The sequence below is a fragment of the Notechis scutatus genome, chromosome 2, assembly GCF_049901735.1.
Source record: "Notechis scutatus isolate UNSWTSFEM ecotype Mainland chromosome 2, rNotScu1.2, whole genome shotgun sequence".
Lineage (NCBI taxonomy): Eukaryota > Metazoa > Chordata > Lepidosauria > Squamata > Elapidae > Notechis > Notechis scutatus.
This window is the reverse complement of record NC_142010.1, coordinates 20,735,435-20,790,498: the sequence shown is the minus strand read 5'-3', so window position 1 is coordinate 20,790,498 and position 55,064 is coordinate 20,735,435. Positions and strand designations below refer to the sequence as shown.

General features: G+C 42.9%; 3 protein-coding genes and 2 long non-coding RNA genes across 9 annotated transcripts in view; 2 read left to right on the top strand and 3 right to left on the bottom strand.

Moving 5' to 3' along the window:
- Positions 1-5,284: 5,284 nt before the first annotated feature.
- Positions 5,285-17,854, bottom strand: LOC113425947 (uncharacterized). Its single transcript, XM_026688256.2, has 3 exons — positions 17,597-17,854; positions 12,097-12,224; positions 5,285-9,515 (listed from the first exon to the last, which is right to left on the bottom strand). The coding sequence occupies exons 2-3, from the start codon at positions 12,182-12,184 to the stop codon at positions 7,687-7,689; spliced, it is 1,917 nt and encodes a 638-aa protein (XP_026544041.1). The 5' UTR covers positions 12,185-12,224; positions 17,597-17,854; the 3' UTR covers positions 5,285-7,686.
- On the top strand, positions 17,823-19,064 carry LOC148131893 (uncharacterized). The gene is made up of 2 exons (XR_015747194.1): positions 17,823-17,919; positions 18,721-19,064. It is a non-coding gene; the product is annotated as an uncharacterized LOC148131893 (long non-coding RNA).
- Positions 19,065-23,368: 4,304 nt separating this feature from the next.
- Positions 23,369-34,563, bottom strand: LOC148131892 (uncharacterized). Of its 4 annotated transcripts, none has more exons than XM_087953617.1 (4): positions 33,709-34,563; positions 31,667-32,248; positions 30,908-31,034; positions 23,369-27,509 (listed from the first exon to the last, which is right to left on the bottom strand). In XM_087953617.1, the coding sequence occupies exons 2-4, from the start codon at positions 32,078-32,080 to the stop codon at positions 25,543-25,545; spliced, it is 2,508 nt and encodes an 835-aa protein (XP_087809743.1). In that variant the 5' UTR covers positions 32,081-32,248; positions 33,709-34,563; the 3' UTR covers positions 23,369-25,542. The 4 variants fall into 4 exon arrangements, with proteins under 4 accessions (XP_087809743.1, XP_087809745.1, XP_087809742.1 ...); XM_087953619.1 differs by lacking the exon at positions 33,709-34,563 and adding an exon at positions 31,121-31,358 and having other exon boundaries at positions 31,667-31,729; XM_087953616.1 differs by lacking the exon at positions 33,709-34,563 and having other exon boundaries at positions 31,667-32,603.
- Positions 34,564-40,447: 5,884 nt separating this feature from the next.
- On the bottom strand, positions 40,448-51,655 carry LOC113425941 (uncharacterized). Of its 2 annotated transcripts, none has more exons than XM_087953592.1 (5): positions 48,287-51,655; positions 47,653-47,779; positions 47,413-47,495; positions 46,888-47,014; positions 40,448-43,776 (listed from the first exon to the last, which is right to left on the bottom strand). In XM_087953592.1, the coding sequence occupies exons 1-5, from the start codon at positions 48,731-48,733 to the stop codon at positions 41,132-41,134; spliced, it is 3,429 nt and encodes a 1,142-aa protein (XP_087809718.1). In that variant the 5' UTR covers positions 48,734-51,655; the 3' UTR covers positions 40,448-41,131. The 2 variants fall into 2 exon arrangements, with proteins under 2 accessions (XP_087809718.1, XP_087809719.1); XM_087953593.1 differs by lacking the exon at positions 48,287-51,655 and adding an exon at positions 47,880-47,963.
- Positions 51,656-54,131: 2,476 nt separating this feature from the next.
- Positions 54,132-55,064, top strand: part of LOC113425945 (uncharacterized) — a 5,517-nt gene continuing 4,584 nt past the window's right edge. The window contains exon 1 of the long non-coding RNA XR_015747197.1: positions 54,132-54,277. This is a non-coding gene — a long non-coding RNA (uncharacterized LOC113425945). The remainder of the gene's footprint in view (positions 54,278-55,064) is intronic.

The following is a 55,064-nucleotide window of genomic DNA, read 5'->3' as shown; positions in this document are numbered from 1 at the left end:
CATCCCTTTTCCTAGAATAAAATATTTTGATAAATATTTTTAAAAAGGCAGAATATTATATTTCCCTGGATGAGAAATGGAGAAACATGCTTTTGGAAAGCAGATCCCACATTTCTTAATAGTCCACAGCAGATGTCAGTACTTAAGAGATAAAGAGATAGATAGCTCTATTCATAAGCAAATACCCTCATCCAAAATCCAACAAAGGTAGGATTAGCTCTCAGCCACAATAGGAATTGCCCAACACCCCTTCATTGCATCACCCTCAGAAACCTCAACCAAACTTAGCTCAGACAAACACCTAGGATTTGTACTTTGACTATAGAGCTAGCTATGACCCCTACATAACCCCTACATGGCATCATGGGAGTCTGACAATGGCCAATAGAATACATGTTCTTGCACAGAAACAGGAAGCTCAAGTGCAAAGCTCAAGTACAAATCCCAAGAGATGGTTATAAAAACCCCTCACTCTCAACTCCGTGTGGTCAGTTGCCCAGAATCACACCTGCTTGATGGTTCTACTTCATCAATAAAGGGACCATATCCTCTGTTGGGATTTGAATTTGAGCTTGTATTCTGATAGGCTGTCAGACTCCCACGGGGCCATGCAGGGGCAACTGTGTAGGCTGTCCTGAGTCCCAGGCTTGGTTGAGCCTTGCAGGATGATGATGTGATGAGAGGGCTTTGGCCAATACCTATTATAGCTCTACCTGGAGATCTTTGTTATGTAAAATAGACTGGCCTAGGCCAGAGTAATGGCCCCTTAGCAAAGATGGGGGAGGGGGGACTGACTTTCTACTTCTGAGGTGAATTTCTGCTTCTGAGTTTCTACTCTTTTTAGGGGAAATATTCTGCCTTTTAATATTTCCTAGGATATTTCATTTTTCTAGGAGTAGGGTGGATGCTAATTTTCTACAGTTTGGAGCTATATTTAAATTATGAGCAGCCGATTTGGTCCTTTGGCTGATGGAACGGTCTGGTTTCTTATAAATTCATATGCTGGATCTAGAATCAGTTTCCCCTTAAATCCAAAACTCAGCACAAAATAAACTACTACATTTCCTTAGCAAGAATTAATGTACACATGGATGATGACGTTTAAATTCACTGCCACCAGGCAAAGTCGATGTTCCTTAAACGATCACCACCTTTGGCAGCACATCTTACCTTTTCTATAAACAAACATGCACTAAAATGAAATTGATCTCGGTCCAGCAGATGAATATATAAGAAACCAGACCATTCAAACAACCAATCAACAAGAGAACCAATCAGCTGCTCAGAATTTAAATATAGCTCCAAACACACAACCAACCAAAGGACCATCTGACCACACTGGCACACAAGAGTTGGGGCCCTTCCGGCTCTCCTTCGCTGTCCTGGCGGACTCCCCTCAGGGAAATGGCCCTTTGAGGCATTATTTATTTATTTATTTATTTATTTATTTATTTATGTCAATTGCTTACAAAATAATAGTTATGAATAACATAGTTATGAATACATGGATACATATAAGAAAAATAAAAAAATAAAAGAAACAATAGGACAGGGACGGTAGGCAAGTTGGTGTGCTTATGCACGCCCCCTACAGACCTCTTAGGAAAGGGGTGAGGTCAATAGTAGACAGTCTAAGGTTAAAGTTTTTGGGGTTTGGGGAAGAAACCACAGAGGCAGAGTCAGACATTGACCACTCTGTTGCTGAAGTGTATTTCCTGCAAACAACTTGGTGCAATAACCTTGAGTTTGTATCATAGTGTTCTCTTGTGTTGTTACGGTTGAAGCTGAGTATTCATTGACAGGTAGGACATTGCAATGTATGATTTATATATAGTATATAAAATCATACATTCTTTTTATATACTATACTTAGATCGGACCGAAGGTGGTGTAGTTCTAGTTTTCTAGGTCTAGAATTTTGAATCTGGTGGCATAAGGTATTCTGCAACGAGTAGAGGATTGGAGAACTCTTCTTGTGAAATATTTCTGGACTTTCTCAACTGTGTTAATATCAGATATGTAATGTGGGTTCCAGACTGATGAGCTGTATTTGAGTATTGGTCTAGCAAATGTTTTGTATGCTCTAGTTAGTAGTGTAATATTACCAGAGAAAAAGCTACGTAAGATTAGGTTAACAACTCTTAACGCCTTTTTGGCTATGTAGTTACAGTGGGCTCTAGCACTTAGGTCATTAGAGATGAGTACTCCAAGATCCTTGACAGAGTTTGGATCATCAACAAGGTCTGTATTTTATTTTTTTGATATATTTTTTTTGCCAATATGTAGGACAGAGCATTTATTTGTTGAGATTTGAAGTTGCCATTTGTTTGACCATTCTGATACATAGTCAAGGTCGTTTTGAAGGGTAGCAGTATTGTCTGTGGTATTGAATAGCTTCACATCATCAGCGAAAAGAATGCAGTTGCTCTTGATATGATCACAGAGGTCATTTATGTAGAGTATGAAAAGAGTTGGTCCTAGAACACTGCCTTGGGGGACACCACTGTTGACAGGTACAGAATTTGATAGGACGCTCCCAATTTTGACCATTTGTTGTCTGTTTCAAAGGAATGCTTCTAACCAGTTATGTAGGTGGCCAGAGATACCATAAGATTTTAGTTTTAGGAGTAGTTTGTCGTGTACCATCTCTTCTTGAAATCTCTTCTTGAAAGTCTCAAGTGATGGCACTCCCACAACTTCTGAGGGCAACTTCTGTTCCATTGGTTGATTGTTCTCACTGTCAGAAAGTTTCTCCTTATTTCCAGGTTAAATCTCTCCTTGGTCATTTCCATCCATTATTCCTTGTCTGGCCTACAGGCACTTTAGAAAATAGCTGGACCCCTTCCTCTCTGTGGCAGCCCCTCAAATATTGGGACATTGCTATCATGTCTCCCCTGGTCCTTCTCTTCACTAGACTAGCCAAGCCCAGTTCCTGTAACTGTTCTTCATATGTTTTAGTTTCCAGTCCCCTGATTATCCTGGTTGCTCCAATACTGCATCCAGTTTTGGTCACCACATTACAAAAAAGATGAGACTTTGGGAAAAGTACAAAGAAGATCAACTAAGATGATTAAAGGCATGGATACTAAAACATATGAAGAAGGGTTGCAGTATTCATATCTTTTAGTCTCCAAGCCTTTAATCATTTTAGTTGCTCTTCTTTGCACTTTTTCCAAACTCTCAATATCTTTTTTGTAATGTAACCAAAACTGGATGCAGTATTCCAGGTGTAGCCTTACTAAGGCTTTATGAAGTTGTACCAATACTTCACATGGTTTTGATTCTATGCCTCTGTTTATGCAACCAAGGATTGCATTAGCTTTTTGGGCTGCCACTGCACACATCTGGCTCATATTTAAGTGACCTTCTGCTAGCACTCCAAGATCCCTCTCAGAGTTACTATATTTGAGCCAGGTTTCACCTAATCTGTACTTGTATCTTTGGTTTCTCCTGCCTAAGGGTAAAGCCTTGCTTTTCTCCACATTAAATTTCATGTTGTTGGATAGGGCTCGTTGTTCAAGTCCGTCAGGATCCATTTTTGGATCCTGAGCTTGTCTTCTGGGGTGTTGGCTATTCCTGCCAGCTTAGTGTACTTTACAAATTTGATGACTTCCCCTTCTATTCCCTTATCTAAGTCATTTATGGAGAAATTGAAGAGTACTGGGCCTGAGACAGAATCCTGTGGCACCCCACTGCTCCTCTCCATGTAGATATAGTACCATTAAGGATGACTCGTTGAATTTGGCTTGTCAGCCATAGCTAGATTTCCCCCTTTGTTGCAGAAGAACACAGCATCTGCCCCACTTGCTATGATTTTGAATTTAAGCTGGATTAGATTTGGATAAGACACCAGCAAGAAATCCAAGCAGAACTATAGTTTCCTTTTCTAACTCAGGAAGGCTTCCACTAGATCAATAAGGAATTGTTCAAACTCTCTTCAGAGAATCTCTGATGTGAATGGGATTCCTAAATATTGATGGAGCTGGACCTCAGTCCAGTCACCCAATACACATCATGGTCTCAAATTTTCACATTCCTAAATGGGAATAGAGAGGCAGTTTGGTGTTGTTGTTGAGGCATCAGGCTAGAAACTGGGAGGCCATGAATTCTAGTCCTACTTTGGGCACAAAGCCAGCTGGATCATCTTGGGCCAGTCACTTTCTCTCATCACTAGAAAGGAGGCAATGGCAAACCACTTTTGGAAAACCACCTTAAAAGCTGCAGGTAGTTTCCCAGAATCGGACCCAACTTAATAAGAAGAAACAAGTGGGAGTAGCTCTCAAAGGCATAAAGTTCAAGAAAATGTTACCATAGAAAATGCAGAATGGTGGACGAATGCAGCATGGAAATAAGTGGAATTCTTTGATATGGCACAGTGTGGAAGAAAGGTGGCTGTTTGGTGAAGGGGTGGGATTCTACCTAGTTGGACTGGTTCTATAGAACCGGTTGTTATGATTCTGCGGAATTCGGAGAACCGGCAAATCGTGCCACTGGCTAGCCCCTCCCCGCCCAGTCACTCCTTACCTGGCATGCTCATCATCCAACTTCCTGCTTGTGCCTTTGCCTTTTGGTAAGTTGCTATTTTTCCTTTATTTTTCCCCCAACCATCAGCTGTTCTGACTATCAGCTGTGCCGGAAGATTTAGATTAGCTAGAAAGCAGGAAATCATTGGATTTCTTGCTTTCTAGCTAATCTAAAAGCAGCGTTGAACCTTCCTTAGGACTGAAGCTTCTATTTTTCATTGCAGACTCAGGTAGCAGATTGCAGAAAGGTAGATCTCTGAGTGAATCTGTGATTCTGGGAGCAACTCAATCTGCCTGCCTGCTTTGCCTGATTTTGGGTAAAAGTTGCTCCTTTTTATAAAAAAAAATCAATATATACTTACATGGTGTGTTGTGAGTTAATTTTGTGAGTTTGCTTGCAAGCATATTTTATGTGACAGACTCAGGCAGCAGATTGCAGAAAGGTAGATCTCTGAGTGAATCTATGATTCTGTGAGCAACTCAATCTGCCTGCCTGCTTTGCCTGATTTTGGGTAAAAGTTGCTCTCTTTTTTAATAAAAAATTCAATATTTACATAAATATCTACAATATTTACATACAAGGCATGCTCAGCCAGTCACATGAGCACCAAGGCACACCCACCAATTAGGCCACACCCACAGAATCAGTTGTTAAGAAATGTGAATCCCACACCTGGTTTGGTGTTTAAAGAAGAATATAAAACTTGTCAGCCCTGCCCCAACCAGGTTCTCCAAGCAAGCAAGACCCTCGACTCCATTAATGTCAAAAGGTATACTTTACTAAAAGCCAAGTGGAATACCGAATAGCAAAAGCCAGAACTTAAGCTCACGCACCAAAGCTTTCCCAATAACTTTTCCTCCTTTGTCCCTTCCCATTGCTGGTCATTCCCCCCCCCACCACCCACACCTAACCATATTCAAATAAATTGTTTTCAAAATGGTGACTTTCTAGCAGCAGCAGCCTTCTCCCAGGGCAACAGCCCTGAAGTTTTTCACCGCGAGGCACTTTAACCGAGAGGCACATTCTTTTCCTTTCCTGTAAGCATTCCCCCCTTGGTCCATTGTAGACTGGCAGTTAGCAAATGTGGAACTCAAGCGCATGATGGCAATTCTGAAATTTAATACAGGAATGTCTACTAAAATCTTCTCTGGACTTCTTCTGGGCCTCCAGTATCTTTTCTTGAATCAGGGTGACCGTATTCCAAGTGTGATCTCATCAGTTCAGTGTAAAACAGTACTATCATTTCCCATGATCTTGATGCTGACTCATATTTAAGCAGTGAACCATTAGGACAGGGGTGTCGAACTCGCGTCGTCACATCGTCACATGACCTATCGTGACTTTTTCCCCCTTCACTAAACCAGAGGTGGGGGTGGCCAGCATGTGACACATCCGGGCCCCAGACTGTGAGTTTGACACCCCTGCACTAGGACATCCCTCTCACAGTTACTACTGTGAGGCCAGGTACCTCCTATTAGGTAGGATGATCTGACATCTATTTTTGATGTTTGAGAGCCATGGCCTAATTTGTTCAATATTGTTGTCAGATGAATCAATGCAACGACAAACAGTAGTAGTGATAACTCTTTTTCAAAGATACCTCTATCAGGGTAGTAATTTAAGAACTGACAAGCTGTTGTAATGATGCAATGATGGGAATGAGTAAGCAAGGTTTGTAGCTGTTGTCCCTTTAAGAGCCTGTATAATAAGAAGAGGCCCTGTTAGGGCATCTCTCTCTCTTGTTGTGTGTTCTTCCCTGATGTAATTGCTGCTGGTTTGACTTCTGCCTGTAGTACGTGTATGTATAGTATATATTCTTTTGTAGATAAAACCATTATTTATTACAAACCTCTGCTTGCTGGTATTGCTCCTGGGTTGTCTCACATAGTAAAGCGGTGTGCACTCTGACAACCTCTCTTAATATTAAGCTCTCCCAAACTATCACCATTGACTAGCAGCTGTATCTTCTATTGTGCCATTAATGTTTCCATAAAGCTTCCGGTGTTTCTACAAACTCCTGTTATTTCTAGGCATTTGGTTATCTATTCAACAGATCCTACTGCTTCAAGCCACTTCTCACACTACATACATTTATAAAGTTTCACCCTGCTATGAGGTATAAAATGAATGATTGTTCACTCATGCACTTCTATACTTGCCACACATGGTTTCTCCCCAGTACGTATTTTCCCATAGGAATTATAGTTGTTTCAATTCTGAACAGCTTCCAGCATGTCATGCATGTACTGTACATGATTTCCCTTCTACGTGGATCCTTTGATGAAAAGGATACTTTCCACCCTGAAGCTCCATTAAGACTCCCTTAATTTACATTGTCTTTTTCTGGAAAGTAAGGTTTTCTGGAAAGTAAGGTTTTTCTTCAGAAACACTTTCCACATTCAGTGTATTGATATGTTTTCTTCCAGGTAAATAAATTTTTGGGAATAAGCAAAGAAGAGGCACCAAAGCACTTTTATATCCTTGAGACATTTACGTAGTTCCTCCAATGAGCAAATCCTTTTGCAAGAAAAAATAAGGGAAATATTTTAAACTAGTTCTATACCCATGCTTCGCTATGAAACTATGTCGTGGGTTTAGTTTTTGGGGAGGAAAATAAGGGGGGGAAAAAATTCTGTCCTTGCCTACCAGCATCCATCAGTATTCATCTGGCTAGTGTCCTCTCAGTCTGTGAGAGTTGAGGGCTGTTTGGAAACTGAAACAGTATTTGCTATGTGAGCAAGAAGGAGACAGCAAGGAGCCTGGGCGTGGCTTAGCTCAACTGTTCTGTACTAAAGCTGCTTGGTGCTGTGAAACTGAAACTCCTCTGCTTGTATTTTGCATTTTTTTTTTCAGGTGGAGAGGGGGAGTAGAACTCAGGATCAGAGCGTGTTAATAATAATATATATGAAATACTAATCCTTTCTTAGTGAGCACCTAGAAGCCAAGAGGAACATACGTGCCAAATTTCAAGTTTGTAGGCTTTACGGTTCTGGAGATTTTGTGATGATGCGTGAGTGGTATTTCGCAGATAGGTAGGTAGGTAGGTAGATAGATAGATAAATAGATAAAGCTGTTTCCACATTTGATACATTTAATGGCTTCTGTGAATTAATTTTCTACAGATATTACATGACTGATTCTAATTACTTTTCTACATTCAGCTCATTTATGTGGTTTCTCACCTGTATGTATCCTCCTATGGTAATTAAGACCACCGCTACTTCTATAGCAGTTTCCACACTCCATACATTTGTATGGTTTCTCTCCCGCGTGCATTCTTCTATGGCTATTAAGGGAACTGTTTTGACTAAAGCACTTTCCACACTCACCACACTGATAGGGCTTTTCACCTGTGTGGGTCCGCTTATGGGAACTAAGGTCACTGGTGGTCCTACAGCCCTTTCCACACACCGCACATTTATAGGGTTTTTCCCCAGTGTGGATCCTTTCATGGGAAGCAAGTTCTTGAGAATCACTGAAACTCTTTCCACATGCCGTGCATTTGTACGGTTTCTCCCCAGTGTGGATTCTGTAATGTACAATAAAAGATTTTTTTTGACTGAAGCTTTTCCCACATTCCTTGCATCCAAATGGTTTCTCTCCAGTGTGGGTCCATTTGTGGCGAACAAGGGCCCCTGAGTCGGTAAAGCATTTGCCACATTCGGAGCAACTATAGGGCTTTTCCCCTGTGTGGATTCTTTTATGGATATTAAGGTGACTTGTTTGATTGAAGCGCTTCCCACACTCGGTACACTGATACGGTTTCTCTCCGCTGTGGATACTACTATGGGAAGTTAGGTGGCTGGGTTTACGGAAGCTCTTTCCACACTCCAGGCATTTGTACGGTTTCTCTCCTGTGTGGGTCCGTTTGTGGGCATGAAGGCCACCAGAACTGGCAAAGCTTTTTCCACACTGCAGGCATTGAAAGGGCTTCTCCCCCGTGTGGATTCTGTTATGGGAAGTAAGGTTTGCAGAACAACGGAAGCTCTTTCCACACTCCATGCATTGAAATGGCTTTTCCCCCGTGTGGATCCTCTCGTGTGACTTAAGATGACCTTTTTGACTGAAGTTTTTTCCACAATGCAGACATTTATAAGGTTTCTCCCCTTTATGCATCTTATTATGTAAGGTTAGAGTGCAGCTTCTGCTAAAGCTTTTCCCACACTCCAGGCATTCATAGGGTTTCTCCCCTGTGTGGATCCTTTTATGCTGAGTAAGGGCACCTGGGGCTTTGAAGCATTTCCCACACTCTATGCATTTATACGGCTTCTCTCCGGTGTGGACCCTTTTATGTAAATTGAAGTTGCCATTTTGGGTGAAGCTCTTTCCACACACTGTGCAATGATACGGCTTTTCCCCTGTATGGATCCTATTGTGGAAAGTGAGGTGAGTTGCAGAGCGGAAGCTCTTCCCACATTCCAGGCATTTACATGAATTATTCCCAGTGGGGCTTTTTTTCCGGGAATTTGATTCCTTGCTCCGAGTAAACATTGTTCTACCCTCCTTGCATTGATACCATCTCTCCTCCCTGTGGATGTTTTGGTGGGAAATAAGAGCTGCACTGTTTCTGAAGCTCTTTCCGCAGGTGATGCATTGATGCTGCTTCCTCTCTTCATGGACCCTCTGATGTGAATTCTGGTGACTTTCCTGACTGGCGTTTTCTCCAAATTCCAGACATTGGTATGGATCCTTTGCTTTGGGAATGTTTTTATGGAACGTAAGGGGATGGCTTGTATAACAGTCACATAATCCCAATTCATCTCTGAGTATTTTTCCGCACCCTGGACATGTTGCTTTTGCTTGGGTATCATCATTGTGCAAGAAAATGCTGATATCTACATATGGGGAACTAGAATATTTCCCCAGCTCCTCCTTTAACTCCTTTTCTTCAGGCTTTTCCTTTTCACTCATTCTTTCCGCAACTTCCTTTTCGGCTGTTAGAAAAGGTGTTGCCATCTCTTGGGCAGCATGGACTATCTTCAATCCATCACCTACATGGAAAAGGAGAAAGGGGGGGAAAAGGAAAGTTGACACAAAATGAGGTGTGAAAGGGATTAAGCATCATTGTTGACTCTCTTATTTGAACATAGTAAAAGTCCCACCACTATCTTTGATTCATTTAGCCGTTTTTTGTAATTATTCTCTCTGCTTCCATCAGCTTGTGTTCAAAACATAGTATTATGCTGCATATCTAGTTGATATAAGATCTGCCCCAGGCTTCCCTCTTGCCCTCTGTGTGCTGCAGAATGCAACTCATTGTGATGACCCAGGGCGTGGCACAAAAAGTCACAAAAGTAGGTAAAGTCCCTTTAATTCCTCCAACTTGACCCCCAACGTCCAGTTATCATTGGCTGGAGAAAAAAACTCTCCCAAGAACAGTTTTGAAAGGGAAGAAATTTAGTCCAAACCAAAAGTACATATAAATTATAAATAAAAACCAACACAAACTACGCTGCAGCATTTAGCGAGACAGGGCAGGATAAGGAATTGCAGAATTCAAAAGATAACGAAACACATATAGTTGGGAGGACTCCAGAACCCAGATAGGACTTGACAAACAAAGATAATGCACGCGTTGCTTCCAGCAAGGTTCTATGTGGAAACACCCTCTTTATCCTGTTTTCCCAGCTGCAGCTAATGAAGGGAATCGGGGCCTTTTTCTCCCCTGTAACCCACGTTGCTCCCTTATCTGTTCCTCCCTGCATGCCCTAGGATAAAGAGGGGGTGGGCCTGGGTCTTTCTTTGAATGCCCAGCCAGACTGTGCCCTTCCCCAGTTTCCTCCCCAGCCACCGGAGCCACACTCCCACTCCCTGTCAGCTTTTCGACCTTCCCCTCAGAATCAGATTCCAACAGGGACATGACACTCATAATGCTGTGGGGAAATAATTTTGAATCTCGGGGTGGGGCCCCATCAGCTCTGCTGCTCCTTTCAGTTCAGTTCCAAGAATATGCGTGGGACTCTTGAAAGCTGACTTTTTTTTTTTCAAAATTGGATGATGAGAGAGGATCAGTTCACTGAATTTATATCTGAGAAAGTGGAAGTACTGATTTATGCCATGAGGTTTTGCCTTCTCTGTTGAGGAAACTTTCCCTTGAAAATACCAGTTTTCATTCTCCCCTAGCTATCCCAAAGGAAGGTATCCATGTAAATAATGGTGGTTGGGGGAGCCACCAGAATTGGAGGTCCCATCTCTGGAAAACGTGACTATCAAACGGTCCACCTTACTAGCAGTAACATCCTTGTGATAAACCCTGTGTACCACTGGGTCTCTTAAGTACCACCTTTATAAGCAGCTAGAACGTCTGCTATTTTCAGCTTGGCCCCTTGCTGGCATCCTGCCATCAAAGGCTAGAAAAAAGGAGTGGAACGTGGGGGGGGAGGGACAAAAAATGTGCAATCAATCTGGTTGGTGATAGGAAATAGGGAAGGGGGAAATGACAGCTGATGAAGAACAGAGAAGCTCCAAACTAATTTGTACCAGCACTCAAAGCCATGCACCCTGAGAAAGAATGTGGATTGCCCCCAAACATCTCAGCATTCTTAAAATACATAAGCAGATCCTTATTGGCTGAAGACAGACTGGTCGTGCGGGGAGGGCTGGGATGAGTATCTTTTGAGCAGGGGAAATTTAGTTCTAGCCTGACTCTAATGCAACCAACATCTTTTAGTAAAAGAACCTATCACTTCAATGAAATAGAGTCGAGGGCAGAGGTTAAAAAATCCCAGCAACTGGTTCGCTGCCCGGTTGCTGGGTGGGCAGGCCCATGTTGAGCGTGGCCTACAAGAATTTTCTGTTTCCAGCTTCCGGTGGGCCTCCAGAACTCGGGTAAGGCCGTTTTCGCCCTCCCAAGGGTCCGGAGGCTTCCCCCGGGCCTCTGGGAGGGTGAAAACAGCCTCCCCTGGGCCCTGGAGTCCCATCAGAAGCTAAAAACAGGCCCATTTTGCGACTTCTGGTTTTTCCGGGAGGGCCATTTTTGCCCTCCCAAAGGTCCAGAGGCTTCCCCTGGGCCACTGGGAGGGCGAAAACAGCTTCCCCCAGGCCTGTTTCTGGACTTCCGGAAGGCCCATTTCTCCCCTTCCCAGAACCTCCACACGAACCCTGCACTCACCTCCATCGAAAATGGGCCACGTGGAGACTTCTGGGAGGGGAGGGGTGGGCAGGGCCAGCCGGTCGGTTGAAATACCGGTTCGGTGAACCGGATGTAACTTTGTTTGCCTGAACTGGTCTGAACCGGTAGAATCCCACCCCTGGTCCGAGGGTATTTCTTTCCTAAGAGATTTGATTTAAGGAAGGTCTGACAGCAACAAAATGAAAACAACTCCTAAGGCTATCTACAAAGGGAAACAGACACAACCTGATTAAGATGAGAAACTGCATCGGAGGAGACCTCTCTCCTCCTTTTGGAGGCAGTGTGGGGGTTTAACCCACTTACAAGTCCACATAGAAATAAAAATGCAGTTAAAAACTCTCTCAACTGTACACAATGAACAGACTAGCATTCCATGATAGAAAGAGAGAGACTGCTCACTTCCAACATCTTTTCAAGCCAGAGGAAAGAAAATCCCTTACCGAAGGAAGCCATATTCTTTGTGTCTTCCACCATGACCTCTTGGTGCGGAGCTTTCTGCTCATAATCCAGTAGGGCCCACTCCTCCATGGAAGAAAAACACAGCTATATCCTTAAGAAGTACCAAATCCTGAAACAGAAAGAAAACATTCCATGAACATTTGTATTAGTGAAATATTCAATAAATTATATGCAAATTCATAATGAACAAAACAACCACCAAAATTTCTAACTGGGGCAAATAAGTATCTTCTTTGGAGAATCTTACCAAAGGAATAAACAACTTGCAAAACCTCTGGTTAAAAATACATCTCAGTTAATGCTTTACAGGAAGTCCTCGACTTACAGCAGTTCATTTAGTGACCGAACTTTGGTTTTTGACCATTTTTCGTTATTACAATTAATAACAGAACAGAATAACTAGTTGGAAGGGACCCTGGAGGTCTTCTAGTCTGACTCCATACCAGGGGTGTCAACTGGATTTCTTCAAGGGTTGGATCAGCATTGTAGTTCTCCTCTGGCCAGCCGGGGGGAGACATGGCCCACCACCACCCCATTTCTGGCCTGTGCCCTGTTTTGGCCAGCAGAGTACTGCAGGAGGCCGTCCAAGCTGAAAACAGGGCATGGGGGTGGACACGTGGCCCACACACACCTTGTGTTGGCTGCTAGAGGCCAGTCCTTTCCTATTTCCAGGCCAGCCCCACGGGCCAGATTTAAGTACTCCACTATGCCTCAATCATAAGACACCCCTGTTCTATACCATTTCATTTATAGCAGAACAGAATAACAGATTAATAGAGTTGCTAGGAACCTTGGAGGTCTTCTAACCCCCTCCTCAAACAGGAAACCCTATGTCATGCCCCTGGTGGAGACTGACTCTGAGGGAGAGGAGGAACAGCCAACAGGGAGTGGAAGTGTAGCTCCGGAGGTTGTGGAGGAGACTGGGGAAGGGCAGAGGCCAGCTGAGCAGTCAGAGGAGGACCCAGGCCCATTCCCTATCCATCCTAGGGCACGCAGGGAGGAGAGGATAAGGGAGAGATGGGGTCTACAAGGGAGGAGAGGGCCTTGATCCTCTTCATGGGCTACAGCTCTGATAACTGAATAAGAGTATGGACCTGCCTACTGGCGAACGCTGGAAAGAAAGCGTGTAAATATCTCTAGTTTATAATTTCTCTCTGAGTTTGGCGTCCTTCTCAGTGTGTGTTATCTGTGGACATCCTCCAGCCCTTATCTTGCCTGGTTTGTGTTGCTTTTTTCCTTCTTCGTGCAACTGTATGGGAGGTTTTTTTGTCTTCCGTCAAAGATATTCAGAGCTTGGAAGCAAATTGAAGGAATAAAAGGGGCTTCATCTGTTTTCTGTGACTGTGTTTGTTTTGTATCCCACCCTGGGTCATCACACCCTATACCATTTCAGACGAATGATTGTTTCTTCTCAAAAACCTCCAATGATGGAGCACCCAAAACTTCTGGTGGCAAGCTGTTCCACTGATCAATTTTTCCAACTGTCAGGAAATTTTTCCTTAGTTCTAGGTTGCTTTTCTCCTTGATAAGTTTCCACCCATTGCTTCTTGTCAGGTGCTTTGGAAAATAACTTGACTCCCACTTGTTTGTGGCAACACCTTAGATATTGGAACACTGCTATCCTGTCTCCCCTAGTGTTCTGACCCAACCCTTGTTCCAAGGAAACAAACACCAAACGGAGGTAACAGCAAAACCTTTTAATGACACTTTAAGAATTCAGTTCCTTCATGGTTAAAAGGCTATTTCAAACTAATTCTCTCTGATAAGAACGAGCCTTGCCAAGGTTGTGCAAGGCTGCCAAGAACACTAGATAAAGTTGCTAAGAAATATTTCAAACACAAAAAGTCTCCAAACACCAACCAAGATAATCCAAACGTCCACAAGGCTTGACTTCATTGCTTCCTGCAAAGAACTCCGGTTTCTCAGTTGGCTTTTGTCTCTGAAGGGAGGGACCAATTACCTTGCAGCCTTACTCCCGAGTCGCCCGTGCTGCTGCAGCTGCTCTTTCCTTTGAGCAGCCCTGCGTGCACATGCACTGGGCCCAGGCTCCTCAGGGACCTCTTCATCGCTGCTGCCAGCCTCCACAATCTCCGAAGGCAGCATTCCACTCCTGGATAGTCCTGGCCCAATCCCTGCATCACACGCCCCTCATTTGAGACCTCAGTTGTCCACACCTGCTGCCGGCGAACTACAACACTTAGTTCTTCTTTTCATTAGACTAAGACATACCCAATTCCAGCAACCGTTCTTCATATGTTTTAGCCTCCAGTCCCCTAATCATCTTTGTTGCTCTTCTTTGCACTCTTTTTAGAGTCTCAACAATTTTTTTTTACATTCTGGCAAACAAAACTGGATGCAGTATTTCAAGTGTTATAGGTAGTCCACGGCTTCATTTAGTGATCATTCAAAGTTAAAACGGCACTGAAAAAAGTGACTTATGACCATTTTTCATACTTACGACCTTTGTAGCATTCGCGTGACCATGTGATCAAAATTCAGATGCTTGGCTACTAGTTCTTATATATGATCGTTACTGTGTCCCAAGGTCATGTGATCGCTCCCCTTTTGTGAGCTTATGATCAGTCAAAATCAGCAGAGAAGCCAGATTCACTTAACAACTGTCTTACTGACTTATCAACTGCAGCTATTCATTTAACGACCGTGGCAAGAGATGCCGTAAAATGGGGCAAAACTCACTTAACAAATGTCTCACGTAAAAATACGAAATTTTGGGCTCAGTTGTGGTCATTAGTCGAGAACTACCTGTATAATATCTACCAGTGGGGGGAAAACAACAGCAAAGGGCTAACTTGCTATCAAACATCCTAACCATATTCTGGAATGCTACTACAATGCAGAAGGGCGATTCTAGCCTTTCTCTATGGTAACTAGGGAATCAGATAATCTGCATACTTTGCAGCCACAGCAACAATACACAGAAGCTGCTGATACTGGGTGAGAGGAAAACTGAAAGTGATGGAAGGACCAAGGATTAGACTCAGAAGCAGGTCTCTTAGCCATGAATGTATGCATTAAAGCATCTCACATAGCTTGAATTCCAGATGTCTCAAGCAGACCCCATATGTGTGGCTGTCAAATCATTGTTATTATCTTTATTGTCAGAGTACAACATGTGTACAATGAGACTGGCTGAGCCTTCCTGCACCCCCCACACACACACAACTCACAGTGAGGACAGAAGTCCCTAACCCAGTCCCAATCTTATTACACTATGTGACCTTGTTGCACAATGCACCGGCCCCGCAAGTTTATCATACTATGTTGACATGAAGTTATTTTCCCTTCAGAAGTCAGGCAGCCCACAGGTAGAAAGTGATCTTCAGCCTGTTGGTGCGGCCGGCTATACTTCTCTATCTCCTGCCCAATGGTAGGAGAGTGAAGAAGTGCTGACCGGGATGTGAGTCATCCCTGAGAATTTTCCTCACTCTTCTAAGGCAGCGAGCCCAAGCAAGGTCATCTAGTGGTATCAGGGAACAGCCCACAATGTTTTGTCCTGTGATCACCACCCTCTGTAGTGTCTTTCTATCCGTGGCTGTCAAGCCAGCATGCCACACCGTAAGGCAATATGTGAGGACGCTTTCTATTGTGGACCGGTAAAAGGAGGTCATCAGTCGTTGTTCCACTTTATTCTTTCGCAAGACCCTAAGGAAATGGAGTCTCTGTTGGGCCTTTCTGGCCACCTGGGTTGTGTTGATTTTCCAGGTTAAGATCTTCGCTGAGGTAGACTCCCAGGAATTTAAAGGATAATCAGTGAAGACAACGAAAACTCCTTTTTTCTACAGGTGGGACTTTGGAACAGCCTACGGGAAAGGGACGATGCCTTTTTAAATGCACACCGCCACAACTATCTCCAGTGCTGATATAAAAAGGAGCAGATTAAAAAAAAGGAATTCATGAAGGAAAAAAAAACGGGGCAAATTCAATCCTGAGTACGAAAGGGCACTTCTGGGATGGATCCTCCCGAGCGACTCCTCCACTCAAGCAATGGCTCCATGGCTCCTCTCTGTTCTACCAGGTTATTTAGGAGGAAAGAGCCTTCTACTGCATTCATAGTGGAAGGTTTCCTTTTACAAAAGCCAAGCTGTTACCAAATAGGAGAAGGCCAGACCTGAGGTTTGGAGAGTGAAGACTGCCCACTCACCAGTGGTGGAATGAAGGCTCACTGGTGCCCTAAGCACTGATAAATCTTGGTGCCCCAGCCCTCCTTTATACATACTGTACAAACAAAGCCAAGCTTAATCTACATAAGTTTTTGTGGTGCCCCTTTTGGGCCTGGCGCCCTAAGCACATGCTTAGTCTCTTAAGGATTAATACACCACTGCCCACTCGCTTTCCCCACTCCCAAGCCCTCCCCCGCCCCACATTATCTCCCTGGTGTCCAATGGGATTTAAATAAATTGTTTTGGTAACAGGTCTGCTGCCTGGCGGGCTTGGCCATTATCTGCATTCCATTCCCATCTTTTGTGGCTTTGAAGTTAGCCAGTTGATGTCTCCGGCAGACATTCCGAATGGTTTCGTTTCTGGGTTCCCTCCCCCTCCCCCAACTGATCCCTCACCCCCACCTACCCCCATGGCAGTCTGGCATCTGCGAAGCAACGGTGTAGGATGGCTGCTCGGAATTCCTCGCCATTTAAATCCAAGGCTTCTGGAGCTGATACAGCACCAGAGAAAATCCCATGGGAAATGATCATAGGACATAGGATCCTAAGACTGTAAGGGGCCTCCGAGATCTTCCAGTCCAACCCCCTGCACAAGCAGGAGACCTTATAGTATATGACTGTCTGGTCTGTTTTTTGAAAGCCTCCAGTGATTAAGGCACCTGCAACTCCGGGAGGCAAACTGTTCCAGGAGAAAGTGCTGACTGTAAGAACAATATTTACAGACCTCTCACATCCCGGACATAAACTGTTTCAACTCCTTCCCTCAAAACGACGCTATAGAGCACTGCACACGAGAACAACTAGACACAAGAACAGTTTTCCCCCGAACGCCATCACTCTTGCTAAACAAATAACCCGGTCAACACTGTCAAACTATTTACTAAGTCTGCACTACTATTACTATTAACCTTCTCATCACTCCTTATCACCCATCCCCTCCCACTTGGGACTGTATGACTGCAACTTTGTCGCTTGTATCCTTACAATTTATACTGACTGTTTCCTAGTATGATTTGATTGCTTATTGTACCTTATGACTATCATTAAGTGTTGTACCTTATGATTCTCGACTCTTGACAAATGTATCTTTTATGTATACTGAGAGTATTTGCACCAAGAGAGAGTATGACACACCATTCCTTGTGTGTCCAATCACACTTGGCTAATAAAGAATTCTATTTGTTCTATGTTCCAATCTTATGAGAGACCCAAAAAGCAGCATCTAAGGGTCACATTTCCAAGAACTTTCCCCGCCTCACCCAGATCTACCTGAAGGGAAAGGAAAATGGAAGCTTCTTACCCCGTTGCCCCGCAGGGAAAGGCGGCTCTGCCCCTCGCCTGGACTCCGTTCCCCAAGAGAGGCGTGCAGAGCAGGATCCGTGCAATGCCTTCCTCGCAGCTCCTCCAGCACCACTGCCTTCCCAGCACATTCCCGTAAGCTGCACCTCCCTCCCTCCCCGGAAGGACCCACCACAGGAGGGTTTAAAGTGCAAACAGAGATTGCTTCTCCCTATACAGGTCCCTCCCTCTTCCCTTATCCTCCGAGATCCAATGGACTGTTTTCCACTGACCTGGAAGCTCTTGGCAAGAGGGCAACCCTGGGCAGATCCTGTTTTAATCCTGGTATAAGGACCAGACTCTCTCTCTTTCAGACGATAAGAATGAACTTTTGAAAACTGGGTATTTCAAAAGGAATTCTTTATTGAAAAGGAAGATAGCCAGGCAATATTCAAAGCAGGGTCTAATATCCCTTCAAGCATGCAGATTAGATAAAGGGGGTTAGAACCCTTCCCATTAGTCTGGTGTGGATTTCGTTAATACAAAGAAGCAACATGTTAATCCTCCCCCTCTTTTTTTCTGGGAACGTAGTTGAGAAGATCTTCCCAGGAAGTTTCTTTCGAAGCTGGAATTTTTATGGTCCCTTCTCCTCTTGCTGCCTCTCCAAGAGGTGACAAGTTTTCAGGCAACTGGGCTCCGGTCCCCAGTTGTAAATCGTGTGCAGGTTATACAGATTCAATACAAGAATTAAGATGTTCGGTTTACATCAAAAAGGGTTACTTGTATCAACCCCCCCCCCACCCTTCTTCTTCCATTGAAGAATGGCAGATACACGGATTTGACACCTGGGAAGCAACAGGGAGCGAACACCCTAGGTGATCACTGATGAGGAGTTAGGGGGTAGGCGCTTGAGGGAGTAAAGTTTGGACATTGTGCCACTCTTCCCACACCACTGTTGGGAATATAGGTCAGTTTCCCAGCAGAAACCTGTTTTTGCAAAGAAACATTTACCCAAAAAAAAAACCAACAACCTCGTTTTTCCCTTGCTGTGGCTGTCTCCTGTTTCAATAACAGAAGTTATCCCCTCTACAGAAATTTTTTGCAGGTCTCCCGTGCTTGACAAAGCTGTCTTCCCTTTCGTTGCAGTTAAAGGCAGCATCTCTTCCACCTGCTGTGAATTTCGAATTGAAGTGGGATGGGCATGGATAATACACCATCAGGAAATCCAAGCAGAACTGGGAAATCCAATTTCAGATCCTGTCCACAGAAGGATATGGGAAGATTTGTATGTAATGATCAGGAGACATTTCTTTTTATCATGAAGCTAAGCTATTTTTTTCAAAAAAAATAAATAATGATCTGGCATTCCTGCCTTGGATAGCTTTACTAAAATTCAATAGCCCTTCCAAAATATGGAGAAGAGGGGAAGTCTCTTTAGAGATAGTGCAAAAATAAAATATTGAAAATAGAATGAAGTGCTACATTAACAACATGTCTATAGAGATTCTCAGTCACCCAGGTCATGGTTGTCCCAAAGGAGCTATTGCAAGGGGCAACTGGACTTTGGTTTTTCTGGTTTTGGACTTTCTGTCTTTTCCTTTTATGTACACAGAGAGCCTATGCACCAAGACAACTTCCTTGTGTGTCTAACACTTGGCCAATAAATAATTCATTCATTCATTCTTCGAAGTTGTTTCTTGGACGAGAAGCAAAATGTCTTCAAAGAAAAACCAGAAAGTTCAGTTGCCTCTTGAAAAAGCACCTTTGGGACAATGCGTAACTATGTGCGGTAGCTATTTCTGTCTATTCACTAGGAGATGAGCTTCATAGTCTACTACATTATATTTTGATCATTAATCAAACCCCTCTGTTTATGGTCTCTGTTTATTTTTTTTATATCACACTGTGATGACCCGTAGTCTCTCAAAATAACCCAAAACATATATTAAAGTCCGGTAAGGCCTTCAACTTAACTTCACTGTTTTATTAGGCACAGTTTAAAGTCACAAAAGTAAATAATGAGGCAAACAGAAAACCAAAACAAACCGCATTGATGAGAGTTCCGAAGCAAGCCAAGGTAACTAATCATAAACTCCAGGAAAATAACCAAGAAAAGTCCATGGGAAGAACGCCAGCAAAAATAAACCTCTTTCAAAGTGAACACTAAATTGACTCCTGCAAATTCTAACTGCGCAGTTGCAAACTTATATACATAGCTCCCACCTGCAAGCCACGAGGAGGATCATGGTAATCTCCTCTTGAGTAGACATCACTTTTCCCTGATCCTCTCCTCCCTGCGTGACCTAGGATGGATAGGGGATGGGCCTGGATCCTCCTCTGACTGCTCAGCCAGCCTCTGCCCTTCTCCAGCCTCCTCCACCACCTCTGGAGCCACACTCCCACTCCCTGTTGTCTGTTCCTCCTCTTCCTCATAGTCAGTCTCCACCAGGGGCATGACACCCTCCTTTATTTTGTGGAACCGAGGTGGAGTATCTAATGATTCCTCTTGTAGGTCAGACATAATAACTGGCCCAAAGCCATCTAACCAGCTTCTGTGCATACATAGGGATTAGAGCTGATGGTCTCTCAGTTTGTACTTTTAAGCAAGGGAGCTGCCACTATATTTTTTTCTCTGACAGTATCCGAGAGGGCATGGTTGAAAACAGAATAGAGCTGGAAGGGACCTTGGAGGTCTTCTAGTCGAGTCCCCTGCTCTGACGGGATAACAGATAATCAGAGTTGGAAGAGACCTTGTAGGTCATCTAGTCCACCCCTCCCCCCCAAGCGGGAGACCCTACATCATTTCTGACAAATGGCAGTCAAATAGGAGACCCTATTCCATTTCAGACTGTCCAGATCAAAACTCAATTTCACAGCCCCTGGATACATTATTCATTGGCAGATTAAACATATATTTGAGGACGCAGGAGGAGAAACCAAACTCCGCCCCAGAGACTCGCAGATAGATTCCAGGCATACTCAATCGCTCCAGTCTACTCCAAGGGTTAAAGGGAGAGAGTGTTTCTCCCTAGAAAGGCCGCAGTGAGGATCGGATGGCCCCTCCGGCCCTCTCCTTCGCTGTCCTGGCGGCTTTCCTCAGAAAAAAAATCAACCCTTTTGGGCCTCTTGGAATGTTTAGAAAACAAACGTTGGAAGGGGCGGGGCTAAGATTTCCCGCGTCTCTTGAGAAAGTGAAGGAGAACGTTGTTCTCTTCTGGTAAAATGATGGTAGCGTTGAGGGATTCTGTCCCAAAGTCCTTTTCCAAGTGAGGACTCTCCAGTTCGAAGTTAATAACACTTTTCTTGAGGAACAGCCCCTAAAGGACCAGGGGTGATAGGATAGCAGTGTTCCAATATCTCAGGGGCTGCCACAAACAAGAGGGAGTCAAGCTATTCCCCAAAGCATCTGAAGGCAGAACAAAAAACAGCAGATGGAAATCAATCCGGGAGAAAACCAACCTAGAACTAAGGAGAAATTTCCCAACAGTTAAAACAATTTATCTGCAGAACGACTTGCCAGCAAAAGTTGTGAATGCTCCAATACTGGAAGTTTTTAAGAGATTGGACAACTATTTGCCTGAAATGGTTATAGGGTTGTACTAGATTAGAAGCCCTGCAAAATCCCTTCCAACTCTTGTTATTCATCTATTCTATTCTTGATAATGAGGTAATAAAAGTGTCTTTGGCACCTGGGGAGAAGCTTTGGGAGAGCAAAATGGAGATCCTGAAAAGGGGGGGAGTCAATATTGAAAATACTGTATTCTGAATGGGAGTACTGGTCGAAGGACATTCAGTTCCAGAAAAAAAATTACCTCAGAAATTGCAGAGCTAATTTAGAAGTCTGAGGGAAACTTTTTAAAAAAGCAAAGTGTACAAAGGAGATGGCAGCTATGCATTAAAGGAGAAATATAAAGCTATTTTAATAAAAATAAATGGGAAGAGAAACATGGTTCTTGAAGAGTTAGGAAACAAACACAATTCTCAAAAATATGAAATACAAATAATGAAAACTAAAGGGTCTCCTGAGATAGCAAGAATTATCAGATGAAATAAAGGAAGAAAACTGACTGAATAATTTTTTTTGAATTTTTGCTACTGTAAAAAGGCACAACCAGTACCAATTTTTGTGGGGAGTAAAGCTTTGAAGGTCTTTCTCTACTTGGAATGCATATTTAAGAATCCTTTGAGGTTTCATTGCACTATTTCCAAAGTTTCTCCTTTGTGTGGAATAACATGGCAAGATGTGGAAGCATTTTCCACATTCCATGCATGGATACATTTCTCATTTTATAGATTATTTATTTGTATCTCACCTACATCTAAAGATCACCGGTACATCCTTCAACTCTTAGGATTTTGACCAGCTGGAGGTAAACAGACAATTGCCATTTTAATTTTAGTAGTTGCAAATTATTTATTTGTTAAATTTGCCATTTGTCATGAGGCTACTCTGGGTAGCAAATCCAAACTACTTTTTTTAAAAAAAAAATTCTCCCATTACTGTGGGCAAAGGAATAAGAAAGGATCTATTCCTGGAGGAATGGCCAGAACATCACAGCTGTGACACTTATACATTGGATGGAGACCTATGTCGTAAAGTTTATAACAACGCATGTTTTCCAATATGAAGGAGACTCCAGTTCGTGATGATCTGCACAACGTGTTTGTCTTGAACAATGCCATTACTGTTCTATACAAAGGGAAAAGTAGCATTAGTGAGTGCACAAATTACAAGTGGTTTAGAATAGTAAGCATCCTCAGGCATGTTGCATTGTAATTGAAAAATGAGAGACAACAATGAACACAGTTTGAGAAACCAGCTTTATGCTGATCAGAGAATGCACAAAATTTGATAGAAGTAAAACACACCTAAGAATAAATGAATGTTTAGCAAAAGATTTGACCCTGAGCAGGAAGTAAGATAAGGAGATTTTGTTGTCCAAAAAAAGACTGAGATTGTGCTCGGTATGGTATGCAGTGCTTATTAAAGCACACTAGAAATACATTTATTTCTGATCAAAAGGATGGTGCTTAGAAATCAGATTAAGCACCCAATTCTCAAATCAACAGGCTTCTATTCTTGTAGGCAAGATACAAAGTGTAAAAAAAGTCTTCAATTATACAGCCTTCAGCCAGTACACAAGTATACAGAATGTGAGTAGAAGAGTGCACTAATTATATGAAGTTACAAAAACAAAGGTATCTGGACATTCCAATTCTATTAACTTCAGTTGTATAGTGAGACATATATTTCACTCCCTAATATGCATTGTTAACCTTTTACACAAGGCATGCAAGTTGTTATCTGCATATGTCTTCCTTTTGCACACATTTCTGCTATGCATATGTTTAAAGCTAATTATAACATTGGTTCTACCAATCTGCGTGACACTAATATTTAAATTTATGCTCCTGTACCCATCACTTGCAATATTCTTTAAGGGAATGCACTGGTCACTGAGTTGGCAGTTACTCTAAAGTAGTTCTTCTCAAGTTCATCACAATCATTTTAGTTTTCATCATCTTGAATATCTATAGATTTGGCCAGCTCAAGGGCTATTCAAAAATTAATAGCCATTGGATTTTCTTCCAGGGGTTTCTGAATATTAAGCAGTTGATCAAAGTAGTATTTTCCACATCCAACTGTGGACTGTTACCATATTTTAAGAAAAGGAATTGGTCCATAAATTTTATGGGAGCATGTATTACATATCTCTATGTGTGCAAATCTGTATGTATGCATACGTACCATTGTCAAAAACCACACTCCAAATGAAATAGGCCCAGAGCAAAAAAATGTAGATAAAATGTAATAAAATTTCATTAAAATAAGGAAAGAAATTCCTATTTACATGCACCATTATATCTTACACACCCAAACATGCCCTTTCCATCTTCAAGTGAAACAACAAAGACATGAGAGATTGGGGAAGGAGTAATTTTGCTGGAAATAGAGAGGGGAAAAATACAGGTTTAGAACCAAAGGTGTATGTCTCAGAGGAAGAGTGAATTGAGGAAAGGAGAAAAGGCCCACCACAGACCTTAGAAAAACAGTTAAAATGTTTGCAGGCAAGCAAGAATAAATACAACCCTCCAAACCCCAGAGTTGGGATCAGGATTAAGGACTGGCTAATACTTATTCACAGTTATGTCTATAGTCATTTATACCCCTAGCCCAGTCATTCAATATAGATGTCTGCTCCCAAATACACTAAGTCAGCATCCCCAACTCAACTCACACATAAATAAGAAAGAAAAGGGGGGGAAAAGGGTTTTGGATAATCTATATACTACTACTAAAAGTCTAGTCATGACCTTAACTGGGTAACAGGGCTACCCAGTTGAACCAATACACTTCAAATTTATTTATAAAATTTATAGGCCACCCATTTTGCCTCAAGGTTACACTGGACAGTTTATAGGCTAACTTACAGAATATGTCCATTCTGGGACCAATGACTCCCAAGGGAATGAAATTTGGGGGAAATTATGATTGCCTCATTGCTGCGGACTGCTGATATATTGCTGGAACAGTTTCGGGTGAGAGTGTCCCACTTACTCTCACAATCCTTTGCACCCTCCTCCACTCAGAAGCAGGCACTTACTTGCCTGTTGGGAAGAGAAGGGAAAAGGGAAAATTTCCAATGCTCCCTGCCAGATTCCCACAAGGAAATTCAATGGGAAGGCCAGCAGGAAGTTGGAGTTCACTTCTGTTCCCACACCTTTTTTGCTCAACAGTGGTCATACTGTTCTTCTGTTTAAGGAAGATAAGGAAATAGCAACAGCACTTAGACTTATATACCGCTTCACAGGGGTTTACAGCTCTCTCTAAGCTGTTTAGGATCAGCATATCACCCCCAACAATCAAGGTCCTCATTTTACCAGAAGAATGAAAGGCTGAGTCATTCTTGAGCCTGTGATGACCCAGGTGATACAAAAGCAACAAAGTCACAAAAACAGGTGTCCCTTTAATTCCTTCAACTTGGCTTCAAAGGTCCAATTATCATTGACTGGAGAAAAAACTCCCCCACAAACAGTTGTGAAAAAGAAAAACTTCAGTTCAAACTCAAAATACATATAAATTATAAATAGAAAACAAACAACACAAACCACACTGAAGCAATTAATGAGACAAGGCAGGATAAGGGCTTGAAGACGTCCACAGATATCGAAATACACACACTGGGAAGGACGCCAGAATTCAGATAAGAACTGACAAACTAGAAATATTTTCATGCTTTGCTTCCAGTACCCACCCATGCGCAGTTTGTCCTTTTAAACAGTCCTCACAGCTACAGCCCATGAAGGGGATCAAGGCCCTTTCCTCCCCCGTAGACCACACCATTCACGTTTCTCCCTTATCTGCTCCTCCCTGCATGCCCTTGGATGAAGAGGCGATGGGCCTGGGTTTTCCTCTGAATGCCCAGCTGGCCTGTGCCCTTCCCCAGTTTCCTCCACAACCTCCTGAGCTACTCCTATTTCCTGTCAGCTGTTCCTCCTCTCCCTCAGAGTCAGATTCCAACAGAGCTAGTCAGGATCAAACTGCTGGCAGTTGGTAAAATTAGCCTGCAACCCTAACCACTGCACCACCACGGCTGTGAAATGATGTCCCAAAGGACATAGTCAAGTGATTTAATAAACATCTAGGTATTCCCTAATATCTCAGTGCAGATATAGTTGATTTATATTGTACCTACAACACAGACAAGATCTTGGCCTTCCTCTTGTAATAACTTGAAGCTCTTCCAAATCTTTTTCATCTGGCCCATCCATTCAATTTCTTCTCTTCGCCACCTTTCACTCTAACTCATTTTCTCGAATTAAATAATGCATTCCCTTTTAATTTTGGCATATTGATCAGAAATGGAATCACTTAAGTTCTTTCCATATTGCATGCATGTACTGAGCCTTTCCTCCATGTAACTTCTTTTATCAGAAGTTCATACTCTGAAAGAAGTTCCTTGCTTATTATATGCAGGCAGGTGGGTTCTTCTTTGTGTGGCTCCTTTTATGAAAAGAGAGGGAAGTGTTGTGACTGAAACTCTTTCCACACTCCTGGCACTCATATGGTTTCTCTCCTGTGTGGATCCTCCTATGTGAACTGAGGGAGCTGCTTGTATTGAAACACTTTCCACAGTCAGTACAATGGTATGGTTTCTCACCAGAGTGGATCCTCTTATGTGATATCAGGGAACTGCTTGTGTAAAAGCTCTTTTCACAGTCTGAGCATTTATATAGCTTCTCCCCAGAGTGGATCTTCTTATGAGAACTAAGGTGGCTGCTTTTACTGAATTTCTTTCCACAATCCAGGCACGAATATGGTTTCATCCCAGTATGGATCCTTTCATGGGAACTAAGGGAAGCACTTTGGCTGAAACTCTTCCCGCATTCCGTGCACTTATATGGTTTCTCCCCCGTGTGGATCCTTTTATGGGCAGTGAGGGAACCACTGGTGGTGAAGCTCTTTCCACAATCTGTGCATTTGTATGGCTTCTCCCCTGTGTGGATCCTTTTATGGCAGGACAGATTTCTGTGTTGGCTGAAGCATTTCCCACACTCCGTACATCTGTATGGCTTCTCTCCTGTGTGGATCCTTTCATGAGAAATAAGATCAGTACTCTTGCGGAAGCTCTTTCCACACGCTGTGCATTTATATGGTTTCTCCCCTGTGTGGATCCTTTTATGGGAAATGAGTTCACTGCTTGTATTGAAGCTTTTTCCACACTCCATGCACTGATACGGTTTCATCCCTGTATGGATCCTTTCATGTGAAGTAAGGGAAGTGCTCTGATTGAAACTCTTTCCACACTCCATGCACTTATATGGTTTCTCCCCTGTATGGATCCTTTGATGACTGGTAAGGTTATTACTCCAACTGAAGCTTTTTCCACACTCCATGCATTGATACGGCTTCTCCCCTGTGTGGATCCTTTTATGGGAAGTAAGATCACTTCTACTTATAAAGCACTTTCCACAATCTGTGCATTGATACGGTTTCTCCCCTGTGTGGATCCTTTCATGGGAAGTAAGACCACGTCTCATTGTAAAGCTTTTTCCACACTCCAGACATTTAAATGGTTTCTCCCCTGTATGGATCCTTTTATGGGAAATGAGATCACTGCTTTGACCGAACTTTTTTCCACAATCCATGCACAGATATGGTTTCATCCCAGTATGCATCCTTTCGTGGGAAGTAAGGGAAGCACTTTGGCTGAAGCTCTTCCCGCAATGCATGCACTTATATGGTTTCTCCCCTGTGTGGATCCTTTTATGAGCGGTGAGGGAACCACTGGTGGTGAAGCTCTTTCCACAGTCTGTGCATTTGTATGGCTTCTCTCCTGTGTGGATCCTTTTATGAGAAGTAAAAGCTATACTCATACTAAAACTCCTTCCACATTCCATCCTTTTATATTTCTTTCCTGCATGGGACTTTTTGTGCAAAGTAAGATCACTGCTTGTATAGAAACTCTTTCTGCATTCTGCACATTTATAAGACTTCTCCACTTTATGGGTTGTTTTACGGGTGTTAAAAGTACTGCTGTCACTAAAGCTTTTCCCACTGTCTGAATATTTATGTGATTTTGGTATCTCAATGTTTTGATGTAAAGGAAGACATAGATTCAGATCTTTTTTTCCACGTTCCTTGCATTCAACCTTCTTCTCTTTAGAGTGGGTTCTGCTACGTTCACAGATGACTGATTTATTGCTGAAAGTTTTCCCATCCTTTAAACAGCTTTTTTCTTTGTGCAGCTGGATATTGAAGTTGCGATTTTCTCTATGCTGAAAAACAGACGATTTTCTCTTCCTATTATTCAGCCAGTGTTCTTCAGTCACATTTGGTTTCCTTCGATTTTGAAATATCCCTTTTGTAGTCTCAGTCTTTTCCAGAGAATTCACACCCGATTCTTTATAATATTCAGGCTCTCCCCTATCATCTGTTTGGAAAGGAAAAAAGAGAAGAAAATTAAACATGAGACATTTAAGACGTAAAATGAAGTGCCATCACATCATATTTATTTATTATTTTTTATTTTAACATTACCAAGATTATTCCTCTAAGCCAGGGGTCCCAACCGCCGGTCCGCGGACCGGTACCGGGTCGCGGAACAAGCCTTACCGGGCCGCTGGTTGCTGGGCGCCGCCATCTTTTTGGTAAAAAAGCAATTTTTCGTCAAAAGATGGCGGCGCTGCGCTTGGTGAGCTTTTCCGGTAGAAAGCCATTTCTACCCGAAAAGCTCACCTGAAGCGCTGGCGCTACCATTTTTGACGAAAATCACTTCCGTGATGTCACCGGAAGTGATTTTCGTCAAAAAGATGGCGGCGCCCAGCTGACGCTGAACCGGGCCGCTGGCGCCCAGCTGACGCCGGAACCGGGCCGCGGCGTCGAAAAGGTTGGGGATCCCTGCTCTAAGCTACATGGTGGTGGGAATATGTCTGGGGCTTTGTTGACTTCATTTCTGATCCTTGTTAAGTTATCTCCAGAATGTTGGACTGCTAGGGGGCACCTAAGGTAAGAGGTACCACAGAGCTCCATTATTTTTACTCATTAGGGAAAATAATTTGAGGTCAAGATGAAAGCAGCATCTAGAGTTCTGGAGTGGAATATGATTAACATTCAATTTTAAATGTGGACGAAGACAAGTTGAAATTAAATGAAGAGAAAACGGAGGTGCTGTTGCTATAAGTAAACTGTAGTTAAATGCTGGGATTTAGCATGTTTGAGATGACTCACCGGAAGCTCTTAACTATATGCACAATCTATGACTGTGTGCAAAAACATCATTTGAAATGAAACTGCTGCTCAGTACTGTTTGAATGTACAGCCAAATATCGCGCTAGCTTGGACTGAGCAAATGTGCCACCCTTACTATCCATTGAGCAGGGTTGTCAAATTCACAGCCTGCAGGCCAGATGTGTCACGCGCTGGCCGCGCTATACCTGGTTTAGCAAAGGGCTAAACGTGACGCCATGATGCCACAGGTTTGACACCCCTGCCATAGAGGAAAAATGGTGAAAACTGAATGAATTAAGATGCCCAAGGAAAATTATATCATAACCTGGCAGATGTTATTTTTTTCTCATGGACTGCTTTGTTCAGTATTGGTGTTAAAGGAATCAATGCATTGACAAAAGTAGTGGTAATAGTGAGCCTCCTTGAAAGATTACCCACCTGGTCTAACACCATTGACCAGCAACTATGTTTTCCATTGAACTATTTGTCTTTTCACAAAGCTTCTGATGATTCTAATTATTTATGGGCACTTGATTATCCAAATATGTGGCAGAAGATCAAATGCCTTCTTGTAATCAATCCTAATTTTCTATTAAAAGTATTTATTTAGGAATAGCAATAACAATAGCATTTAGACTTAATACTGCTTCACAGTGCTTTGCAGCCCTATCTAAACAGTTTACAGAGTCAGCATATTGCCCCCAACAATCTGGGTCCTCATTTTACCGACCTTGGAAGGATGGAAGGCTGACTCAACCTTGAGTCAGTGAGATTCAAACAGCTGAACTGTTGGCAGTCAGCAGAAGTAGCCTGCAATACTGTATTCTAACCATTGCATCACCACGGCTCCTTATTTTTATTTACATAGATGTCTGTATCACATACATGACTCCGGACATGACTCACATATGGTCATTTCCATTCTCGCTAGGAAAAGTACAGACCTTAATCTTTGAGAAACTGGTAAAAATATACCTTCTCCACATATTTCAATCCAGAGCAAAATGGAACCCTTACCCATGAAATCCACATTCTTAGCATCCCCCCACCCCCGAAATTAATAAGCTGCTTACCTCTCATCAAAATGAATATGTGTGTGTGTGTGTGTGTATATATATATACACACACACACACACACATATACATATATATTGTATTCAGCTTTGTTCAGGTATTTTCCCACGTCATTATTGTGCTTTTAAAGTTGTAGCAACGTTTCGGCAGACAACTTTAAAAGCACAACTATAATGACGTGGGAAAATACCCGAACAAAGCTGAATACCATACATGTGAGTACCCACGAAAACTTAAGAAAACATATATATATATGTAGGTCTAGGTGTGTTCGGGTCTTTTCCCGTGTAAGATTAAGAGTATCTTGGCGACGTTTCGGCCAGGTCCCACTCACCATCCTCAGTCTGGTGCTTTTGGTTTTGTGCCAGTGCAAGCAGTGTGTGATTGGAGCTGCCGCCTCTATAAATACTGGTGGTGGGGGCTAGTGTGCTGGGCTGGTTGGCTGTGCTGCTGCCTCTTGATTGGTTGATGGAGTTGATGTTGGTATAATGGGCTGTGTGATGGCCTTGTGAGTTTTGTTGTGGAGATATCCTGGATCTTGTACTGTAATCTCCTGGGTCAGTTTTTTGTTTTTGAGATTACAGCACAAGATCCAGGATATCTCCACAACAAAACTCACAAGGCCATTATGCCAACATCAACTCTATCAACCAGTCAAGAGGCAGCAGCGCAGCCAACCAGCCCAGCACACCAGCCCCCGCCACCAGTATTTATAGAGAGACGGCAGCTCCAATCACACACTGCTTGTACTGGCACGAAGCCGAAAGCACCAGCCTGAGGATGGTGAGTGGGACCTCGCCGAAACGTTGCCAAGATACTCTTAATCTTACACGGGAAAAGACCCGAACACACCTAGACCTACCTACCTACCTACCTACCTACCTACCTACCTACCTACCTACCTACCTACATACATACATACATACATACATACATACATACATATATATATATATATATATAATGTGGATCTTTGGTTATTCGGGTTTTCTCCCGCATAAGATTGGAAGTATCTAGGCAACGTTTCGATGAAGTCTCATTCATCATCTTCAGGCTTGTGTCTTCGGCTCTGTGCTTCTCAGAGTAAATATATATATAATTTTTCCTAAGTTTTCGCAGGTACTTACATTATAGTTGTGCTTTTAAAGTTGTAGCAACGTTTCGGCAGAATCTCATCTGCCATCATCAGGCTTCTGTATTGTGTTCGTCTGTGAGTCAGACTTTTACAGTTGTTTCAGTTTCAGTTTCAAAAAACTGAAACTGTAAAAGTCTGACTCACAGACGAACACAATACAGAAGCCTGATGATGGCAGATGAGATTCTGCCGAAACGTTGCTACAACTTTAAAAGCACAACTATAATGACATGGGAAAATACCCGAACAAAGCTGAATACCATACATGTAAGTACCCGCGAAAACTTAAGAAAACATACACACACAGACACATATGTATGTATGTATGTATGTATATATGTACATATGTATATATCCATTTATTTGAACCTAGAGCAACACAAATCTCTTACCCATGGTTTCCACATTCTTAGCATTTTCCAGCATGACCTCTCTGTACAGGGACTTTTGGTCAAAATCCAGCAGATCCCACTCCTCCTCAGAGAAAAATATAGTTACATCTTCAAAGGACACGGGGATCTGTAGTATAAAAGCACTCCTTGTTAATTGTACAATTCCAGAAAATATTCGCATATTCTTATTCTAATGGAAAATATTCTACTCACTGAAAACAACCCTTGATCCACTCCTGGGACAAGCTGAGGAAAGGAAATGGATTCCAATACTTCCTACAAGGTTGCTTATCAAGCAAGTAGGTATTTGGATGTTCCTATATGATATTTTAATCAATGTCTTATCCAGTAGGACATACACAGTCTTCATTGAACAACTAGAAGAGGTTGTTGAGAGATGTCCTCAAGAAGATGTTTGCTATGCTATGGATGGTAACACTGGGAAGATGCTCTGAAAATTTGTTTAGATCAGAGATATTAAATTGGCGCGGAAAAGACTCAGACTCAAGACAATTTCTTGAAGGAGATGCGATGCATCTCCTGATAGTTTAGAACCATAGGTGGCCACCTCCACGAAATGCCCATAAACCTGAAATAGCAGTGAAGAGAACATTACTGCCCCTTCCCCTGCTTGTTATATGACCTTGGAAACAATCAGGATGAAGGGGGACAGAATCATTTGTCTATCAAGGATACATGTTATTAAAATCAACCTGATTATATTTTAAAAATTGATTCATGTTGTTTTTATGATCTCACCTGCTGCTTTTGCTGAATTTTCTGCTCCACACAGCTTAGGAGGAAACCTTCGGCTAAGGTCCCTTCCTGGGACCTGGTCTCTGCTCCATGCATCCCGACACAGCTCTTCACCCCAGCGGGCGGGGTGGAGAGCTGCAGGATTTTCATGGGGCCCTCTTGTTTCTGCCACTGATCGTAAAGATGATGGAGTTGGCTGCATGTGACTTGCAATCCCTCAGCTTCCTGGCAACAGAGCTCCCTGAAAGGGCAACACTGGACAACACAATGTATGCCTGCTTCTTCCAGAATGTTCTGCTTGGTTCTTGCTGCTTGTCCAAACAAATCCAAAGGCTCTTCTGAATCTACAACGCCACTTTTATTCATGGGAGCAGAATGGTAAGGAGAACCACCTTCTGCCATCTTGGAGAATGACATATTTCTCCCTTGAATGATTAGCTTCTATGGGAAAGTATGTTCAGCTTCCAAGGTAAGATGAAAATAAGTAGAATCCAGTAATCCAACACACTGGGAAGAACTTTTTTTCATTATTCAATTTGTTTAAAATTTACATTCATCAATCCACACACTTGAAAACTGAAGGGCCTGCAAAGAATGAAAACAAGAGGACAAAAAGCAACAGATTGAAACTAATCAAGGAGAAAAGCAACCTAGCAATAGCAATAGCACTTAGACTTATATACCACTTCACAGTGCTTTACAGCCCTCTCTAAGCAGTTTAGAGAGTCAGCCTATTGCCTCCAACAATCTGGGTCCTAAGGATAAATTTCCTGACAGAACAATTAACCAGTGGAACCACTTGCTTCCAGAAGTTATGGGTGATCCATCACTGGAACTTTTAAAGAAGAGATTGGACCATTTGTCTGAAATGGTCTAGGGCAGGGGTCTTCAAACTTGACAGCTTTAAGGCTTGTGGACTTCAACTCCCAGAATTCCTCCTCCAGTCGTTAGCTCAGGAATTCTGGGAGTTGAAGTCCACAGGTCTTAAACTTACCAAGTTTGAAGAACGTTTGACTATGGTTTCCTGCCTGAGCAGAGGATTGGACTACAACAGGGGTCTCAAACCTTGGCAACTTTAAGACTTGTGGACTTCAACTCCCAGAGTTCCTCAGCCAGCTTGCTAGCTGAGGAACTCTGGGAGTTGAAGTCCACAAGTCTTAAAGTTGCCACGGTTGGAGAGCCCTGGACTATAAGACCTCCAAGATCCCTTCCAACTCTGTTATTGTGTCATTCTGTTATTCAAACACAGCAGATTACAACTACTAATGAAAATAGTTGCAAAGGGGTGGAAAAATTTCTTAGCCATTAATACAGCATAAACAACGTCCACCTCACAAACTGTGCAGGTTAGAAATATTGAAGTTTGTGGGTTTAAATATTTTTATGACCCAAGCTGCTACTTTGGCAGATACTCAGATATCTAGGGAATATTGACTAGATCAGATGCAGATCAACCTGGTCCCTTGGACTTCTGCTGAAAGGACTATTGCCTTGTCTCCAAGTGGTTTAAAGGAGACACCTTCCCAAGATCCTCGACCTGCAGATGCTCTCAGCAGACAACAAACTCTGAGCCTGCTGGGGTCCTCAGGAGGGAGCTTGTGCAGAATTCCATCTTTAACCCAGAATAGCTCTTCTTTGAACTATGGTGCTGGAGAAGACTCCTGCGAGTCCCTTGGGCTGCAAGGCAATCAAACAGGTCAGTCCTACAGGAGATCAACCCTGACTGCTCTTTAGAAGGCCAGATCCTGAAGCTGAAACTCAAATACTTTGGCCACCTCATGAGAAGGAAGGACTCGCTGGAGAAGAGCCTAATGCTGGGAAAGATTGAGGGCAAAAGAAAAAGGGGACGGCAGAGAATGAGGTGGCTAGATGGAGTCACTGAAGCAGTGAGCTTAAATGGACTCCGGGGCAGTGGTGGTATTCTATCAGTTCGGCCCGGTACTGCTGAGCTGGTAACAGCAATGAGCAGTGGAGACCCAACCAGTTCTCTCCGCTGCTCTGCTGTTGTGCCTCACTCGCCCGCCTGCCTGGGCTCCCATACTCACCTTTATCTTCTGAATTTGAAGCGCAGCTGCTTTGAGCGGCACAGAAGAGTGCCGCGCTGCAACTGCTGAAGCGACCGGGATCGTGCAGGCTTGCAGGAGGTGAGTTAGAACACCTCTACACCTAAGCAAAGTGTACGTTTGGTGTGCACACGCACGCAAAGTGTGTGCATGTGCGCCCACCAAGCCATGCTCACCAAACTGGTGGTAAAAATATTTGAATCCCACCACTGCTCCAGGAGATGACAGAGGACAGGAAGGCCTGGAGGAATGTTGTCCACTGGGTCATGATGGGTCGGACACGACTTCACAACTAACAACAAGGCTCTTCTTGCAGAAGTAGCCTTACCACGCATATCGTAAAAATGATGCGGCTGAACAGGAAGTATAGGAGGTGGAAACTTGGGGAGGTTTCCCTACAAGACCCCCTTTCCAGATAAATCTATAAGCTGCCTATCTCACCCAATAAGAGGTCCTCAGGAGGGAGCTTGTGCAGAACAGAATCTTTAACCCAGAAGGGGCTCTCCTTGCAGAAATAAGCGTCCTACGGACCCCCTAAAAGGGGGTGGTAAATGAGTAGCTGGAATCCTGGGGTGTTTCAAGAAGAACCCTGCTCCAGATCCGGAGACTGAGATCACCCAAGCCTGGCTCGGCAGTTCACCAGAATCCGTCGATTTCTCCGCTTCCCTGCGAGAAGCCCAGCAAAGACACGCTTTCCAAACCCGGCAGCTGCAGGGTCAGCAAAGGAAGGAAGGAGCCGTTTGCAGGGTCGGTCCAGCGTTTGCAGAGGATGCCGCTTCCTGGAAAAACAGTCCTTCGGCGTGGGAACGGTCACTTCCTGCCCTCCCTTGCAAGCATTGGGGTGAGATGCTTCCCCGGAGCTTGCAAAAGCAATTCGGCTGAATCCGATGGCTGTTTGCAAAGGGCGCCATCTAGAGGGTCCTGCCTGCCAAGCCTGTGGGGCGATGGACGGGAAGCGAGGTGTTCAGGAATAGAATAGAGCTAGAAGGGACCTTGGAGGTCTTCCAGTCTAACACCCTGGCTCAAGCAGGAGACCTATACCATTTGGGAGAAGTGACTGTCCAGTCTTTTCTTAAAACCTCCAGTGTTGAAGCACCCACAACGTCTGAAGGAAAGCTGTTTCACTGGTTAATTGACCTCACTGTTAGGAAGTTTCTCCTTAATTCCAGATTGCTTCTCTCCTTGATTAATTTCCATCCATTGTTTCTTGTCCTGCCCTCAGGTGCTTTGGAAAATAAATTGAAAATAAATTGACCCCCCCACTCTTCTTTGTGGCACCCTCTCAAATACTGGAATATTGCTGTCATGTCCCCTTTATCCTTCTTTTCTCTAGACTACTCAAACTCAAATTCTGCAACCGTTCTTCATATGTTTTACTCTACAGACCTTTAATCATCTTAGTTGTTCTTCTTTGCACCTTTTTTTCCAAAGACTCAACGTCTTTTTTGTAATGTGGTGACCAAAACTGGATGCAGTATCCCAGGTGTAGTCTTACTAAGGCTTTATAAACCGATACTATGTGGACGCCCAGGATTCCCGGAGTGGGAGATGCCGCTAGAGCCTGGCAGGGACGCTCACTTAGTGGTTCTTCTGTTCCATGTGTGGCTCTGTCTGGGAAAATTTCTATCCAGGAACGCATCATTTCCAGAACCACCTGCTTCTTAGACAAGGTCTGGACTGGAGACCCCATGGAAATCAGAGAAGGGCACACCAAAGAGTTCTTGCCATTGAAATGTGCATTTGAAACAGAAAGTACACAAATGTTGTAGGAAGCAAACTTCTGAAATGAGAAAGGGGCTTAAAAATAGGGTGACTTGGAGGAAAAGGCAACATGGAAACATTCTATATGGAAAAAAGATTTTAATCCTCTGTGAGGAAGGTGGAATCCTTTAAAAAGGGGCCAACAACTGAACTGTCTTCTATACAGGTAGTCTTTGACTCATATTCCTTTGTTTAGTGGTTATTTGAAGTACCTTTGAAGCCATTGTCTACAGAGATTCTCAGTCATCCAGGTCATGGTTGTCCCAAAAGTGCTTTTTCAAGAGGCAACTGGACTTCCTTGGTTTTCTCTACGCCCATTTGCACCACTCGGGCAACCCCAAGGTCACAGATAAACCCCCAAATGACCTCAACAACTTTCTAAAAGAATACAAATGACAAGCTGTCTGCAAGGAGTATAAATTCTTCCATTCCCCACCATCCAATCAGAATTGAAGAAGCTCCTTGGATGGACATCTTCAAAGAGAAACAGTTGCCTCTTGAAAAAACACCTTTGGGATTTGAAGCCATTGTTCCCTACAGGCTCTCCAAGGGTTAAAGGGAGCGAGTGCTTCTCCCTAGAAAAGCCATAATGAGTTGGGGCTCTTCCGGCTCTCTCCTTTGCTGTCCTGGCGGACTTCTCTCAGAGAAACGGCCCTTTGAGGCATCTTGAGAACCTTCGGCAAAGAACCGTTGGAATGGGCGGGGCTAAGAATTCCCTCCTGTCTGTGAGGAGGAGTACAGTGATAAAGACGTCCTCTTCTCCTGGTAAAATAATACTAGCAATATTATAATAGTAATATAATAAAAAATAACAGTCGTGATGAGGGATTCTGCCCTAAAATCCTTTTCAAGGGTAGGACTTGCCCGCTATTGTATTGGAAGATATAATACTAGGCAAGCATTGTTCTTGAGGAACAGCCCCTGATCTGAAGTGACAAAAGCTGTGCGAGTCCTGAAGGAAAGAAAAATCCAGAATAATGAAAGGAATTTAATTTCCTCAATGGGAATATTTTTCAAAAACACCCAGTTCTTTTTTTTTAAGTTATCATCAATTGCAGAAGTGTGGGGAAATAAATATATATAAACAAAGTTTTACACCTGGGCCAAAAAAAAACCAAAGGTGCAAGCACAGATTAGGCGAATCCTGGCCCAAAAACTAACTGTGAGAGGGACCTTGGCGTCTTGGTGGATGATCACTTAAACATCAGAAGTGTGTGGTGGCAGCCAAAAAAGCTAATACAATCCTTGGTTGTAGAAACAGACATAGAATCAAAATCATGTGGAGTATTAACACAACTTCATAAAGCTTTAGTAAGGCCACACCTGGAATACTGCATCATTTTGGTCACATTACAAAAAAGATGTTGAGACTTTGGAAAAAGTGTAAAGAAGAGCAACTAAGATGATTAAAGTCCTGAAGAGTAAAACATGAAGAATGGCTGTAGGATTTGGGCTTGGCTAGTCTAGAGAAAAGGACTAGAGGGGACATGATAGCAGTATTTCAGTATTTAGTGGCTGCCATAAAGAAGAAAGGGCCAATCTATTCTCCAAAGCACCAGAGGCCAGGACAAGAAACAATGGATGGAAACTAATCAAGGAGAGAAGCAACCTGGAATTTAGGAGAAACTTCCTAACAGTGAGGTCAATTAACCAGTGGAACATCTTGCCTTTAGAAGTTGTAGGTACTTCATCACTGGAGTTCTTTAAGAAAAGACTGGACAGTCACTTGTCTGAAATGGTGTAGGATTTCCTGCTTGAGCAGGGGGCTGGATTAGAAGACCTCCAAGGTCCCTGATTCTGATATAGGTATGCAGGAAATTCAGGAAAAGCAAATGTAATGATAATAGAAGAAAAAGATTGTAATGGAAACCAGATAAAGCTGGAAGTCAAAGGTGGATTAATAGGGCTGGTGGCTATACAAGTAGCTCTTGACTTGCAACAGCTCGCTTAGTGATGGTTCAAAGTTACAACCGCACTGAAAAGTGACTTATAATTTTTTCACACTTATGACTGTTGCGGTATCCTCATGGTCATGTGATTTATATTTGGATGCTTGACAACCAACTCACTGGTTGGCAGTGTCTCAGGGTTGTGTGAACACTTTTTTCAATCTTCTGACAAGCCAAGTCAATGTCTATGGAGATTCTCAGTCATCCAAAGAACATCTTCAAAGAGAAACCAGAAAGTCCAGTTGCCTCTTGAAAAAGCACCTTTGGGACAAGCCAATGGGGAAACCAGATTCATTTACAACTGTCTTACTAATTTAACCACTGCAGTGATTTACTTGACAAATGTGGCAAGAAAAGTCGTAAAATGGGGCAAAACTCCCTTAACATATTTCTCACTTAGCAACATGAATTTTGGGTTCAATTATGGTCATAAGTTGAGGACTACCTGTATTTTTAATAATAATAAAAAATATATAGAAATTGAAACAAAAAGCAAAGTCAAAGAGCAGACTCAATGGAGCACAAGGTCTTTTTCTGCTATCAGTTTTCCATATTTCTGTGTCTTTTACTCTAATCCAGGGATGTCAAACTCGATTTCATTGAAGGCTGCATCAGAGTTGTGTTTGGCCTCGGGGTCAGGGGGGCATGGTGTGCGTGGCCTGTTCAGTGTCACTCGTGTCAGCGCCTGTGGTGGCCCGAACACTTTGCCAGCGAAAATGGGCTCCTGAGCTCCATTTTCAGCTGCAGCACCCTCCTGCAACCCTCTGCCAGTGAAAAGCAAGCTCCATTTTCACTGGCAGAGGGTTGCAGGAGGCTGCTGCAGCCGAAAACAGAGTTTGGGAGCCTGGCAGAAGCACAGCGGGCTGGTCCTTCAGTTTCCAGAGCAGCCCCGCAGGCCTTGAGTTTGACACCTGGTCTAGTCCAAACCCCTGCCTGAGGCAGGATGCCTAATACCATCTCAGGCAAACGAAAACCTCCAGCAACAGAGCATCCACAACTTTGAATTTTGACCAGCGGCAATTAAACAGACACTTGCCATTTTAATTTTGATAATTGCAAATCCTCTATACCGACTTCTTTCCTTTTTTGGCTATTACTGTGGGAAAGGAATTATAAGAGACATATTTTCCTGGTGTGTCCCGTGTACCTTGAATGGAGATCTACTGTATATTATAAAACATTGTAACATTGCCTGTCTTCCAATATCTAGAGACTCTAGTTCCAATGATAATCTTTACAATGCATCTGTCCTGGCAGTTAGAACAATGCCATGATTGTTCTTGTATGCAGAAGAAAAACAGCAGACATTTGAACATTAAATACATATCAATCACTCTAGTCCCTTTTGAAATAAGGCAAACAAGCAAAAAAAAAATTCCCATAGATCAGTGGCCCCTAACCTTTTGGGCACCAGTTCCATGAAGAGATTTTTCCGCAGACCAGAAGAGGCCATGGTTTTGCATGCTACCTGCACCCTGTGGATGGGGCTTCACTTTTTGGTGTGGCCCGGTTTCTGGCATGCCACGGCCCGGTGCCAGTCAATAGACCGGGGGTTGGTGACCCCTGCTATAGATATTGACCTCTGCTGTTCATTATTTATTTAGTTAATCAGGGCTATCTCATAACACTTTTTTTTTGGAAAAAAAGATAAGCAAATATGCTGCTTTGTTTTTATATGTATCTAATATTCACTTTTATAAAAAGATCAATGCTTGTTCATTTGTAAAAAAACAACAACCCACACACAACTACATAAAAATCAGTAAATTTATCTTTAATGGCCATCTATCTCACATGCATGACTGTGTAGCTAACATTGTGAAAAATAATGTATATAAAATAATGAATACACATACATATAAATATAGGCAAATCTAAACCATTATTAAAGGTAGAAATACTATTGAGTGGAATTTTAAATCTTGGAGACTGAACACATGCAGTTTTCTTAGCAGGGTTATGGTTAATGGACAAGGTAAAAAAAAAAACACACCACTTTGGTCTATTCTAAATCTCCTTCAACTTTAATTAGATGATCCTGGGAACCCAAAAGTTTTGCACTTGTAGGAGTGGCAAAATCTAGGAGTGGAGTTAAAAGAGAGATCAGTCTAGAATTCCTATGTAGCCACAAGCGGACTAAGTCCAACCCCCTTGAATTCGCGTGTCCCTTATCTAGCTACAAGATGGTGCTGTTAGTTGAGAAGATTAATGTCCAACTAATGCTTAGTACCTGCTTGTAATGGGCAACGAAATTCAAGGTTTGGACTTAGTCCACATGGGGCTACGTAGGAATTCTAGGCTGAGTCCTCTTAACTCTTAAGTCCCTCAAGTTCTGCCACACCTTCTACAGCACCTGGGTGATTTATTTTATGTTAGTTTTTGCTTGAGAATGCCAAACACAAACAATCAAGCCGCTAACCATTTTGATGACTACTTTTGAACTTTCTCCATCTCCTTTATATCATTTTTCAAATGGGACAATCAAAACTATACACAATATTCACATACTGTAGAAGGGAATAACAGTTGCAGCTGTTTTACTTCCATTCTTTTCCCACTGATCCCTAATGTGGGTTTTATTTTTTCTCATCTGCCACATATTGAGTCAATAGCTTCACTGGGGTCTCCATTATAACCTTAATCCTCATTTAATTACAGTCCACTATTCAACAATGTGTACATCAAATTAAGACGTTATGCCCCCAAAACATATCACATTCAACGTTCTTCAAGAGAACTACATTGTCCACTAAATTGCCTGTTCTATTTAAAGAGATTCCTCTCAAATTCCTCACATTTTATTTTCAAGATGTCAGTAACTTCTACAGACTTGGCCAATCTGTGGCATTTTCTCCCAATGATTTTGGGTATTAAGTGGTTGATTGAAGTACAGTCTCTTACCGGTAGATATCCAATTACGAGTTATTACTGCCCTGTCAATAAATGTCACATCAGTCACATATATGAAAAACTGTCAAAATCATACTTCAAAAAGAAACAGGTCAAGAATAAAAATAATGTAAATAAAATTTAATAAAAATGTCATTGCCATTAAAATAAGGAAGCAGACTGGTTCTTGTTTACATGCATCATCCATTATCTCTTATGCCCAAACATGCTCTTTCCAGCTTCCAAAGAGAATAACAAAAATATGAGAAATTGGTGAAGGGGTAGTTTTACTGGAAAAGAGGGGGGGGGATGTAGAAACTAATAGGACTGGAGGTGTTTGAAGAAGAGATAAGTGGGTATTTATCCACTTGGATAGTAGACGAGAGAGATTTCTACTTAAGTCTTAATTGTAAAGAAACAATTAAATTTCAGATAAATAAGCCTCATAAAAATCAGGTTTAATAAAAAAAAATTGGGCATACCGAGTATCTTGCTGCAATGAGATTATATTTGAGGCATATGCTTAGTTAGATCCCATCAAGTCCATCTATACTGTACCTATCACACAATCTTGGCCTCGTTGTAATAAATTGAAGCTTTTCTAAAACGTTCCTGTAATTGTCTTCATGCATGTTAACCTTCCTTCCCTATCATTTAATCATAATCCATTCCATTTCTATTTTGACACTGTGATCAGAAATGGAACCACATTAAGTTCTTTCCACACTGCATACATCTGCAGGGCCTCCCTTCTTTGTGGCTCCTTTTATCAGACATTCATTATTCTGAATGAAACTCCTTCCATATTATATGCTGACAGGTGGGTTCTCTCTTGTGTGGATCCTTTTATGAAAAGAGAGAGAAGTATTGTGGCTGAAACTCTTTCCACACACCTGACACTGATACGGTTTCTCTCCCGTGTGGATCCTCCTATGCGAATTAAGGGAACTGCTTGTAATGAAACTTTTTCCACAGTCGCTGCAATGGTATGGTTTCTCACCAGAGTGGATCCTCTTATGTGATATCAGGGAACTGCTTGTATGAAAGCTCTTTTCACATACTGTGCATTTATACAGCTTTTCCCCTGAGTGGATCTTCTTATGGGAACTAAGGTGGCTGCTTTGACTGAAGGTCTTTCCACAATCCAGGCATGAATATGGTTTCATCCCAGTATGGATCCTTTCATGGGAACTAAGGGAAGCACTTTGGCTGAAACTCTTCCCGCATTCCGTGCACTTATATGGTTTCTCCCCCGTGTGGATCCTTTTATGGGCAGTGAGGGAACCACTGGTGGTGAAGCTCTTTCCACAGTCTGTGCATTTGTATGGCTTCTCCCCTGTGTGGATCCTTTTATGGCAGGTAAACTGACTGCTTTGAGTAAAGCTCTTTCCACACTCCATGCATTTGTAGGGCTTCTCTCCAGTGTGGAACCTTTTATGAGAAGTAAAGGAACTCAAGTCTCTAAAACTCCTTCCACAATCCATGCATTGGTAAGGTTTCTCTCCCGTGTGGATCCTTTTATGGGAAATGAGTTCACTGCTTGTACTGAATCTCTTCCCACACTCCATGCATTGATACGGTTTCATCCCTGTATGGATCCTTTCATGGGAAGTAAGGGAAGTGCTCTGGCTGAAACTCTTCCCACACTCCATGCACTTATATGGTTTTTCTCCTGTGTGAATTCTTTTATGTGAAGTAAGGTTACTGCTCCAACTGAAGCTTTTCCCACACTCCGTGCATTGATACGGTTTCTCCCCTGTGTGGATCCTTTTATGGGAAGTAAGATCACTTCTACTTATAAAGCACTTTCCACAATCTGTGCATTGATACGGTTTCTCCCCTGTGTGGATCCTTTCGTGGGAAGTAAGACCACGTCTCATTGTAAAGTTTTTTCCACACTCCAGACATTTAAATGGTTTCTCCCCTGTATGGATCCTTTTATGGGAAATGAGATCACTGCTTGTACCAAATCTCTTTTCACACTGCAAGCATTGGAAGGGTTTCATCCCTGTATGGATCTTTTCATGAGAAGTAAGGGAAGAACTTTGGCTGAAACTCTTTCCACATTCCATGCACTTAAAGGGTTTCTCTCCTGTGTGATTCCTTTTATGGGCAGTAAGAGAACCACTTGTGGTGAAGCTCTTTCCACAGTCTGTACACTTATACGGTTTCTCCCCTGTGTGAACCCTTTTATGGGAAGTAAGTTGACTGTTTTGACTAAAGCTCTTTCCACACTCCGTACATTTGTATGGTTTCTCCCCTGTATGGAACCTTTTATGGGAAGTAAAGGAACTCATGTCTCTGAAGCTCTTTGGGCACTCCATGCATTGATAGGGCTTTTCCCCTGTGTGGATCCTTTTATGGGAGGTAAGGTTACTGCTCCAACTGAAGCCTTTCCCACACTCTGAGCACTGATATGTTTTTTTTCCCATGTGGCTCCTCTTATGGGAAGTAAGATCACTTCTCCTTACAAAAGTCTTTCCACACTCCCTGCATTTATATGCTTTCTCCTTTGTGTGAATTCTTTCATGGGAAATAAGACCACGTCTCACTGTAAAGTTTTTTCCACACTTCAGGCATTTAAATGTGTGTTTCTCCCGTGTGTGCATCCTTTTATGGGAGATGAGATCACTGCTTGTACAAAATCGCTTTCTGCATGCCGAGCATTGATATGGCTTCATCCCTGTATGGATCAGCTTCTGGGAATTAGGCGAAGCACTCTGGCTGAAATTCTTTCCACATTCCGTGCACTTATGTGGTTTATCTCCCATGTGGATCCTTTTATGCGCAGTAAGGGAACTGCTTGTGGTGAGGCTCTTTCCACAGTTTGTGCATCTACGTGGCTTATCCTCTGTGTGGATACTTTTATGCGAAGTAAGATCAATACTTGTACAGAACCTCTTTCCACAATCCATGCATTTATAAGGTTTCTTTCCTGGATTGGACTTTTTGTGCACAATATGATCATTGCTTGTATAGAAATGTGTTCTGTGTTCTCTGCTTTTACATGACTTCTCCACTCTATGAACGGTTTTCTGGGAGTTAAAAGTACTTTTCTCATTAAAGCTTTTTCCACTGTTTGAACTCTTACGTGATTTCGGTATCCCAATGCTTTGATGTAAAGTAAGATAGAGATTCGAATTATTTTTTCCATGTTCTTTACATTTAGGCTGCTTCTCTTTAGTATAGATACTGCTATATTCATGGACGTCTGATTTATGGATGGACATTTTTTCAGCCTTTACATAGCTCCCTTTTTCTTTGTGATGTTGCATATGGAAGGTGCAATTTTCTCCATACTTAAAACTAGAGGATTTCTCCATCCTATTGTTCAACTGGTTTTCAATCATGTTTGGCTCCTCCTGATTTTGCAATATCCCTTCTCCAGTTTCAGTTTGTTTCAAAGAATTCACATCCGATTCTTTATAATTCTCTGGTTCCTGCTTGTCAACTGTTTGGAAGAAAAAGAAAAGAAAAAGAAATCAGACGTTAAAGGTACGAAGTGAAAGTACCATCACATTATATTAGCTATATATTTATTTCAATACTGCTGTACCAGGTGATAGGACTATGAATGGGGGATTTCTTTACTGCATCTTGGATACTGGTTATTTCCGGAATGTAAGACTGCTTGGAGGTACCTGAAGTATGCGGTCCCACGAAACTCCATTATTTTTTCTCCATTGGAGAAAATAGTTTAGTATCAAAGAGAAAATCTCTAGGGCAGTGGTGGCTAACCTTTTTCGGCTCCCGTGCCAATAATTGCGCACGCGCTCGCTTGCATGTGCTCGCATGCCAGCACCCAGAAGGCAATGTCTGCTACCCCCTACACCCCCTGCGCATGCGCGCATGATCCCCTTGCGTGCCGCACGTCTCTGCGCACGCGATTCCCTCATGCGTCTGAGCATGCATGCACGATCCCCTTGTGTGCTTTTGCGCATGCATGCACGATCCCCCTTGCGCACAGTGCATCTTTGCATGTATGCGCATCTCCCACACACACCCTCCACATGTGCGCCAGATACCCAACAATCAACTGTCGGGCGGTGGCATGCGCATTGGGGCATCTTCTAGGCAACCTCTCGCGTGCCGGGGGGAAATGGCTCTACGTGCCACTTCTGGCACAGGTTTGCCAACACAACTCTAGGGAACACCGTCTTGAATTCAGGAGTGGGATATTATCAGCTTTGTTGCTTAACAATCAGTTTCAAGTGTGAACGAAGGCAAGTTGAAATTAAATCTAGAGAAAATGGAGATGCTGTTGCTACAAGGAAACTGAATTTAGATACTAGGATTCAGCATGAATGAAATAAAAGTCGTCCTCCATTGGAACCCCCCCTCAACCAATGTGCACTCCAGGAGTTCATCTGTCCTTGTATTTGTTGGCAGTCATATAGAGATCTTTGTTTACCCACAGTAACAACTTTGAGATAAACAGTGTGAAACAGTCAGGATATCCTGCAGTGGTGGGATTCAAAAGTTTCTACTACTGGTTCTGTGGGCGTGGCTTGGTGAGCGTGGCAGGGGAAGGATGTTGTAAAATCTCCAGTCAGAGGTGGTATTTGCCGGTTCTCCGAACTACTCAAAATTTCTGCTACCGGTTCTCCAGAACTGGTCAGAACCTGCTGAATACCACCTCTGATATCCTGAACTTGATCTTTTTTTCCCCTCCCCCGACTGGTAAGATTGCTTAAACAAGCTACATCTACTTGAAAAGTTTTTCTGTTCTTTAATAAGGGCTAACCACAAATTAACACACTCTGCTCTGTAATAATAATGAGTTGCTTAGAACTTCCATTTGTGCTGCTGCCTGAAACTGACCAGACCTTAATCAGTTTCATAATGAAGGTTTGGATGTCCTAAAGTGAACAAGGCAAAGAACCCCAGTTAGCACATTCTTCGCAATGTTCATTTTCAATTTTTGCTCATTTACTCATAATATCTTCTTTCCAAATGCAAACATTAACTTCCTTCTTAATAATTATCCAACCACAGGGTGAGCAATCCAAAGGGTGGGGGAATAGGAGGGAAAAGGTTTTAAGATTTGCCCTGAAAACCTAGTTTCCCCCTGAGTTGAACTGCAGAGAATTCCTTGCTGTCCCCCATTCCCCCCCACCAGGTATTTGGGGTGGAATCTCCCGGTACTCCGAGTATATTCAGGGACAATTTTTAATAAGGTTTCTCTAAGCGGTTACTTCCAATGCTGTTCTCTCTCCTACACTGTGGTTCTTTGGTATCTATCTGTCCCGCAAACCCCAATTTAAGTATTGATGCACAAATGAGAAGCGACACTTCTGATTTGTGCATCAACGCTTAAATTGAGGTTTGTGGCACAGATACCAAAGAACCACAATGCGAGAGAGATTTCAAATGCTATTATAGACAGAAATAAATAAATAAATGTAAAAGGCGGTTCTGAGATGACTTGCATAGCTAAGTAAGCAGTCTTGGAAACTGTGTCTCAGAAGGTGTTTGTTCCTCTCTTGAGACAACATGAAAACATGAGCTCTTACCAGAACAAGTGGGAGAGGCAATTATTATTTTAATATTATTACTATTTAGATTTGTGGATGACGACTTCCAGTGAGGCGAGAACCAATGCCTGCATTTCTCATTTGAAATTGGTAGCTGGATGCGAGATATGGATTACTGAAATTCTCTCTGGAAGAAGGAGAAATCTGGAAATTTCCTATATGTATTTTGGACAGCTGGTTTTTGTGAGCGGACAGTAGAAATTATCATTTTTTGCACCTGTTTGCAATCAGCTGGGTTCCACCATCTCTGGGCAGTAAATGTAGCTTTTCAGGACTCAAGGTTTGATCAAACCTCTTCCTTTTAATAATTTTGGAGTATTAGTGGGACTTAAAGATGACTGGGAGGAAGAAGGAAAAATAAATAAAACTGGTTTACCTGTATATGGTTAAAGAGTAGGTTATGTTTTGTGATGTTTAATGAATATCTGATTGGATAGTTTTTCTTTTAGAAATATGCAATTGTGTAATGGACTAATCTTTTGATATCTAAATAAGGGGTTATTATTGTAATTTATAATAGAAGGATGAGGGGAATCTAGACTAAATGCTTAGATTAGGTTTTTAAAATTTTTACTACTTCTTTATTATTAAGGCTAGCTGAAGATTTAGAAAAGACTTTATAGAAAATAGGGTAAGATATAGAATGAAAAGGTGTTGTACTGTAGTTTAAGAGTCAGTGATATATTGTTAATCTTCATTACTATTGAGATGAAAAGGGAAAACTTATTGTCTTCGCAAGGGGGTTGCACTTTCTATTTTTTTTCTTTTATGTATTTTTGTGTCAGGTTTTAAATTATCTTATTTATCATAATCCTTAATAAAATTATGCCAAGATTATTATTTTGATTTACATAGCCATCCATCTCACATACATAACTCTAGGTGCAATGCACATAAAGTCATATCAATTCTCTCCAGCTAAAGTACGTGCCTGAATATCCTCCAACAAATTGCTAAGCAATTTCTGATCTCTCATCAGAATATACCTTCCCGACCAATTTCAACCCAGAACAAAATGAATCTCTTACCCATGGACTCCACATGCTTAGCATTTTCCAGCATGACCTCTCTATACAGTGATTTTTGGTCAAAATCCAGCAGAGCCCACTCCTCCTCAGAGAAAAACACAGTTACATCTTCAAAGGACACCAGAACCTAAAGTACAATAGCAATCTTCGTTAACGAACAATTCCAAAAAATATTCACAAATTGCTTATTCTCATGGCAATTTTTTGATCAATTCCTGAGGCACGTTCATTAAGCAAGTATTGGGATATTACTACATGACACCTTAATGTCTTATGTTGCCCAGTAGGAGATACAAGCATTCACTGAACAAGATGAAGATGTCGGGAGATGTTCTCAAGAAGAAACTTGAGATACTATGAATATATGGATGGTATCAGAATACTGGGAAGATGCTTATGCTCTGATAAACTTGTTAGCTGGGCAATATTAAATTAGCTCTGAAAAACTGATTCAGACCACTGTGGAGAGCGTTTCATGTTCCTTGAATAAATCATTTTGCACTTTGGGAGGTGGGATCCTCCTACCTGAGTGGGAAGTACAACCCTTGTTTCTGCACCACCACAAAGAAGAGACCTTTTCATTGGTACAGTCACTATTGCTCCATTTTCTGAGAATGAGATAAAAGCAGAGGAAGTACATGTTTTAAAAACAGTAGGAGAAAAACTCTGCACACGGGGCTAAGGTATTATAGCAACAGGAACTCAAAGACTTCAGGCAATGGATACTTCCCAGTACTCCAATACATCAAAAGGAACCTCTTTTACCTGATGAAGTCTCCTGAGATGGATGCTCCTGGGACATCTTCCCGGAGACAATTTCTGGAGGGAGATGTGACACCCCCTCTAATGCTTCAGAACCTTGGGTGGCCATCTCCATGAACGGCGCACGAACCTAAAATAGCAGCCAAACAAAATATTACTGCCCCTGTCCCAACTTGTTTTATGTCCTCAGAAATAATCAGGGTGAAAATGGATAGAACCATTTACTTAACCAGGACAGGATTCTATTAAAGGTAAAGATTCCCTCGCCCATATGTGCTAGTTGTTTCTGGCTCTAGGGGGCGGTGCTCATCTCCGTTACAAAGCCAAAGAGCCAGCGCTGTCCGAAGACATCTCTGTGGTCAGGTGGATGGATGACTAAACACCAAATGTGTATGGAACGCTGTTACCTTCCCACCAAAGTGGTCCCTATTTTTCTACTTGCATTTTTACATGCTTTTGAACTGCTAGGTTGACAGAAGCTGGGACAAGTAATGAGAGCTCACTCTGTTATGCGGTGCTGGGGATTCGAACCGCCGAACTGCCAACTTTTCTGATCGACAAGCTCAGCGTCTTAGCCACTGATTATCCTAATTATATCAGAATGGAAACATGTAAAATTTATTCATATTGATCTCACCTGCTGTTTTTGCTGCATTTTCTGCTCCACTTGGCTCAAGAGGAAACTTTCAGCCAGACCCATTTCTGGAGAGCTGGTCTCTGTTTTACATATCCAGCCACAGTTCTCCATCTGGGACAGGGTGGCCAGTGGCAGGACCACCAAATCCATCATCTGAGTTTTCCTGTGGTCCTCTTGGCTCAGCCACCGATCATAAAGATGGTGGAGTTGGCAGCATACTTCTCGGAGTCCTTCAGCTTCCTGGCAACAGAACTCCCTGAAAGGGCAACGATGGACAACGCAATGTGTGGTTTCTTCTTTCAGAATGTCCTGCTGAGTTCTTGCCATTTTTCCAAATAAATCCAAGCGCTCTTCTGAATCTGCAAAGCAACTTTCATTCATGGGAGTAGAATCGCAAGGAGAGACCCCTTCAGCCATCTTGAAGAATGAGGCATTTCTCCCCTCCATGACTGGATTCTTTGGGAATTACCGTATGTCCAGCTTGCAGGCTAAGATGTAGAAAACTATAATCCAAAGCACTGACAGGAACCTTTCATTATTTAATATGTTTACAATTTACTTTCCTGAAAAATATCCACGAGAGTGGCTTGCAGGGATTAAAAGCAAAAACAGTAGATCACAACTGCTGATGAAAGATAATTGCAATGGGTGGGGAAAAAAATCTTGGACATTAAAACATGTACCACTTCCACCACTGGTACACATTACAAAGGATATGCAAGTTTGTTTTGAAACTTAAGAAATCTTGAAGTTTGTGGGATTTTTTTTTTTAAAAAAAACTATGTATCCAGGGTGCCACTTTGCAAAGACTCTGATATTGACACAAGAGGCGCAGATCAGCCTGAACTTTTGGATTGCGTCAGAAGGGGCTATTTCCCTTCCTCCAAACCCTGGAAGGATGGCTTCCCAAGCCAGGAAACCCAGATCCTCCAAACTGTGGATGTTCCAGATGCTCTCAACAGAAATCCAACCCTAAACTTAGAATAGAATAGAATAACAGTTGGAAGGGACCTTGGAGGTCTTCTAATCCAACCCGCTGCCCAGGCAGGAAACCCTACATCATCACTTCAGACAAATGGTTATCCAATCTCTTCTTAAAAACTCCCAGTGTTGGAGCATTTACAACTTCTGGAGGCAAGTTGTTCCACTGATCAATTGTACTAACAGTTAGGAAATTTATTCTCAGTTCTAGGTTGCTTCTCTCCTTGATTAGTTTCCACCCATGGCTTCTTCTCCTATCCTCAGGTGCTTTGGAGAATAGCTTGACTCCCTCTTTTTTGGGGCAGCCCCCGAGATATTGGAACACTACAAGAACATTACAAGAAGGTGTGTGGAGCCCTGAAACAGACCCAGGAAGGATAGTTTGAAGAGTCCACCATGCCTCTCCTAAGACACAATTATAAGCTATCTCCCATTCCTCCTACGGAAAGCTGGTTTTTCCTTCCCCTCTTTATCACACAAGGAGAAAAGTCTTTTAACAAAATAACAGACTTGGAAGGGACCTTGGAGGTCCTACACCACTTCAGACAAATGGTTATCCAACATCTTTTTAAAAACTTCCAGTGTTGGAGCATTCACAACTTCTGGAGGCAAGTTGTTCCACTGATTCATTGTTCTAAGTGGCAGGAAATTTCTCCTTAGTTCTAAGCTGCTTCTCTCCTTGATTAGTTTCCATCCATGGCTTCTTATCCTGCCCTCAGGTGCTTTGGAGAATAGCTTGACTCCCTCTTCTTGCTGGAGTCTTTAAGAGGACTGCGCAGAATTCAATCTCTAATCAAGAAGCTCCTCTCCTTGCGGAAATTAAGAGCCCGGCGCACCTTGCAAAAAAAAAAAAAAAAATGGGGCAGGTGAGTGGGAAGTGCAGAAGGTGGAATATTGGGGGATTTCCAGCTAAGCCCCACAAGATCCCCTCCCCACACCTCCAGATCTGGAGAGACCGAGAAGATCTCCTGGTCTGGCTGGGCAGCCCGACAGAATCCGCCACTTCCCTGCAAGGAGGCGCTTCGCAAGCCGGGCAACTGCGGAGAAAGGAAGGGCCAGCGAAAGAAGGAAAGAGCCGTTTGGAGGACAGGTCCAGCGTTTGGCGGAGAACGCAGCTTCCTGCAAAGCACTCCCTCGGCGTGGGGAAGGGTCATTTCCTGCCCTCCCCTTGCAAGCATCGGGCGAGATGCCGCTAGGAACGAGGCAAAAGCTCTTCGGCTGAACCCGGAGGTGGTTTTTGCAAAGGGGCGCCCTCTGGCGGGTCCTGAGTGCCAAGCCTGCAGGGCGATGGATGGGTTGCTCCAGAGGGAGATGCTGTATCATAAGGGGCTTTTGTCCAAGAAACCATCCCTCTGCTTGTCTATGGAGATTCTCAGACATCCAGGTCAGGGGTCTCCAACTTTGGCCACTTTAAGACTTGTGGATTTCAACTCCCAGAGTTCCTCAACCAATAAAGCTCTGCCCAGAAGCTTCTTGGATGAGAAGCAAAACATCTTCAAAGAAAAACAAGCAAGTCCAGTTGATTCTTGAAAAAGCACTTTTGGGACAATCATGACCTGGACATTTAGCTATGCAAGAGCTAAAGAACCTTCTTGGATGAGAAACAAAATGTCTTCAAAGAGAAACCAAGAAAGTCCAGTTCCCTCTTTAAAAAGCAACTCTGGGACAACCAGGACCTGGATGACTGAGAATCTCCATAGATATTTAACTGTCTCTTAATAGTTGGTCTCACAATAATCAGAATCTAATTCCAGCAAAGATCTGGCATCCATAGCTATGTCTCCTGCTCACCTGTGAATGTTGAAGTCGGTATTGCAAATGGACTATGGGGTGGGGGCAATCCTCACCTTCACTTAGGGAAAGTGCATAACTGTTGGAAGTGAAAACCCACCCCTCTCCTAGGAAAATGAAATATTTTAGGATATACTAAAAAGGCAAAATATTTCCCCTAAAAAGAAAAATAGAAACTCAAAAGAGGCAGAAACTCTCTCACACACCCAACCTTTACTGATGGGCCATTACTCTGGCCTGGGTCAGTCTATTTTACATAACAAAGATCTACTCCAGGTAAAGCTATATTAGGAATTGCTTAAAGCCCTTTCATTACATCATCATCCAGGAAGGCTTCAACCAAGCCTGGGACTCAGGACAGCCTACAGCAGGGGTCCCAACCACGTTCACGGACCGGTATGGCCCCATGGGAGACTGACAGCCAATCAGAATACAAGCTCAAATTCAAATCCCAACAGCGGGCATAAAACCAAGGGTTTCTCAGCATCTCTGCCTCTTTTCTTTTCTTTCACCCAACATCTTGAAGCATGTGATCGTCCTTTTCACTTTGGAGCTCCAAGGCATGTGGTCCTCTCCACCATTAAACCATCTTTCCAAACAGCCTCCATGTTTCCAGTGTATTTTTCCCCACTTGGAACTGAATCCAGAAGGATAATTCTTCCAACGTAACAAAAAATGTATTTTTATATGAATGTATTTGATTCACAGGCGACTACAAATTAAGCAAGGGTGTGTTGGGAGAATTTCCCTCAGTCTAAAGTACCCTGTTAAAAGGTGTGTGTGTGTGTGTGTGCATCAGGAGCTTTTTAACTTCTGCCAACTTCTTTTTAACTTCACCTCAATTCTCTCTCTAGGTCAGTGGTGGCTAACCTTTTTGGGCTCCTATGCCAAAAATTACGTGCGGGCAAGTGCACACACACTTGCATGCCAGCACCCAAAAAGGAATGCACGTAGCTTCCCCACGCCCCCTGCGCATGCGCGCACGATTCCCATCCCCACCCTCTTACCTGCACTGCGCCTCCCAGCTGATTTTTGGCCCTTTTGAGGCCTTTTGCGACCTGCCAAAGGCTTGAGGGATGCCTCTGCAGGCTTTGCAGGCGGAAAAATGGGTCTGTTTCATCATTTCCGGTATTTCTGGAAATATAGGAAGTGATGAAACGGGCCTATTTTTCGGCCTGCAAAGCCTACAGAGGCATCCCTCAAACCTCTGGCAGGCCAAAAAAGGCCCCAAAATCAGCTGGGAGACGCGTGCATGCGCAGTGAGGTAAATTTGCCTAGGGCTTGCATGCCCGCACAACAGGGTGGGCTTCAAAAATTTTAGCAAAGGGTTGCTGGGTGGGCGTGGCCATGGTGGGTGTGGCCTAGTCGGCCTCCTGCTCCACAGCCAGTGGGGGAGGGGCTCCAGAAGCTTTCCTCGAGCTTCTGAGAGGGCAAAAATGGCCTCCCCGGGCTCTGGAGGCTCTCTGAAAGCCAGGAACGGGCCCATTTCCGGCCTTCCCAAACTTCCGGGAAGCCCATTTTTCACCATCCCCAAGCCTCTGTGCATGCCCTGCATTTACCTGCATCCAAAACGGGCTGTGTGGGGACTTCTGGGAGGGGCGGGGTGGACGGGGCCAGCCAGGAGTTGGATTTGGAGGTTCTCCAAACTGCACAAAATCTTAGCTAGGGGCTCTCCCGAACCCCTGCCGAACACCCAGCAGCCCACCCTTGCTGTTACCCTAGGAAGGGTAACCCTCAGACTAGGAAGCCAATGCCATGAAAGTCAGTACTACAGGTAGTCGTCAACTTACGACCACAACTGAGCCCAACATTTCTATTGCTAAGTGAGACATTTGTTCAGTGACTTTTGCCCCATTTTACGACTTTGCTTGCCACATTTGCTAAGTGAAACACTGCAGTTGTTAAGTTAGTAACACGGCTGTTAAGTGAATCTGGCTTCCCCATTGACTTTGCTTGTCAGAATGTCGCAAAAAGTGACCACGGGACACTGCAACCGTCATAAATGTGAGTCACTTGTCAAGCACCCGAATGTAAATCACGTGACATGGGGATGCTGCAATGGGTCATAAGTGTGAAAAATGATCACAGGTCACTTTTTTCAGTGCCATTGTAACTTTGAATGGTCACTAAATGAACTTGTTCTATAGGACTACCTATACTATTATAGTAAAGCTATACAGGTAGGCCTTGACTTTCAACCACAATTGAGCCCAACATTTCTGTTGCTAAGTGAGACATTTGTTAAGTGAGTTTTGCCCCATTTTACAACCTTTCTTGCCATACCTGTGAATCACTGCAGTTGTTAAGCTAGTAACACAGGTTGTTAAGCAAATCTGGATTCCCCATTGACTTTGCTTGCCAGAAGGTCGCCAAAGGGGATGCAGGACCCTGGGACGTCGCAACGGTCATAAATATGAATCAGTTGCCAAGCGTCCAAATGCTGATCACATGACCATGGGGATGCTGCAATGGTCATAAGTGAAAATAAAAAAGAGTCATGGGTCATTTTTTTCCAGTGCCATTTGAACAGTCATTAAGTGAACTGTTGTAAGTCGAGGACCAGAAACCTAGACCTCCTGTCCCCCCTCCTGCCATCTGCAACTGGGACTTCCAGGATGAAAGCATTCCAACCGGCTCTGTTTGTCCTCCTGGGCAGGGGTCTCCAACCTTGGCAACTGTAAGACTTGGGGACTTCAACTGGGAACTGAAATCCACAAGTCTTACAGTTGCCAAGGTTAGAGATCCCTGCTTTTGGGGATGCAAGCAGCGCCTCCAACCCTTTGGAAAACCCCGGAGACAGCTAGGAACAAACAAACGGGCTTTCTTGCCCGGCGGCTGCGGAAAAGAAATGGATCCGCCCAAGCCTTTTCCTCGCCTGGGACCTCGATCTCCAAAGAGGCTTGCAGGCGGGAGCCACTGAGGCCGGAGAGTCGCGCAGATGGCAGCCGCGCCCAGGGACATCAAAGGCTCCGGGCATTTTCGTTCTCTCCAGGCTTTCCAAGGGTTAAAGAGAGCGAGTTCTTCTCCCTAGAAAGGCCATATTGAGGAGTGAGGGGGTACTTCTGACCCTCTTCTTCGCTTTCCCGGCGGATTCCCCTCAGAAAAAACGAACCCAGGTCTTTGAGGCATCTCGGGAAAGAACCATTGGGAGAGGCGGGGCTAAGATTTCCCGCCTGTCTGTGAGGAGGAATCGCGCGACTGAGACGTCCTCTTTTTCTAGTAAGTTAACGATCGTAATATTATAATAGTAATATAATTAAATAATAATAATGCCGAAGAATTCTGCCCTAAAGTCCTTTTCAAGGGTAGGACTCGCCTGCTACTGTATTGAAGATACGGTGCTAGCAAACATTGCTCCTGAGGAACAGTGGTCTAAAAGTGACCATCTCTGAGGGGAAGCTGTGGCAGTCCTGCAGGAAAGAAAAATCCAGAATATTGAAATGTTGAATTTCCCCAATCGGAATATTTCTCAAAGACATCCAGTTCTTTTTTTTTTTAAGTTACTTCAGGAATTGCAGAAGTATGGGGAAATATAGGTAATAGGATTGTGAGTTTGTTAGTAGGATTCACTGGGTTAGGGATTTTATGACTTTAACTGTGAATTGTATTGTATTAGGGAGGTTCAGCCAATCTCATTATACACATGTACTCTGACAAAAGTTTGAACTGAACCTGGTAGTCCTCGACTTACGACCCTATTTGAGCACTGTGAAGCTGTATAGAAGTCTAGGTGCTATTGCTATCTATAGGGTTATATTAATAGGTTAATACAGGATATGGGGTTTAAATGTTGCTTTCCCTTAGATTCAAGGTGGTAGCAAGGGGATATGAAAGTTTGCCTTGATGGAAGTAAATACACTGCTCAAAAAAATAAAGGGAACACAAAAATAAGACATCCTAGATCTGAATGAATGAAATATTCTCATTAAATACTTTGTTCATTACATAGTTGAATGTGCTGACAACAAAATCACACAAAAATTATCAATGGAAATCATATTTAGCA

What these genes read in the sequence shown, in the direction of transcription:
- LOC113425941 (XM_087953592.1), bottom strand. Translation starts at nt 48,733, where the DNA reads ATGGAGGGGAGAAATGCCTCATTCTTCAAGATGGCTGAAGGGGTCTCT. An exon ending in GGGTTGTACTTCCCACTCAG is followed by an intron (nt 47,015 to 47,412) that starts GTAGGAGGATCC and finishes ATTGTACTTTAG; the next exon opens with GTTCTGGTGTCCTTTGAAGA. An exon ending in TAAGCATGTGGAGTCCATGG is followed by an intron (nt 43,777 to 46,887) that starts GTAAGAGATTCA and finishes TCTTCCAAACAG; the next exon opens with TTGACAAGCAGGAACCAGAG.
- LOC113425947 (XM_026688256.2), bottom strand. Translation starts at nt 12,184, where the DNA reads ATGGAGGAGTGGGCCCTACTGGATTATGAGCAGAAAGCTCCGCACCAA. An exon ending in AAAGAATATGGCTTCCTTCG is followed by an intron (nt 9,516 to 12,096) that starts GTAAGGGATTTT and finishes TTTTCCATGTAG; the next exon opens with GTGATGGATTGAAGATAGTC.
- LOC148131892 (XM_087953617.1), bottom strand. Translation starts at nt 32,080, where the DNA reads ATGTCATTCTCCAAGATGGCAGAAGGTGGTTCTCCTTACCATTCTGCT. An exon ending in AAATTCAGCAAAAGCAGCAG is followed by an intron (nt 31,035 to 31,666) that starts GTGAGATCATAA and finishes TTTATACTACAG; the next exon opens with ATCCCCGTGTCCTTTGAAGA. An exon ending in TAAGAATGTGGAAACCATGG is followed by an intron (nt 27,510 to 30,907) that starts GTAAGAGATTTG and finishes CTTTCCAAACAG; the next exon opens with ATGATAGGGGAGAGCCTGAA.